This window comes from Python bivittatus, unplaced genomic scaffold, assembly GCF_059951505.1.
Source record: "Python bivittatus isolate LINGU-HERP-01145 unplaced genomic scaffold, Pbiv_v1 ctg000070_np1212, whole genome shotgun sequence".
NCBI classification, from domain to species: Eukaryota; Metazoa; Chordata; class Lepidosauria; order Squamata; family Pythonidae; genus Python; species Python bivittatus.
The window spans coordinates 39,448,584-39,520,672 of record NW_028277034.1 but is presented as its reverse complement, the minus strand read 5'-3'; the positions used below and the strand labels follow the sequence as shown (position 1 = coordinate 39,520,672).

The 72,089-nt window shown below is 39.4% G+C and overlaps 1 protein-coding gene across 1 annotated transcript; it reads right to left on the bottom strand.

The window, feature by feature from the left end:
* Nucleotides 1-12,688: 12,688 nt before the first annotated feature.
* TACR3 (tachykinin receptor 3) lies at nucleotides 12,689-62,315 on the bottom strand. Its single transcript, XM_007428838.1, has 5 exons — nucleotides 61,870-62,315; nucleotides 33,982-34,170; nucleotides 32,971-33,121; nucleotides 17,575-17,771; nucleotides 12,689-12,998 (listed from the first exon to the last, which is right to left on the bottom strand). The coding sequence occupies exons 1-5, from the start codon at nucleotides 62,313-62,315 to the stop codon at nucleotides 12,689-12,691; spliced, it is 1,293 nt and encodes a 430-aa protein (XP_007428900.1).
* Nucleotides 62,316-72,089: the final 9,774 nt, after the last annotated feature.

Below are 72,089 nucleotides of genomic sequence, written 5' to 3'. Positions count from 1 at the left end.
ACTGCAGATCTTTCACAGAGGCATCTGATACAGGATAAATTCCAGAAAATCCCCAATCTACCTTGTTGATAACTTTCTCTTTAGAGGGTGGATGAGGTGTGATGGAATGGAATTATGAAGGCCAGGCTCAGGGAGATAAGTGTTTTCTTAGTTCACCGAAAGAGTGTGGGAACTACAAGAGGATGAGGCTGGCACCTCCCTGAGGAATTCGTGGTGTTGTGGCTGGCTGGTTTGGGAGCTGGGGTTTCAGTCTGGGAAGATTCTTGCTAGAGGTTGTAGCTAATAAACATAGCTGAACTGATTTTGCATTGTCTCTTGGAGTTCCTTGGGCTAAACCTGACACAAGGGGAACAGCTGTCTTTGACTTCATAATAACTAATAATGAAGACTTACCCAAGGAAGTGGAGGCAGCAGGAAGGTTTGGGAAAGTGATCATGTAATGCTGCAGTTGTTTATTTTGAGGGAAAATAAGGCTTAGTGTTAAGCCTTTGAATTGAATGCATATCTTGTATTTTTTATTTTATTTTTTTACAAAAGTGGACTTTAATGAGCTTAGAGCAATGTTAGGTAGAATTCTATAGCAGGAGATAGTAATGGGAAAAGAAGTCAAAAGGAGATACTACAAATAGAAATTTCTAACAATTCCAGTGAGAAAAAAAATGAAGCTGAAGTGGTATATACTATAACTACCCACAAAGCTTATTGAAAACTGAGAAAGGTCTTTTGGCTCCAGGATGCTGTGCCTGTCAATGGCATTTTAAATTTAAATCTGCTCCTGGTCTTTTATGGTAGAATTTTGTTCTTCAACTTCCTCTCAAAATAAAAATTTCCTTGGTTGCAATGCATTTTTCACGTCGGCAGCAGTGGCATCAGTTTAGGATTCAGCGGTTCCTGTGTGATTTTCAGTGAATTATTAGTGTGAAATTAATAAATGCCCTCTCCTCAGCAAAAACACAAAAGACTTAGGAAGTGGTACGTGTCTTCCCACAGTAACATCAGAAATGTGCCTGACTTTTTTTCCTTATGATAGCACATCTGGAGAATTTAAGAAACACAGACTCATTTTGGATCACAAAACACAGTTTAGAATACATAGCAAAGGACAATTTAAAAAAAAAAAAATCACACCTCTTGCAGCTGTGATCCGTCTCAAACATTTACAGAAACAACATTACTTTATTTCAGAGGAAAATGGAGCAATTTTCACTTTGGTGAATGTAGCTATTCTAGGTTAAACGACACAGGTGCTTTTTGGATTGAATATTGATACTAAGTGTTTTGTCAATACTCCTGTGCTTCTGAAGCCTTTGGTTCTATTAATGTGGGGGAGAATAACGTATTTCTTTTCTTCAAACAGCAGTACTAAACCTTCTACTAAGAAGAAGAGTCCTGACTTCTGCCACTGAACACAGTACTTCCTATCAGAGATAACAAAGCATGTACTGTATATGAGTTGAGAACGTTTGCTCAACTCGGTGATATCATAGTAATATCATTCATATTAATTTTATCATTAATTCCTTTTTCTTCAGAAAGTTTATGATAGCAATGGCTTTGCAGCAAGACAGTCCCAGTAGGTGAGCTGGCAATCTGCTCAATCCTTGTAGGCATATAGTTTTACATGGCAGGAACAAAATATTTATCCAGACCAAACAATAGGTTGTGAAATAAATGAAAAATTCTTTTTGAAACAAATGATTTGGGGTGGGGGTGGGGGAAGAATAGAAAAAATTCTGTGGCTGAGCTCACTTACTTACCTTAAGCTATACTGTGGGTTGTTTGGGTTTGGCTTAGAGGAGGAGTCTCAAACTTGTGTCCTGTGGGCTGCATGCAGCTAGCTGAGTGGTTTTCACAATAACTATGAAGTAATAGGAGGAAAGAGACCTGCTGGTTCAGTTTGCTCTGTGCGAACTGGTTGGAAGAGGAGGAAATGGAAGACAGGACTCAAAGATGTCAACAATGGTGGAGTGCCAGACAAAAGAAAAAATGGCAGCTGCAACTGCATAACGTATATAAAAAGGGGTGGGGCCTTATTTGTGCCTTGCAGTCACCCTCTTGACCTCTTCATGGATGACCCTACTAGAACACACACACGCACAACTGTTTTCCCATTGATCAATGATTCCTGGTCTTTTTTTCTTTTTCTTAGTCATCAAAACACAAATACATCTGATTGTCATTTTTTGCTGCTCCTGTTGTGTCAGTGCAGGATAACCATCAGCTCCACAACATTAAGAGGCTCTTGAACAAAGTGAGCTAGGTGTACAGGAGGGAGAGACTCTGGGAAAGTATAGGGCAAGACATCTGGTTTGTCTCAGAAGAGACAACACAGTGCAGATGTGAGAAAAGAAAGCATTTCAAAAAGGCTCCGCCTTAATTAACTCACTCTAATCCTAAAACTCACAGTTTTCAGGATTCTGCTTTTACCCCAGATCAGCATTAAGGAGACCTGAAATCTCTGTTGTTCTTACTTCCTTTGCATGGGGTGTGTGTGTGTGTGTGTGTGTGTGTGAAGTGGGGCTTGACAGCAAGCAAGCTCCTAGCCCTTACATTCACCTAACTACTGAAATCCCACTGAGTCCTGATGCCTCTTCTTCCGATACCAGCACCCTGGGAAATGTAGTAAGAGGTAGCTTGACTTGGAAACGCTTCCAAACAACCTTCCTCAAAACTGATGGCGAAAAATAGACTGAACAAAAATCAAATTGCAAATGCAGAAAGGCATAAAAAATTCATGTTTAGGATAGCTTCCTAATTTCCCTGATCTCATTTTTGCTTGTATATCCAATCAGGAGTGTGCACTGTTTAGGACATTTAAATAGATTGTTTCTGGATCTGAGCATTTATCAAGAGATAAAATTTAAATGAAGTCCCCACCTGCATTTCATGCTCAGGATGTGGGCTTCACTTAGGGCATGGTTAAAGTTTATTATTATTATTAATTTAAAACAATTATTTTTAAAGACATACCATGCAGGGTTTTTTCCCCATTTTTGTCTGTAACTAGAGACTCTTTTATCAATGTATCAAAAGGCTTCAGTGTTGTGGCACTTGGGCTAATGAACGGTTCTCATGCAGCACTTGTGATGAGTTGAGGTTGAGGCTCCTTCCTCTTCTGCAAATCCTGCTAACTGCAGATTGGAGATGTGTCAGCAAATGGATTCAGAAGACATAAATGGATGACACCATGTTTAACTCACCCACCTCTGAGCCACTGAGAAGGCAGTCTGGATCTGCCTTTTTCTGCCACAGTTGCAAAGGGGCATTCTCCAGCTTCTTCCAGCCATGCTGTCTTGTCTCTCTGAGACAACATCATATCAAGGTTAGGGATGGAGACCTGCTCTTTTCTTATTGGCCATCTGAAGCTGCTATGGGGCAGATCTCTCCAGTCTCTGGCCAGGGATTTGCAGGGCCATTTGCCTTTTAGCTTTCCAATCTATCTTGCCAACACATGAGTGGCACTAGGGACAGTCTATACTTCTTTAAGGTGGCATACGTTTCTTTAAGAGAGCCAGTTTGGTGTACTGGTTAAGGCTAGTAACTGGGAGACCATCAGTTATAGTCCCCTTAGGCACGAAGCAGCTGAGTGTCCTTGGGCCAGTCCTCCTCTCTCAGCCCTAGGAAGGAGGCAAAACCCTTTTGAAATCTTGCCAAGAAAACTGCAGGGACTTGTGCAGGCAGGAGTCAACACTGGCTCAAAGGCACACATACACACTTTTCTTTAAGTCAGAAAGCTTTTACAATGTAACTGTATGAAGCAACTATGGTAAATGTCAGGAAATTTTGCTATCTGTTTTACTTCTTTAGTGAGCATATTACTGTATTAGGGAAGTTATTCTATTGTCAAGATTATGTAACGTGATTCAAATGGTTGGGTTCACATATTATACTGCACCATAATTTGTTTAATCATCATTTACTGGATTCATACACATTTTAACCCAAAATTTTGCTTTACAGGCCACAACAGTTATATTCATACAGATTAAATCGAACAAACCACTTTATGGATTAGCACACTGTTTGAACTTGGTCAATATGATAACTGCTCTTTAGAGCTGCTGTACAGGTAGTTCTCTAGACCACAATTGGGCCTGGAACTTCCATTGAGCAGCAGTGCCGTCATTAAGTGAGTCCCGCCCAATTTTATGACCTTAAGTGTCGTTAAAATCCAGCTTCCCCCATTGACTTTGCTTGTCAGAAGCCAGCTGGGAAGGTTGCAAATGGCAGTCATGTGACCCCGGGATGCTGCAACCATCATAAATACATGCTGGTTGCCAGGCACCCGAATTTTGATCACATGACCGCAGAAATGCTGCAATGCTTGTAAATCACTTTTTTCAGTGCTGTCATAACTCCGAACTTATGACTGGTTGTTAAAAAAATAGTCAAAAGTCAAGGACTACCTGTACTGAAGAGCCTTTACTGTATGATATTTAGAACTATCTGATCTGGGCTGTAAAATTCTGAATGATCAACACAGGGTGGTAAAGAGATACAGAAATCTCTTTCCTACCATCTATTGGCTGTCTGGAGTTTTATGACCCAGACATTATGGTTGGCAAACCATGGTTAATTGTTTTGACTATGGTCTACAACCATCCAATTGTAGCTTATATAATATTTTATAGTTAATCATAGCTCAATACAATTTGCAAATTAGGACTACATCTGAGGTACCATGTGGATTACCTCTTTCTCTCTGTGTCTAGGCCACCCAGACTGCCATACTAGGCATACTCATTTGGGAAGAAAGAACCACTGAAAAAGGTGATGCTTACTTTTTATGCAAATATTAATAGGATCAGAAGCAAATCCAGATAATTGCACATTTTCGACCCTACCCCATTGCTAGCATACATCAGCTTGAACACTTAATTGAAATTACCATGAAAGGTGAGTGCAAGTGAATACACACCAAACTGACGCTGGGTTCACATGCTACACTAAGCCCTGGTTGTTAAACAATGGAGTGATGAATGAAGCATAGCTGGCCGAGTTTACATAACACATGAAGACTTCACCCATTGTTTATAAACCACAATAACAGGATTCACACAATATGTTGCATCAAAACAAAACATGAAGGATTAGTGTGTCACATGACTCAGACTGTGATTAAAGGTATCTTGAAACAGGGTATGTTTAAATTGATCTATCCTGAGATAACAAGTTAAGAGATTGCAATAGCAAACACTTCCATTTCCTTTACATCATTTTTCATTTTTACAGAGTTCAGATATTTTTTTTTCTCCCTCATATTTGAGATTCTCTTTGTCCACTTATGTAGCTCAGTGGATATTCTTTGAAGAGATTAAATGCTCTATGCCAACACCTGAGGCTGGTAAGAAGTTTATATTCAGGAATGCTTAATGCTGTCTGATTACAGCTGGCCTTGAGCTCAGTTGTGGCTTCTTTTTCTGAAAAAAGGCAAATCCCAAACATTACCAGAGATTACTGCTGGATGCAAGTCTGAACTGTGGAAGGATGCCATAAAATATGCTGAATTTAAAAGTCTGGAAAAGTGATGTATCTTATCATGGAAGAAAATTTTGTCTGCAGGGGTTTTAAGTTTAGTCAAACAGAAATAATTAAGTTGAATCTTAAATTTATAGTGTGTCTGCACAAAATAACTGTAGGAAGTGACAGGAAAATTCATCAGCTTTCCTTCTTCAGTGAGTAACTTATTATGGAAAATATGGAAATTATATTAATTATATCAAGATGATATAACCTGAGTCAAATGGTTGGTTTCATATACTGTACTAAACCATGAGTTGTTTAATTAAGGTTTGCTCTGTCCATACAACATGCTAAGCCAGAAACTCCATGTTACAAACCACAATAGCTAAGTTCATGTAGTATATTTGGTTAGAATCAACAAACTACATTATAGCTTAGTACAATGTTTGCTATGCCTTTACTAAGAAACTGAACAATAACGAACAGCCACTAACCATTGTTACCTCTTTTTCTAATACACTACTAAGGAACTTGCAGTTGTCACTAAGAAATTACAAGTTTCAAGATTTGAATTCCCTTTGTGGTTGCAGTTTTGTATTCTGTGGAGAAAACACTAAAATCCTTGAAGAAACACCATAACGGCTTGCTTGAACTGATTAGCCCTTGCTATTTTTGTTACATGCTTTCAGTCTAATTCTCCCTCATCTATTTTTGCTTATTCAAAGCACAGCATACAATACAGTAATGTGGATAATTAGGAACTGATTATAATGGATAGAGTATCATTAAACTTTTTACATAGCCCACACATACCTGAAAAGGAGAACTGTTTCCCCAAAGTCAAGGAAGGGACGGAATTACCTATGAGACAATAAAAGGACTAGTATATGACAATAGTCTTGTTTGGTCATTGTGTGTTTCAGGTTAATTGGGATGGATCCCAAACAGTGGCCAAAAGCTGAGGATACTCTGTATCCAGGACTTTGTTATCTTTGGTGCTGGATGGGGTAGCACTGCCCCAGACAGACACAGTGCATAATCTGGGGGTCCTCCTACACTCATGGCTCCTGCTTGAAGAGCAGGTGGCAGCCGTGGCAAGGAGGGCCTTTGCACAACTTTGGGTTGTGCATCAGTTACATCCTTTCCTGGATCAGGATGCCCTTCGAACAGTCACTCGTGCCCTTGTTATCTCCCAGATAGACTACTGCAATGCATTCTACATGGGGCTACCCTTGAAGAGTATCTGGAAGCTACAGCTGGTCCAGAATGCAGCCACGCAGGCTATTTTTGGAGCCCCAAGAAGGGCCCATGTAATGCCGTTGCTCCGTGAGCTGCATTGGGTACCAGTTTGCTTCGGGGTCCAATTCAAGCTGTTGGTTATCACCTTTATAGCCCTACATGGCATGGGACCAGGTTACCTAAGGGACCGCCTCTCCCCCATGACTTCAACCCATCCCACCCAATCACACAGAGAAGGTATGCTTTGGACCCCCTCAGTAAAAGAACTCCGATTAGTGGGGTCCAGAAGGCAGGCCTTTTCTACGGTAGCCTCCGCCCTTTGGAATATCTTGCTCCCAGAGGTGCGATTGGCCCCCTCACTCCTGGCCTTCCAAAGGCCTTTGAAGACCTGGTTCAGTCACTTGGCCTGGGGTGGGGAGGGAAAACTTCAAGCCTGGGGATGGCTAGCCCCATAGAGGCCTGCTGTCTTCAGCCCCAGATTCTTTATCTTCTTGGATTCTCCTTTTCCTTTTTAGTAATGTTTTTTAAATTTTTATGTTTTATGTATTTATATGTATTTATGATTTTAATGTTTTGTGTGAGTCGCCCAGAGTCCCCCATTGGAGGGGATGGGCAGGGGAGAAATTTAATAAATAAATTTTAAAAAAATACTCACAGATCTTCTAAACTTTAATATGATTTGTTAGGTTTTAGCTTAGCACAGGGTCATCAATCTGAGGCTAATGTAGTAAAAAAACCTATCCTAGTTTTAACATAGATTATAAAACAAAGATTTCCTCCCCCTGCCCCCACACACAGAGAAAAACCATCTTGAAAAAGTGAAGGTTTCCATCCGCCTCTAAACATATAATGATAATTATGTTCCATCAAGAAATGGCAAAGTAAAAAGAGTTGTGGTCTTGAGAGCTCTGCTTTTCAGTTGCTTTCACAGTTTGTTGATGCTTAGTTGTTACATTTTCCAGTGGAAAATCTTTCTTCAGATCAGGTTGCATTCACACAGAAGACTTTAGGATTTAGACAGCTGTAATGTGGATGGTTACAGCCATTAAAATGAATGGACAAGTGATGCTCAGCATGGGAGAAAAAATTAAGAATAATACAAGGCACTTGGGGAAGAACAGCTGCAAACCTGGGCTTTTAATAAAAAAATATATAGTTCCATAATACCAAGAGACTTTACTCCTGAGCAAATAGCATAATGATTCTACTATATTTTACTGTGTGATTACAAAAATTACTCCTTATAAAAACATGTACAAGCTGCTGGTTGCCAAAGTCATAGGAGAGAATTACTTTCGAAGAAAGAAGCAGGACAAGTGTTGGTTTTGCTCTCTGATCTTTTCCATCATATCTTTGTTAGAAGTGGGCTAATTCATCTAAAGTAGCCTCACCCAATTCTGTGTGGTCTAGCTCCCATAATCCCAGATCAGCATGACTAAAAGCAGTGTTGATTAGGGATTGTGGAAGTTGATTTCAACCTATTTGTAGGGCAAGGAAAGACGGCTTAGAGATTCCTTGTTCCTCAGGCACAAAGTACTCTATGCTCTACCTACTTACATAAGCCACACATAAACCATGGATAAAAGAAATTATAATGGTGTAAGCCTTCACTCTATAACTTGTTCAACAAATCATGATTTAGCATGACATATGAACCCAGTGCATATTTTCTTCAATTTTAAAGGGAGTTTAAACATTGAGAGGAATAAATGGCTATGAAATTTACATGTAAAACACCCAGGGATGGTATAGCATTATGTTTACCACAGAAAAATAAACACTCCCTTACAAGATAGAAATCATTTTAATAACTTCTCAAATGTATCTTGAAAAAATGATTAGCCATGTGGCACAGATAACATAACAACAACCCATGTAACCTGGTATCTTCCCTTGAAACACAAGTGTGTGTGCATTATGCAGCAATGAGAACAGGTGGTGTTGTTTAGTGTTCTATTATTACCAAAAAAAAAATGCTTTGAATCATTAAAGTTACATTATTGAATGCTGCCCTTTTATCTGTACAAAATAGAGTTGGAAAAATGATCAGTATAAAAGGCTGAGATGAAATGGATTGGCCAGGAAGGGAAAGGAAAAGAAGAAAGGATGCATAATAAGATGATTAGCCATATAATGAGATATTTAAACTGGACAAAATAAACAGAATGTACAAGCTAGCAGAACTAAGCCACAGTAAAGAATTCAGAATGAATTGGGAGACTGGCTGGCTAGTCAGATCCTCTCATTTCTCTTCACACAAATTCTCCCGACAAGATAAAATCCTCTCAAATGAAGCTTGATTCCTGGACACTACTATGTAGCTAACTTGAGCACATGACAGAATCCCCTCCACCCCTGAGGTTTTCCAGTGGCCTCTCACCTACATAATAACCATATCCAACCAGTTAAGCTTTTCAAGATCAGCCGAGGCTGATTAGGTGTTGAGAACAAAATTTATGAAGCTGCTTTATTAAAGAAAGGAATATGGCCTCCTTTTGCACTACTCTGAGGAGTAAAATTGTATGTGAAGCTTTGTGAAGATTCTGGTTCTGACTGGGACTTCACACTGACCCTCCTTTATCCTGAAACAATGAGGGTCACCCAAATTCAGTACATATTCCTGTTATCTAGAGGTAGCATTTCGTCATTTACCAGAGCTTCCAAATCCTTCCCAGAGCCCCTTGATTCTATCACTCATTTTCATTTAAGGCCCTGGTTCTGGGCCAGAGTATTTAAATTCTGCTTCCTCCCATTTAAATTCCTTGCATTAGTCAAAGAGATACATAATATATTATATATATTATACAATATATAATATAATAGTATATTATATATTGTATATTACAATATATAATATACAATATATTATATATTGGCCCCTTACATTATGCAGAACTTTAAATCCAACAATACAATTTGTGAAGAAACAAAACAGGAAATGACTGGAAAGTAAGACTTGGTGGGGATGCTGAAGGAGTTGCAGGATCTTAGGAGACCATCTCAGCTCATTCTTCCAGATTGCAGCACGAAAAAGAAAATGTCACAAGATATCACATACCAATATAACAAATACAAATCTGATAAATTGCTTTTATGGTTACTGCAACATTTGAAACCAAGGGTCTCTCAAGCAAAGTAGCAATGTTCTACTAATAAATGTTAGAGTGCATCTTTTATATACAATAAATATAAAAAACTGATGGCAAGCATATTTTAGAACCCATAAAACTCAGACATAGATTTTTCTCTCTTTTTACATCTGCGTACTTACAAAGATGGATACTTTACAAAATATTAAACCTGCACAAACAATTTGGCTTTAAATTACCTTGTCCCCGCAAAATATGCAATCATACTTATTAATAATCTTCCATTTCATTTCAGGCAGTATTCCTTGGTTACTGAATACGATTGCTGCATTTTACTTATGTTAGCTAGAACTGTCTGGTGCTTTAAAGGCATTGCCTTGCAAAGCCATTTAAGTGAGTAGTTTGGGCCAACGCTTCTCATCATATAAGTACTGAAAGTGGCAGAGATAAATAACATGCTACTGAAGTAGGAAATGGTCCAAATAATGTTGAAGCACACCAAAAGTGGCCAATTATCTTTTGCCTAGATGTCACATTTTGTCACCTTTTTACACTGTTTGGACAGGATATTAGAGAGCTACTGGGATATGGTGGTGATGTATACCATTGTGGGAGGGGTTGAAACTGATTTCTTCTGCTTTGGGGGGTGTCTGGAAGTTTGAAGGGTTTACTTTAATTAAACATGAGTGTGACAGATATGTGTACCGAGCCTTAGAAAAGCCTCCAAAATCTGCAAATGTTTGGAGGGTTTTGAGGGTTACAAAAATGGTTCCTTATAGAACCAAACACTGAATAAAGTCCCTTTTCTCAATAAATTATCTCTGCCACCTAAACCAAACTGAAGGAGAGTAGCCAATTTCTGGCACTCCTTGGGCCAAATAGCAACTGCACCCTAGGACCTGACTTTTCATCATTGTCCTTCATCTCTGAAGTTCTCCCCCTGCAATTCATACTGGTGTTCAAAATAGAATTCTGTCTGCTTTAGGGAGTGGAGTGGGTTGGGTCAACCAAACTGGTATGCAGCATTTATTTTTCCCCAAGATTTGGAAAATAAATGTTTGCAAAGCAGAATGTAAGGTCCTGTTGTAGATTGGGATAGATAAATTATATATGTTTAAAATGTGCTATCAGCTCTGCAAGAGAGCGGCTAATTCATTATTTCACCATCTCTAATATGCATGCATAAAGCATTTAAAAACATTTACAGTAAATGTAAATGCAACTATACATAAGTTAAAAGCCCAAAGGACTAGCAACTGAATATTTAATACTGCAATAAGATAGCATCTTCCACAGCTCATGAAGGCAGCCTCTTGTTATGTTGCACTCACAAACCCATCCATCATCTAAATACCACCCCATAGTAATGAGTGACTTCAATTATCCTTTTGTGGTCTGAGAGGGTGTAAAGAATTGAAACAAGGATTGGATGCTATTGGACAACTGGGGTTGGGGAGGTAATTCTAAATTTCTTGAACTTCTGGGACACACTGGACACAGTGCTATCAAATTTAACATACAGAGAAGAGGGCCATCACCAAGGACCTTTGGCAGACATATTTGACTTGAGGAGAACACTGTTCAAAATATGGAAAGTGATGGAAAGATGAAAAAAATAATGTTAAGAGGATCAGTTATAAAAAATCTTCAGCTGTTATTTTCAAACTGCAGTAAAAACAATTCTGCTTAAAGGTATATTGCAGATAATTAAAAGATACCATCAATTCCAAGAGGATACCACACATGAACATCTGCAGAAGGAAGCTGATGTGTATGCAGATGATGAAATACACATTATAATGCAAACCATATGAATGACATACTTGCATACAACCACAAGATGCAAATAGGAAAGCCTGGGAGTTGCATCATGACATAACAATGTGCATTTTGTTATACCTGTGACATAGCAGGTTGTGTTGGACATCTATGGATACCAATGTGATTGACAGAGTTAAGGAAGCTATTACACAAGGCAACCTGAAGCTCTAATGTGAACAATGAAATGAACTTGATTTTTTTCTTTTTAAATGCAATCCAGACATTTGTATACCCATGAAAATAACAAATGGGAAGACCTGCTCCTTTCTGGTCTTTTGTTCCATCCCTCTTCTATCTTATTTAGTGAACATGTTCCATACCTGCTGTACAGCTGATGGGGCAGGAAATCAGATGCAAAACAAGTTAAAAAAATGGTAACAACTGCTGGGTCCCATGCTTAATTAATAGTCTTAATGTGGTGCAGTGAATTTTAGAGTTGGAACTTAGCAGTTTTATATGGAGCCTTTATACTCAAAGGTTGGCTGTTCCTCACTTAAGACTGCAAACAGTGGAGCTATTCTGTAAGCAACCTCAGGTTTTCAGAGGAATGGTAGCAAATTATCTACCTAAATATTAAATCATTTTATGCTGCTAGAACACTTATGTTATACAAATCAGTAACATTCATCAAACTGGGTAAGAGCCATTGCTTATCTTAATTCCAAAGAACAAGTTCACCACATATAATGTTATTTCATAAGGTGTGGATTTACAGCAAGTTATTTTCATTTAGGTAACATCTAAATCATGAGTAATTTTTGCTGATTTCAGTGGGATATAAATTGTTCTTAATCCCACCTGTTTTCTATAATGTACATGAATGTTCCAGCTTATCCCATGGCACTAGGTCATAATGTTGATGTAAACAAGACTCATTCCTTGTCTTTTCCGAAACACAAAGACAGGTTGGACCAAAGAAGGCTGATGATAACAGGCAGATATATACACATGCAGTCAGTGCTCCATATCTGAAGCATGGGTGCCCTCCAGATGTTTGATCCTAAGGCAGAATAGCATTGTTTTATTTCTTAGCTATATGACTTTGTCTCACATCTAGTATAAGCTCATGAAAGGCTTTAGGGATACTCGTCCACTGATGTATATGGAGAATTGATGTAACCTGACACTGCTGAACTAGCTTTGGAACTCCTGCATGAACACCCATTTGTGTTGGCTTCTTGTGCTCCTTTTTTGCGATTAGACTTGCTGCTTTCTCCATCACCGGGTTCAAACACTACTGACATGCTGGATTCCATTCTGGTAACTGTGTATAAGCTACTTTGCCTGGTCGGATGGAATCTAGTTGTCTTAAGCTCCAGTTCATCATAACTAGATACTTCAATGAAAGGACACCATTGGAAAGCTCTCTTGAAACCGGCTCGGAACCTGGAAAACACACGCACGTACCACAGTGTATGTACTTGATATCTGACCCATCTCATAAGAAACATTTTTTACAGAACAATTAATCAAATATAGCTGTCTAGACATCCAGGTTCTGGACTTCACATTTCCAGAAGAGTGTTTACAAACTAAAATATGTCCAGAAGAAAGAAACCAATATGATAAAGATTCTCAAATCCAGTTCTACGAGGAATAGTGAGAGACTTAGGGGTACTAAGCCTGGAGGAAAGAATATTAAAGAGGAACATAATAGTAACCTTTAAACATCTGAAGAGTTGTCATACAGGAGATGGAAGCAACTTGCTCTTGGTTACTCCAGAGGGTAGAATTAAAGCTAATGGATAAAAATTGTAATGAACTTGGCTTAACAGTAGAAGAAACTTTCTAATTGTAACAGATGTGTTGAGACTTCTTAATGGCAGGATTGGAACAAACTGCTTAAAGGGCTTGTTTCCCATCTGTTGAAAACCCTAGAAACCTAATAAAACAGAATGCAAATCCAGCTGCATCTCTATAGCTGCTTTCAGAGTGTCATACTGTGCTCCCCAGCTATTAGGTATATGGGGCTCATTCACAGTCCTTTAATGCAAACTGTCATAAGAAGGGTGGTAATAATCACCTGAAAAGTTATGGATTAGATGTTTTAACCACCTCCCCCTTTTGCTGCTTAATTTATAGCTGGTTTACATGTATATTACAATATTGTTCTTAGATGGTACTAATATTCTTTACAGGTACTCCTTGTTTAGTGATCACAATTGGGACTGGCAACTCAGTAGGTAAGCAAAATGGTCACTAAGTGAAACAGTGACAGTGATCTTAGTTCAGCTGCCCTTTGGTTTACAAGCCTGCAAAGGCTTTACAAGCCTGCATAAATACAAGGATTAGTCACAAAGTTACTTTTTCATCACCATCGTAACGGCGAACAGTCGCTAAATGAAGCAGTCACTAAACAAGGACTATCTTATTATTTTCTGTGGATTAAACTCCCTGCATATAGAAAAAGAAGGGGCAAGGCTGTTTGGAATAGTTCAGACATGTACTTTTTGTTGGTGTGTGTGGAGCATTCCAAAATGCCTTTGCCTCAAGTAATACAACGGAAGAAAACACTTCGATAGTTCTGCAGAATTGTCATCATTAGAAGACGCATCGCTTGTTTCAAAATGTGATAAACCAACCCAAGCCAACTGGGTCCCTCCTGCCCCTTCTGTTAGCAGGGCCCTTTTATGCCCTAAATATCTGCCTTGACAATACCACTCAAGATGCTAGATAATTCTGACCACTTTTTTTTTTTAAATCATGCTAACACAATTTGCAGTTCCCTGGCTAATATGTAGATGAGAAGGCCGATAATGATAAAAGTGCATATCTTAAAGAGGAATGTGTAAAAAAGGTAATATTTTAGCAGTAATTGTGTAAAAGATGATACTTTTAAAGGGAAGTGTTTACAAATATTCAGACTTAGAGTAGATGGAAATATAACAAGTAGAGTAAATAAAAATAAAACTTCATGTACATAGTTTGAAAGCAGATATTGAGCGGTTAAAGTTTTTTTTTTTAATGAAAATTACAAGAATGGTATAAAATGGACTTAGACCTGCCTGAACATCACAAACACTGACTCATCCATTCCAATTACCACTTCAGTTCAGTTGATTCAACTCATGCCTAATAATAGCTTGAATGCGCATAGCAATATTACAAGTAACACTGCTGAACACAAAAACACAAGGAAATGAAGCTCTCTTTAGATAAATTACTTGCAGTATAAGTTCATCTTGAATTTTTCGCATAAATAACAAATGTTTGAACCCATTTTCTGTTTTGATTGGGAGACAGGGAGAATAAGACAGCAGCATTTCTATGCCAGATGCAAATCCTGGTGGGATTATGTGGGTGTTAAATAAGATTGCGACAGGCAGGTGTTTGAACAAGATGCTGAAAGGTTGTGCTTGCTAGTCTTCTGCTATCATCTAAAAATATTTGCATATATATGGTAGTAATTAATGTCCTCTTTGAAACGTCTCTCAAAATTGAATTAGATGCTGATTTTGTTTGTGTATTAATTTGTTTATATTGGACAGACAAGTAGCCTGTTCCCATCTGTATTTTTGGTTTTTGCTGGCTCTCAGGTAGAGTGCCATGTAATACTAGACAGATTCTCTTGGATAGCCTCTTCTACTTAAAGGCCTGACCAAAAGAACCACAAGAATGGTGAGATGTCTTATGTCCCTTTAATATATATGAGTTGCTTCCCACTTGTATTTTATTTATATCACATATAAATTGAATGCAACTCTTTTTATGTGTGGTAGGCATTTCTTCTTTTTTGGGGAGGTGTAAACTGCCCAGGCTACTCCAGATAAGCACTTAGAGAGTTCCAGGTTCAGGTTAGCAACTTAAAAAACAAAACAAAAAACAGATGACATTCACTTTGTACAAGATGGAGAGAATGCCTTGATATTACCACATTTTTTGGTATTGATTTTGGTATACTCTGCCTGTGCAAGTAAATAAATCTTCTCATATCTAAACAGGCTGGGGTTACACGTTTAAGAGAAGCTGCAAAATATTGATGTACTTCATCGGATGCACAACATTCTTGGTACTCATTAGCACCCAAAAAAAGGGGCTGAACATTTGTGGAAAAAGTATTTTATAGCTTTGAAAAAGAATTGTACCTCTTTATTAAACATTTTATCTAAGATCTCAGTAAATTGTCTGCAAGATTGTGTCAGATCAGGGCATGCCCTCACCTAGGATATTTCATTCTATATCCATCATCTCACACCCTAGTTAAATGTTAGATTGTTCACATCAAACGTTTTATACCAGCACTGGGCAGACTGCATGTTTTCCTATTGCTTAAGGTTCATTCATGAAAGTCAATTTGGTTTAAACATTATTTCAAAGAAGAAGAGAATTTCAGTTAAGTTTTCATAGGTCATGTTATTGCACTTAGCTACAAACAATGAAAAAAGATTAGCTCTGTTCCATGTGATTCTATTGAATATGAAGATGATCTCATTCACACAGAATGAATAGAGTGTGCAACTTCATCCTGCTAGCCCTGCCCTGATATTACTTGCTCCCACCACTCTCGCTGTACCATTGTACATTACAAAGATTGAACGGAGTCCAGCTTAGTGTGTAGACACTGGTGTGGAACACCAAGTCTTTCATGCACACCGAGCTCTGCAGTTCAACAACACATAGTTTATGTAGTTCAGTGGACTGTCTCTTGGGTCATGAGTCCCACTCTAAGCCTAGAGTTGCTTTGGTGATTGAAATGGCTAATCAATATATTACACCAGCAAACAAACACACTTAATGCCCATTAAATCCTGCCCTCTATCACAGTGACATTCTTTGCTTCCTACAAAAAAGAAGAAATGGCTCTTCCTGCCTCTTCTGCAGGGAATAAGAGTATCTGTAAACGGGGGGTGGGGAAACAGGGGAGAACAGCAAATCACCTTTCTTTGAAAGCAGTCCATGGTGGGGTCTGCCTTTTCTTTAACTTTAGAAGATCCTGCCTGCATTCACTTGCTAGCTTTCAGCAGTGCAAGGGCCTTCTCCTTCTGAAGCTTCTGAGAATACTCCGCTAACCATGTAATACTGCATACTGACTTCATCACTGCATGGCTATGTAATCATTTCCAGAGAACTACAAGCATTACTGCTTTTTATTTTTTCAACTTAATCAATTGTTGGAAATAAATGATCTAAAGGGCCTCAAGACTCTGTCCATCAGCAGGATAACTCTCTGAAAACTGAACAGAATGAGGCCCAATTTGGTGCAGAGAGAGAACCCTGTAAAAGAAAGATAGGCCTGAAGACAGACCAGATCAGACAGGTGCAATTTGGTGCAGAGAAAAAACAGTACAGAAACAAAGTTCCCCAATGTATCTTTAGGGGAGAAGCACTCAGAATGTTGCTGACTGTTTCATTCTAAGCCTCTATCCCAACTGGCTAGGGAATTCTGGGAGTTGAAGTCCACACGTCTTAAAGCTGCAGAGGTTGCTCTACCCTCTTTCCTGGTCTTGTGACATAGAGTGGACTGCAGCCCACTCTAAGCTTCTTAGTGCACCCATACATGCAAACAAAGACAGACCCAAAATCAGGGGAGAGCAGAAGCACACAGAAACATATGCGGATGCAGTAAATTATGGTATGCGTAACAAAATACTGATGCCTTCTTTGTCCTGCTGATAAAAGGATTTTCATTTCATTTGAAGGAGTGAAGGGCCAATTAAAGGAGGTAGGTTAACTTTCAAGGGGATCATACAAAATGGGAGAAGCTAGTCCTACAAATGGTAAGAAAAAGGCTACAGAGAGGAAATGAATATAGACTGAGGAATGTCAACAGAGATGTATATTTCTAAAAATTCACCTAAGCATTTGGATAACTAAACTTTTCTATAATGAGGAAGGAGATCTATAGTACCTCTCTTTCCTTTCTCTTGATTTTCCTGTCCTTCATTTAACAATATAGATGAATGAAAAAAACATGCTCAGGATTCTTAGCTCTAGGTAGATTATTCTTAAATTACAATCTTACCTTTTATTGAGACAGCAGTAGATAATTGGATTGTACATAGTAGAGCTCATGGCAAGCCAGAAAGTGGCTAGGTAGATTTGCTGAATGTATTTCCACCGATTCCAATTTTCATAGATTCCAGTAACTATGAAGTAAATGTGATACGGCAACCAGCAGACGGCAAATGTCAATACAACAACAATCATCATTTTTACAACCTGGAAACAAACAAAAAGAATTTTCCCATTTTTTACAACTATGTAGCTTGTAAGTGCCTTTTAATATTTGCCACGCTGAACGTGAGGCTGCTGCAGCTGGAATGCCAGGTACATCTGTCAACACTTTATATAGGCATATAATAATTTGGAAAAACAAAACAAAACAAAATGATAAAAAAAAGGGATTGACTTCTTATTTTGCCATTTCTCCTTTGCTCAGATAACAGACAACATTTTGATATGGAACTGGCCCTTCTGCAATGTACTTTGCTTATGGCCTGAATGATTGACATGTGGGTGTAGGGGTTTACTTTACAGGATAGCTGTACCAAATAACCAATGGTATAAAGTGAATGAATAAATGAAATAGCAGTTTAACATGTGGAGCCACAGATGGCATCCTTTGGGAATATACAGATAGATGAGAAATTCCAATAGGAGAGAATATATGTTGCTCAGGGCTGGACTATGGAGTCTTAGGTGCTCTCTGAGCTTGGTTGTTTGCTTGCAGATGTTTCATTACCCAACTGGGTAACATCAGTGCAGGTGAGTGTGGGGTTTGCTCCCTGTTTACATACAGTAGTTTGCCCTGCCAGTTTTGGTGGGGGTGTTGTTTTCTTCATGGTAGTTCCTTGATTAGGGTATTGTTTTCTGCTTGATTGTTTGTCTGGTGTTAATCCTTGCTCATCTGGGTATTGGCTGCTGGAGAGGATGTGTTCTGGTCTTTCTGTTTCCTTCTTAGCTTTTTATTCCTTCTTAGCTTTTTTAATTAACAGCTTTTATTTAGCTGTTTCCTTCTTAGCTCTTTTGAATGTTGTTTAAATATTTATCTCTATGTGTCTATTGATGTCTGATTTCTCTGAATGCAAAGATTCCAGGAATTCCCTAGCGTTTTGGGATTTGGCTTAGTCTAAGATGCTTGCAGTTTCCCAGTTGAAACTTTGGCCAAGTCTGTTGTGAGATTAAGGAGTTTTTAACGCATCTTCTAACTGCTAGTTAGTGTTCATGGATGTGCTTTGCTAGTTTTCTGCCTGCCTGTCCTACATAGTGATGGTTACAGTCCTTACACTATATGTTGTAGATGATTCCTGTTTTTTTCTTCTTGGGCTACTGGGTCTTTTGGTTTGCTTAAGATGTTTTGGAAGGCTTGAGTTGGTTTGTGTACTACAATGATGTCAGGTGGTTGTAATAGTCTGTTGATTGTTTCTGAGATGTTTTTGATGTATGGTAGTGTTATCCTTTTCATAGCTTGTGCTGATTGTGCTATAAAAGTATAATCCCTAGAATAGATATCTCACAATTAAAAAATAAAGGCAAGGCCTCAACTCCCAACCCCACCGACTTGGCTACTAAGAGATTTCACACTCCTGAAGCAAAGACTTAGCAACCAGTGGGTAATTTTTTTGAAATAAAGCCTTTCTTCTCTCTGGCATCTTTCTTTGGATGATGCCTGATGGGTTTGTGGCTTCTTTACTAGAGTGCTAGAGAGAAAAGGCTAAAATTGGCCTTTTCTCCCATCTAGTTTTTCCATTTGCCTTGTCTGTCAATTCCGTGCAGAAGTGTATGATGTAAGGCTTCCATAATTCTTGTTTTACGTCTGTTAGAAAATCCTTTTTCTCTGATACTTATCTAGACTGTTTGTACCACTGCAAAATCAGCCATTTGCTCTTGTCACACTTGTTCTGTGCATGCACTGACTCCACAAAATGTGTGATCAATATTGTTTCTATATCTGACCTAAAACCCAACTGAAATGTGTCAAAATCATAATATATAATATATATAAATAACATATAATCCATTCTTAAAAGAACCCTTTCAAACTACAATATTTGATTACTACTGTTAAAAATATTAAAAGTTAGAGAAATAATTTCCCAACTAATATCAATATATATAATTTGCCAAATGCCAATGTTATGCAAGGATGAGTCCTCTGTGGTCCTCTTTTTTGAAGACATGGAAATATTCATCTTAGGCCCAATCCTTTTTTGTTGGTGTTCCATTTTTAAACTTCAGTTCATTCATCTTTAAACTTCATGACATTCCAGGACCACTTCTAGACAGCCCTTATAGTACAGTTTTGTTACAAAATCTTTCATCTGTTTTAATTTTCAGAAATATTTACTTTTCTGACTACACTATAGCATCTTTATCAGACTGACAGCAATACTGAATACTGCTGAAAATGATTTTTTTTGTTTATTTGTCAGAAATCATGGCATAATTTTCAAGGTAAATTACATTTCTGCACTCCATTACTCCTTATCCCAGCAAAAAGGATCATTCCTTGCACAGAACTGGCAGAAATACAGCTTCATTCATCAAAATGACAAAGTCTTTGGTGATCAGTCAACTTGATTCAATGACTCTCTAAAACTCTTCCCCAGTTTTGTTTCTTAAGAAATAGGCAATGGTTTTTAATTGAACATTGAGATATTTCAATTTAAAACACAAAGTATGTAAATATATTCATCTATATTTATACATTTATTTTTCTGAGAAGGTTGTTCAAACCACCACTCAGTCTTGGAGCTCACAGAGCAACATTTTGGGCCAATCAGTATGTCATTACCTAATCTGTTTTGTGGAGCTATGGTTATGACAGTTATTGCAAGATTAAATTGGTGAGAGGAAAGAAAGGGAAGTAGGGATGAAAGCTTTGAAAAGATAACATTTCCCCTATGATGGCTTCCTGTGTGCTGCATTAAAAATATGATTTATTCTTTTGTCTAAAGAATAAGCAAAGAATGCTATGGGGCTCACTGAAGAGCTTGATTTTATGTTTTATTTCCCCAGCATAAGGTTTATGGGAATGATTACCATTGAGAATAAAACTCGAGGTGAATTTGGATAATCTTCTTCATCCATTCCAAGCACATGCAAGGGAATTATAAGACTTCACAGGCTGGATTTTCCCCAGCAGGATCAGACTCAAAGCCAGCTGTTGCTGTAGACAACGGTGAAAAGGAGGCCTTGTATGAAAAATTTTTCCATTGGATTTTGGTTGGTTCAGAGTCTCTGTTCATATTTAGGAGCTTAAGCACGTATTTCATTATGCACATAATGCTCCTTTTTCACTGTTGTCTGATGTAGGGCCTGCAGCTCCCTCACATGCTCTGACCTCCACTCCACAGACACATAACTTTTCTTGTGCCAAGGGTCACAGGTTGGGAAAGGCCTATTGCAAAAGGAGTCACGAAAGCAAAAAGATTTAAAATGAGGGTGGACAATAATAATTAAATGTAATTAAATATTATAACTACTTTATTTATGAGGTTTTTTTACTTCCCCCCACAACTTCCAGGACTCATTCTTTTATACATGTACCCTCCCATGGATGTGCAAGTGGGCTTCATGAACAATGAAGAGAAAGAGAAGCATCAACTTGATGGGTTTGCTGCTGTGGGCAAAAATATCTGGGAGAAGGAAGGGCTGAACCTTATGCCTGAACAGGCTGCAAGCTATGCATGTAAGTGTTACCCTGTAGAACTCTTTTTCTCTTCTAAGAAAGAGAAATCAGTAAAAGAGAATTCTCTCTCCTTTAACCCAATCTCTGGCCAAAGTAACAAAACCAGCAAGTGAATGGTGAATGAGTTATTATGGTATTAAAGCAGTTCTGGTCTCAAGAATGTTGTCAAAATAGAGTAATGGTTTCATTCCCCCAGCCCCCTGTCATCTCAGGAAGAAATTATTTCCTTGACCTTTGGACTAGCCACTGACTTTTTATAGCTTCAATAAAATTAGTGCAGAGATCAGAATTGATGAGCTGAATAAACTACAAAAAGTTTGAGGAGACTAAAAACTAAAGCAACAAAACACGTATCTTCTGAGCTGGAAACGATGCAGGAATGCTAGTGAACGGCCTTCCACTTTCACATGTATGTTATACCATCAATCCATTAGTGAAACTGAACCTAAAAATATTTTTTAAAAATGAAAACAAAAAGCCTGCAATGGGAAAAGTGCTAGAGTTCTGATTATCCTGACAAGGAAAGAGGTTCGCCTTTCTCATCCTTTGGCCATCATATGAAAATTGAAATTTGATTTACAAATTCTAAATTGCATGTTGATATAAGCATACAGACGTCTAGGGAAGGATAAGACGAAGAGGCAAAAGTAAAGGTTTTCCAGTGATTCATGGCCAGAAGGAATTTTGGCTCGGTCACAAATACTCTTGTGGTATTCACCTTTGCCACTAATTCCTCAGATCAAAGACTTAGTTTATTTTGTTTCTATGCCACATCTATTAAAAAAAGCCTCAAAGCTATTTAATTAAAGGCAATTAATAAAAGCGAATAGGCTTATTTCTATCCTATGGTCTCTGGGACAGCAAGTCAGCAGGAGCTGCACCAGTTATCAGTAGGTTTCTGAATGCAATTTAATGGGCCAGTTGCTACTTACAGAGCCTGAGACAGTGTGGAGCCCAGCTGTCTTAAACACGGCCCTTTCCTAGTAGTTTCTACATATCTGTCTGAATAACTAGGGAACACTTCCTAAGGTCACTACCTACCTGCCAGGAAGTACAGTTGTGGGTGTTCTTTGTAATAGTTCCCTGCTTTTGGGATAGCTTGCTCTGTGAAGCAAGGATTGCTTCTCAGGAGCAAAGAAAAATCTGGCTCTTCTGGAAACCTTCTGGAATTAATTATAACGTACCAAACAATTTGGACACATTGTGTAAAGACTCTCTGGAGAAGTCTATAATGGTGGGAAAGGTGGAAGGAAAGAGAAGATGAGGATGACCAGCAGCAAGGTGGACAGACTCAGTTTCAGTGGCAATAGATGCACTTTTGGAAGACCTGAAGGACCAGGTTCAGATCATCCTGGAGAAAATCAGTCCATGAGGTTGACACTAACTTGCTGGCACATAATCAATCAATACCAAACAAATATTAGCTCATTAATTTCAATACCTAAACTGGGGAATTACATTTTGGATTCTGCTCTCTCAATTCATTATAAAAATGATTTTGTACTGTGTTTTATTTGTAAGTTCTAAAAGCTGCCTAGAGTCTGTTAGTTTTCTGGTAATGGGCAACTCTCATTAATAAACAAATGCAGAGGATGCAGCACTGGTAATATTTTCAACTCCAAAGTCAAGCAGAGGCTTCCGTGTTTGGAGAGGGAAATCTGATATTAGATTCCCCCTCTCCCCACCAGGGCTGGCATCCAAGGCTGGCTGTTCCTGATAGCTGAAATGCCATCACTGGATTGATACTAAAAAGGCACTGCAGAGTTGGCATAATGGAGTACCAAAAAAATCTTTCAAGCGACCATCATTTTCTCAAGCCAGCGGAATAGTTAAAAAGCCCATGAGAGCTGGGTAATTATTGCCTTGACAAAGAGCTCTGTGTGCCATCATTCAAAACACGAATCTTTCTCTCCAGGGAAAAAAGCAACATGATTGACCTCAAATGAAGACCTCTGTATTACAGCTTCCTCAATGATATTTACTTCCTTGTTGGAAGACTAGAGAGACTTTCAGAAGCCTCTTCTAAGTCTAGAACTATTGGAGAAAGCCATGGAGGAGGGAAATACAATAGAATGAAGCAAACGGTATTTCATTTTACTTCAAGAACAAAGGGATACCATATTTCATGAAGCAGCTTCCAAGTGTACTTTGCTGAAGCCTTTGTCAAAACATCCCCTTGAAGATTTATTCAGCCCTAATAATTAGACCAGTAGTAGAACTAGTCTAACTTTATTTCCTCTAATTGATTGGACTAAAAAAGTGGTTATCCTTCCCAGATTTCTAACCTGCCAAGCTGCAGCTATTAATGGGCATACTTGAGCATGCTGACCAAGGTTTTGGTGAAAGATGTGAGAGTGGATTTGAAATTTTTCAGACAGGGATTCTTGAAAGATGAGAGTTAGAAATTAAGGACAGAATTATGCATTGTATGTGGAACACTCTAGATAAGGGAACATTAGTACGATGTTATCAGTAGCTCTCCTTCCCTGAACGAACTCACCTCCTTATCAACTCTTACTCCTTATCATCCTCTGTTTATGAGAATTATAGTATTGCCTGTAATCAACATTCAGGGCCTCTGATACTGGCTTATCTACCCTATAGCATGTATGGTGGTTAGGAAGTTTTTACAGTATGAGACAACAGATAGGAGAGGATAACGTAGTTTTACTCATCAGCAGTTATCTCTTATAAATGACCCCCTCCTATCTGTCTTAATTTTTCTTTCCTGTCTAAAATCAGACTAGATGCTGGGAAACAGCCAGTGGAAGTATCTGGAGGACAGAAGTGATGATCAGATATTTGGTCTTATTCTTCTGCACCATGATAAAGTACATTTGTACCATCTTTTGTTTTATTTTATGGTGACATTTACTTGGCAATGTGAACACGCCCCTCATGAGACATTTTATCAGTTGCCAAAGATTATTGCAGAAGGCTGCTGCCTATTTGAAACATTGCCAATATGGATCTCACAAGATGTATTCATTTTTTCCGGCAGATGTGATTCATCACTAAAAATTGTGCTGATGTGACAGAAATCCCACATTTATTTGGAATATTAGTAGGAAGGTAAGACTGATTGTTTGGATATAGCATTAGGAAATGTGTGGGAATGTATCTGCATTTTCATCCTTGAAATCCATTCATTACCAAGTTACACATCAATGGCACATTACCTCATTAAGTTTATATATCATAAATTAAATGCTGGAAATTTAATACATTGTTGTTTTGTTCACAGTTACAGATAACAGCATAGTACAAGGAAATGATGTGCAAGTGGTGTGCAAATGCAGAAATGAAGGAATTAACAAACTTAATTTGAATTGGATATGAGGATGAGAATGCAGATGAGATTTCTGGAAGATACTCTTGCCTTTCTGATCCTTGAAATGAGAAATATAGAGAGTGACTAATAAATATAGAGAGCTGAGTCTGATCCAGAAAGAAAGATAGGAGCAAAATCAAGTTCTTCTCAGGGATCTTTCTATCGCCAGCAGAAAAGGCTGTTGGAAATAACAACAGTACAAATAACCAACCACGTTGCATCTGGAAGGCTGAGCTTGCACAATTGGAGGTGAAAAAAACAAAACAAAAACAAACTTCTGACCACAGAATAAATACAGCCAGCATCACTGATGTGAATTACTTATAGATAGAAGTGGAAGTTTCCCTTACCATTCCACAGATAATGAGCATTATTAGAAGACAGTTCCCTGCTCCAATTTTCCCCTTGATTTAATCTTTTGCCTCCCACTGAAACAACTGAAAATTCAATTCACCTCCAGGAATACAATACTTGTCCAGGAACACTATACTCTCCCCTCTTGGGTATCTCTAGGGAAAAGGAGGCCTTGGATACTATAAATCCAAAGCTTCCTCTTATGCATCCGTAGGCTATCTTCTGCCTAATGCTAGAGGTTCTATGTTGTTCTCCTAGCTAATTGTCATTGACAGACCTATCCTCCTCCAATCTATCAAAGCCCCATTTATAACTATCTAGGTTTGCCGTTTCAATATCCATGAAATATCTGCTAGTCAGAAGCCCAGCTTGAGGAATTCATTCATAATTTTGTAAGTATATAACATGGCTGATCCTCTCATGCAACTATTAACTCAGATACTTAAGAAGATGATACAAAGCTTCTTGTGGTTGGTGTCACACACATTGATTAACCTGCTGAGATTCAGCTATCTTATAACTGTTCCTATGCTACTCGTAGAGCTATTCAGTTACTATTATCAGTAGCAGTAGTCAATAACAGGGGAAGGGTTCCAGCAAGAAAACTTGCCCTAAATCTCAAGTATATGATGTTGAAGTTAAATTAAATTATAATTCTATATTAGCACCATGATCTTTTTTTGTGAATTCTACTACAATTAAGAACTGAAGATGGCTTCACAACAACATGCCTTCACAACAATTGCAGCTGCTGTTTCCTTGGTCAACTTCCTCCTGCCTTAAAAAAAAAAAAAAAGATCTCACATGAATTGTTCACAGGCTTCTAGTGATATGAACACAGTCCTAGCATCTTAGTTATAGCCACTGCTTAAATTGCCTTCATAATCAAATGCAGAGTCTCATCATCTCCCTTCTGGGCTTGGCTAACTTTAAGCAAAATAGCATGCAAACAAGCCTGTTAATGATTCAAATAAAGGATTGTAACCAGAAATTATGGGAAGAAGGAACAATATAGATAATTAGAAAAGACAAGTCACAAAAATACCAAGAGAGTCTCCCCTTTGCAGAATGTCCCAGCAAAAAAGGCCTGCTATAATTAATTAGAAGAACAGAAACAGGGCAGCCAACCCTAATCTGGTGGTCTCCAGATGTCTTGGACTTCAATTCCCTTAATCTCCAGCCAGAATGGTAATTAAGAATGCCCATTGTGGGATTATGCCAACTGAAATCTAACAGATTTAGTGAACTCTGGGTTTGGAAGCTGAAATACAAGAGAAGTACAGATGGAACTCATAAATAATGTGGCAAAGGGACATCCTGTGGAAATGTATATATTGGTTCTCCTAATATAATTTAATATCAGGCATCACATCTCTTTAAATTATGGGCATTTCTAGTATACAGTTTAAATTCTTTGACAATCATCACTGTAGTAATTATACAAGTGTTAACTTCTGCTAAATAATTAAACTATGCATGGGAGAGTAAAAAATAGTGCATTAGCTCTGTTTTCTCCAAAGTCGTTCTCATTATCTCCTGAAATTAGACAATAACTATTTAGAGAAAGAAGCTTGTTACACTCAAATAGCCTCCTAGAAAAATCTGTGTCCTAAATTATGCAACAAGATGTTATAACCAGAGTAAAGTTGTTGTTGTATGGTCACCTTTCAATTTATTTTGATGTTCAAGCAACAGTGAGTAAGCAAACTGTAGTGTAAACATGATCCATTTTTGCTAACATATTTTAAGAGTTAAAACCAGCTGACGTTTTAATAATTAAAAAGGATGTACAAATAACAAACCAAGAGAGTGACCTGGATAATTTTCCTATATTGGCTTTACAAAAGAAGCCTGTTAAAGCTTTGAATAATTTTGTGAGAAGTGACAAAGAAAAAAATGAAAAGAAATCAAGTTTTAGGACATTATTTGAAGGGACTAAAGATCAAGTTTGTTAGAAGTAAAAGGAAGGAATATAAAGTTGGTTTATTTGATCAAGGTTAAAACAGAGATGTTGTTATCTCCAGTAACCCTTAATGGACTTTTGCTGAGGTTTTAAGGATTTGTTTATAGATAAGAGATGGGATATGGGAAGAAGAGATAATTTGTTGTTGATAATTTTAAGAGGTTACTAATTACTAAAATTGTTTATACTTGTTGTGATGAAGGGGGAAATCGTGTTATATATTTATTTTCTTTTTCTTTACTATAGTCTTATTTTTTTCTTTTCTGTGCCTTCAATGTTTATTCTTTTTTTCAGTTTGTATTAGCTTTTTATCATTACAACTGTAATTTTTAATAAAATTACTATTAAAAAATGAAATGGCATGTCAGTGCTGTTGGGACTGAAGATCTGCTTCAAATCCTAATGGAAGAACCAACAGTCTCCTCAGCTTGAGGTCCATGCTGACCATCCAAGCTGGGTGCTGGTAGTCACTCTTCCAAAAGTAGGTGAGAAAATGTCAAAAACTTTATTTAACTCCATAACTGGGCATCTACAGAGGTGCAGGGGCGGGTGGGGCAAATGATGACATGTGCAACATGACATCATTGTGCAACCAGCATGATTTATATCATTATGCAAGTTCTTAATAGTGTCACTTGTCTGATGTCTTGATGCATATATTGCCATTTTGATGCTGTGGCTTGCAGTGAATGCCTCTGTATGATAACTATACTGTATTCATGATGTACAATTAACTTCATTACTCCCCATCTATTTACTTAGTAAGTTATCACTTCTCTTATAGTAAAAATTACACTATGCTAGCAAGGTTTGGAAGGGCTTTGGGGGCCACATCCAAGCTCTGAAGCCTTGGATAGCCCTGAGGCCATAGCTGGTGCTCAAATTTAATGTCTCTTAGCTTGATTGGCAAGAATTCTTGATAGTCTCTGAATAAGTCATGTTGGATGATTTGGCATATATTTCTGTCATCCTTGAGTTTATATTTATTGTTTTTGGAATCTGTAAAATATCCCTTTTGCTATCAAATGTGGTTCTAACCTTTTCCTAAAGTGAGAATAAGAGACTTCCTGATTTCAAGGCTTGCATTCAAAAACATTGTTCCTTTGCAAACTGCATCTGTCACAGCAGGTTTTTTTTTTTTTTCATTTTATCTTCATAATCATACCCCTGGCAAATTCCTAGCAGTGGAAGGCCTTTGGTACAAGAAAATAAACTGATGGCAATAATCCAGAAAACTGTCTTAAAAAAAATTGATCGTGATTTTTGTTACATTGTAGGTCATTTGGTAATCTGAAAATAGTGTTCGTAAGCAAAACGATCAGACTTTCAAAAATCATTCTCTCATCAGTAACATATATATATGTGTGGAGTTCTTGGGGTTCTCTGAGCCTGGTTGTTTTCTTGCAAACGTTTTATTACCCGACTAGGTAACATCTTCAGTGCTAGTCTGCACTGAAGATGTTCCCTAGCCAGGTAACGAAACATTTGCAAGAAAACAACCAAGCTCAGAGAACCCCAAGGACTCCACAGTTCAACCCTGAGCTACATATATTCTCTTTTATTGATATATATGTATATAAATTTCATTTGAACAGAAATTTCAGTATAACAACAGAAACTGGATTTTCATTAAAAATGCATTTCAAATGTTTATAATTGAATTGGAACCATGATGAAGTTTTCAGAGATAGCTGTCACTTTTTTTCATCAATATCGTATTGCTATCTTTGTTGATAAGTTATTCAATGACCTGCTCATCTTTTAAACATCAAATTTGTCAGTTAAGCAGCAGAAAGCTAAGATCTTGCCTTAAGTTAAGGTAGTTAAATGTTATTGAAGTCAGTTTTAGCAGCTTATCCATGAAAATTTCAGCCCCAGAATGAAAAAAGAGAGACTTTGCATGAGGTGTCCCATATTTCAATAATCCACTAACATTTATTTTGCAGGGAAAAAAAGTAGTCAACTTGTGTCTGCTTTTCCCCAAGCTGCTGATATGCTACAAGATAAGGAATCCACACAAGAATGCTAGACCATCTTCCACTAACCTGGTCTCTTCCAGATGGGTTGAGTTGATTGAGAATACTGCATGGGGCCAGAGAGATATTTGGAAAGAGAAGAATGTTCTACTTTCACCAGTTCTAACCAGTTGGGTGTCACTCATCTGGTATTTTAAATATAGACTATATGTTTGTTTGGTGTTTTTTTTTTTTTATGGTGCCTTCAAGTCAGTGTTGACTCCTGGCAACTGCCTGGAAAAGTCCTTGCAGATTTCTTGGAAGATTTTGAAAGGGATTCGCCATTGCCTCCCTTCTAGGGCTGAGAGAGAGTGACTGGCTCAAGGCCACCCAGCTGGCTTTGTGCCTAAGGGGGGACTAGAACTCATGGTCTCCTGGTTTCTAGCCTGATGCCTTAATCACTACACCAAATTGGCTCTATATGTTTAACTCTGTTTAATGTTGTTAGTTATTTTGAGTGCTTCCCAAGTAGAAAAGGGGACTAAGAATATATTAGTATGTACATAATAAATAAACTAGTAGCCAAGCCAAAGTTACATGAAAAGTATTAACAAAAATGAGACATGACTCCTTAATTTCCTCCAATTGGACATTCTATTATGCATACTATTCTTGCCGTTTTCCTGGCTCCCCATTAATCTGTGATTTTCCTGGGTCCACTGTCTTCTCAATCCATCTGCATTCACAATTCTCTTACTGTACACTGCTTCACCCACATTGACAAAACAATTAAAGGGAAATAAGATAGCCTTTTCCCACCACAATCCTTGCTGTCATTCACTGGGCTTCAAGAACCTCAGGGGACCACTATTCCTTTCTAAGTACTCAGCAAAGTACCCAGGGAATGAGAAGTTTTCAATTTTGATCTCTGCATCTTTAATATATTTATTTAGGGGAATCTTTTGCCTTTTTTTCAAACGCTCATATCTCGCCAGAGTTTAAATGAGCCAGAGAAAGGGTAGGCATTACACATTTATTGTTCCTTTCCAAAACTGTTGTCCTCCAAACAGCCATCAAATGCATGTTGAGACAAAAAAGTGCTAACAGTTCTTCTGAAATGGACAATGTTTCACTAATGAAAATAGGAGGGAGAGACTTATCACCCAAATGTTTCATCCCACGCATTATATAAAAGGCCATATATATTCAGTCAAGAAGAAACAGGACTCCATTAAAGCCATGGACAAAAGTCAGATTGATAAATGGGGTCTTGGGCAATTGGTTCATCTTGGTTCAGAGCATTTAAAAATCTATAGCAAAGCCAGAGTCAGAACAGTGAAGAAAGCTATGGACCAAGATCCTGCATTATCAAAGTGGAGTTATTACAACTGGATATGAGTTCGTTTTAAGTGTATTTGGGACACAATTTTTTTTAAAAAATATCCCTTCATCAAGGAGGCAAAAAGAAACAAAAGAGAAAAAAAATTAAAAAAAGAAAAAGAAAAAAGGCAAAGTAGTCAATTTTTTTGGTCCTTTGATCCCTGTTCACATGATTATTTGGGATAATCCTGATAATTGCAGCTTTTTTTTTTCACCATGCATATTTTGGAGAATTCATACTTTAAAGCTATTCATTACTGATTCAAATGTTTAACCCATTTCAATAATTGCAGTGTAAGCTATTTAAATAATTGCAAATAATTTGGACTGCCTACAACTGTGTAATGACAGTATATTCAATTAACGTTAGGAGCATCTAAAACTCCTGAACTGCTATCAGTATTGAAATGCATTTTTTAAAAAGATAATTAAAGACCTTTTTTTTAAAGGTTGTTATCAGTTACTTAAAAGGTTTGGAATAACGATTATTCTTTTACAATGAAAGACAGTTTACAATTTTAGACTGACTGAATGTGTTAGCCCTCTCTGTATGAACTTGCTCTTTATTGACAAAATGGAAAGTCTGATCAATATTACTCTCCATGGTCAAGGTTTAATGCTTTCCATACTTGGAAAATAGTGGCTTGGAGTGGAACTAGATGTTTTAGGGGATGATTGAATGTCACTGTGGTCATGCATCTTCCTTTATAAAGGACAGCCTCTATTGGGAGGGTCACTGGAGAACAGTCTTCCATTTGCAGCACCTTATTTTGAAAGGTGGGGAATCTGGGGCCCTCCAGATATTGAACTATGACTGCCATTAACTCCAGCTAGCATGGTCAATGGTGAGACTTTGATAGTTGCAATTCAGCAACACCTGAAAGGTCATAAGCTTCCCCACCCTCCTCCTTTCTAAAGGGCTATCTATTCCAAATCCAATTTAATGACGAAGAGATCCTGAAGTTGTCTGTTAACAGCTAGTATTGATGCTTTTGAACTTTGGTATTGGAGAAGACTCCTGAGAATACCAGGGACAGCCAAGGAAACAAATGAATGGATCATAGAACAAATCAATCCAGAGTTCTCACTCAAAGCACAATGACCAGACTCAAATTATCCTACTTCAGACACATTATGCAAAGACCTAGCTCTCTGGAAAAGGCTCTTATGCTGGGAAAGGTGGAAGGAAAGAGAAGAGGAGGACACCCAGCAGCAAGGTGGATGGACCCAGTTACAGTGGTGATGAGTGAACCATTGGAAGACCTAAAGACCGGGTTAGGGACAGATTGTCAGGGAGAAAATCTATCTATTGGTCACTAGGAGTAGAAAATGTCTCGATGGTACATAATCAATCAATCAATCAATCAATCACTGAGTAGACAAGCAAATCATCTAGCCACAGTCTTCTCCTCTGTAGCAAGACATAATGTATTTTAAATTAATAGTAATTTTTAAATTTTACATGTATCAATGGATACAATCCATACATGTACATTTTAGAGATGCCTAAATGGCTACCTTGTTTGAAAACATAAGGTGTGCTGCTAAATGTTTAAGAACCTGCTCTGCCAGTTCCATTTCCATTACCGATTGGTGTGCTAGGCATCAGGGATCACCTCTGCTGTCAACTGGGTCACATAATTCCAGAATCCAGCATTTAACAATCAATTCTCGCGAGCCAGGGTGAGCCAGCTCCAGCAACCTACTGGTTAAACTTCTACGTCTTCCTTTTTGGGAAAATAAGTATTAATACACAGTGGAAGATATCACAATATCATACTGCATTACCTATCTCTACTAGCAGCAACCACTAAAGGATACCAAGAACACATTTACATTACTACATGTTACAGCAGAGAGGAGGTAGGACAACCCTGTGGCATTCTTAGAACATCAAGCTCTGGACTCAAGCTTATCACCATCAAAATGGAAAGATGTATTTAATGATATGAAACTCAGCAATGTAAAACTTTAATCAGGAAGTCATCACAAGCGGTTGCACTGGAATGCACCCTGAAGTTAGTCAGTTACACTTCATAAAATTTGTAACACCTGGTATTCCCAATTCCAAATGCTTGAGAATACCTTTAACTTCTATATATCAGTGCCTACTGATATAACTAAATCCTGAAAACTTCATTAAAGTTTTGCAAAGTGAAGATGCTACATAACATGATAGCCAGAAAATAAATGAGACAATAAACAAATGAAACATAGGCAATGTCAATACTCCGTCCTTCTTAAATCAAGTTTTATTATCTTATTTGCATGAAAAATGGTGTGGTGAGATGGAGAAAGAAATAGTGGTTTTGAAATGAAAAACTGCTATGAAGATGGAAAAATTACTGTTGCTAATAATCAGAGACTGGTGTAGTACATATGATTCTTCCTGTCCATTCTGATCATTGAGAGTGGGCTTGCTGAATATCCCACCCTTAAGTGAAGTAAGAAATATGTGGACCAGAAGGCATGCCTTTTCCATAGCTGCCCCTACAATATGGAACATTTTCCCCATTGGAGGGCTACCTGGCACCCATCCTTCTGACATTACAGAAGATGCTTTAAGACCATTATTTTTCAGTGGGCTTTTGGCCTGGAATGAAAATCTGAGCATCCACCTGGTTCTCCCTTATCTTCTGCCCTTAATTATTTCTAAATTAAGATTTCTAAAGATTGGGGCGGCTTATAAATATTGTAAAATCCATTCATAATAATTAAGCAAGAAAGCTGGAGTTTTACAGTACCTTCCTCTTAGCTTTCAGCTGCTCATGATATTTGTCAGATGTATCACCTGGGATCTCTCCACCCCAAAGGGTAATTCCAACAATTGTATAAGTGATACCCATGACAAGCAGGGGGAAACAATAGACTAATGTGATCACAATGATGTGGTACCTAGAAGAGAAGAACACAAGACTGACACTGAAAACATTTTTTTAAAATGCTGTTGTTTATACTCTTAAAAGCAACCAGAGTTCCTCATGAATGTAATATCAGAACTTGCAATAGTTCAAAATCAGCAGGGGAACATTTCAACTAATATTGATGTCAACACAGCTGTCCTTAAATAAAAGAATTACAAAGATTCATTTCATCACAAAAGAGTGGAATTAAGAGTTTCAAAGATTTAATATCCTATCTCATGGACTAAACAGAGATCATGATTTGTTATCATATGTAAGCCAGCTCATCAATGCAAATATGTCTGTGTCGTATCTACTGCTTTGGTAATATTTATTATCTATTCTGTCTGTCCCCTGCCCTAACACCATACCCCCTTCCCTCCACATAACCCCATACACATACACACAAATGTGTCTCCTCTGCAGCACAACAATCCATGCATCTGATGAACTGGAATGTGCTCCATTAATGGTTATACAGTAGTAGATTGGCTCATATTTAAAGGGCCATAGGAGTCTATGAGTCTTCAAAGATGGAAAAACAAAGCCATTGACCACCACCCCAAGTCTTCATGGCTTCAGGTTGAGAAAGGCTAATTTAAGAAACTGCCTTATTCTGAAAGGTCCTGTTCCACAACATCTGAGATCTTCTGATGAGGAACTGTTGCAACCTACCTCCACTAGCATCACAATGAAGTAGCAGCTATGGAAATGGTGGATTTGGACGAAACTTTCGGTTCTCTCGAGCTGTCACCTTTCATTTGAACTGTTATGACAGGTATCATATTTCAATGCTTTTGTGGGACAAAAGAAGCATGCAAAAATACATTACTATTTAAAGTGTTGACTTACGTGAAACGTTGTTTCATACCACCTGGCCAGGAAACATAGCACAGAGTTCGTCCTGGCATCACTTTAGTCTTGGAAAAGAGACACTGAGGAAATGCTAGGAGGAATGCTAGAATCCATATACTTGCAATCACTACTTTTGTAGCAGTGGCAGACAGCCTGGGCTTCAGAGGATCAATAATGGCCATGTATCTGTTAAAACAAACAAACAAAGCCAAAAACCATTGAACAGGATAGAAAATGTTACAGAAGTACAAATGGTAGCAAAATGGTAACTCAGGGGCTGCTATCTTCTGTTGTAATACAATAGCCTTCTTCAACCTGGCCCCTCGCAAACTGCCACACTGCAGTCCTCCACACAGCTGGTTCTGTGAGTTCAACCCAACACTTAGATGAATCTCCGATAATGTCTCTGTCATGGCTTGGTTGAGGACTGCCATTCACAAGACAACGGTTACTTTTCTGTATTAAGTAGATGAAAGCCTATGCAACTTCACTAATACTTACACATTTAAAAAATTGTATTTTTTCATATTTTTGTTGATCTGTTTTTTTTATACTTCCAAATTTTATTTATTTATTTGAAATATTTATATGGCTGCCCATCTTGTAAAACACAACTCTGGGTGGCTCACTATAACAAGAAAACCAATACAAGAAAACCAAGAAAACCTGGCACCTGACCCACCATCCCCAAACCATCAATCCATACAATCCTTACTCTATCCCAGGGCCTTGGGGGAAAAGTCAGATCTTTTACAGTTTTCTGGAAGGCTAAAAGGGTGGGGGGCCTGTCGTATCCTAGGGGGAAGGGGGTTCCACAGGACAGAGGCTGCTACAGCAAAGGCGCATTTCCTAGGTCCCCCTTAAGGATGGCAACACTTAAGGGATGGGGTTTGGAGCAGGCCCACCCTTTCTATCTAAATTGCTGTTTTCAACTTGCTGCAATCAGTTATTAACCTAATTCAAGGTACTGGCTTGACCTTTAAAGTACACAAGGGCTATCTGAACATTTACTTTATCCCAGATGTACTTTACAGTCCTCTCTGGCAGTTCTTCTTGAGTAGGTCTGAGAATGGCGCTGCGTATGGCACTTCACTTATGAAAATCATATCCCCAGAAAGGCTCTGTTTTTATACCTTTCATTTCTCTTTTTATTTTCCAAGGCTCGCAAGGATATGTACGTTTTTAACTAACTTAATTTTATAGACGGCAACATTGTACATCTTATTGTACTGTTTTACTTGCTAAATCCAATCTTTTTTTTTTAAATGGAGGCTTGATAGATTTTAATACTGTAAAGAAATGAGAAAAAGAAAAAAAAAACAATATTACAAACTGCCTTCGTTATACCAATATATGTGAAAGGCAGGGAATAAACTGAATGAATACATAAACAAATCTTGGTTCTAAATCTTTCTCCATTCTTTGCTGTATTGGCTTCCTTCACTACCACATAAAAAAAAACCTTGCTGTCCAAGGCTTGTAACATACATCTATAAAAATTAAGGGGAGCTGTATTTTCTCCATGACACAGGAATGTTCATCTTCTCACTCACAATAAAAGCCTATTCAAAGGCTTTGGTTTGCTTGGTTAGACTGGTTCTTGCTCCAACCCTCCCTGTTTGGGAATTTTAAAAGCAGCATGGCTCCTCAGAGCTAGGCACTTGCTGAGGCCCAGGATTCATGTGGGATCTATGCTAGACCATCCCAGCAGCCCCTTTGCCTGTTGCTCCATTTACTAACCAACCTATTCTGTTCTTATGAGCCAATAGCCCCAGCGAACAGTGGCAAGAGTATTCAGCAACACAGAATACTCACTTGTCTGATTTTTCTTTATGAGCATTTGACTCAGATGCAGTGGCAAGGAAGATGAAAGGCCTTAGAAGACATCACATCTGAAATCTCCTCCTTCATTACTCCTTCCAAAACCCTTCCCTAGAGCTATTCCCAATGCCTCATGCAAGCCAGAAATATAGTGCTAATTTTATTAGCCCAGCTCTTCTCCCTGGCGAGAAACTTTTTTCTCAATTTTAAAGCCTCAGCTGTGAATAAATAAACTTTACCAGTAACATTAATATCAATGTCTTTTTAGAGAAAACATACATCTAAACCTTAATCATTTTTCTCTTTGAATTTATATATGAATTTGGTCTATGGCCTCCATAAGGAATGGTTAATGGTCCCATCCTCGGCTCCTCCTCTGTGGGGTGCCGCAGGGTTCGGTTCTCTCTCCACTCCGTTTCAATATCTACATGAAACCGCTGGGTGAGATCATCCGTCATCATGGGACAAGATATCATCAGTATGCTGATGATACTCAGTTATATATCTCCATCCCTGGTGAGGTAAGTGATGCCATGACTGCCCTCTTGCGGTGCCTGGAGGCTGTGAGGGTCTGGATGGGGAACAACAGGCTCCAGCTGAACCCTGGTAAGATGGAGTGGCTGTGGGTTAATGGCTCCTCTGTATCTGGGATGCTGTCATAGTTGGTGCTGGATGGGGTAGCACTGCCCCAGACAGACCCAGTTCATAATTTGGGGGTCCTCCTGGACTCACGGCTCCTGCTCAAAGAGCAGGTGGCAGCTGCGGCCAGAAGGGCTTTTGCACAGCTTCAGGTTGTGCACCAGTTACGCCCTTTCCTGGATTGGGATGCCCTTCGAATGGTCACTCATGCCCTTGTTGTCTCCCAGATAGACTACTGCAATGCGCTCTACATGGGGCTACCCTTGAAGAGTATCTGGAAGCTTCAGCTGGTCCAGAATGCAGCCCCGCAAGCTATTTTTGGGGTCCAAAGAAGGACCCATATAACACCTTTGCTCGGTGAGCTGTATTGGGTACTGGTTTGCTTCCGGGTCCAATTCAAGGTGTTGGTTATCACCTTTAAAGCCCTACATGGCATGGGGCCAGCTTACCTGAGGGACTGCCTTGCCCCCACAATTGCAACCCATCCCACCCAATCTCACAGAGAGGGCATGCTCTGGACCCCCTCGGCAAAAGAACTCTGACTAGCGGGGTCCAGAAGGTGGGCCTTCTCTGCTGTAGCTCCCACCCTTTGGAACATCTTGCCCCCGGAGGTGAGACAGGCCCCCTCACTCCCGGCCTTTCGGAGGGATTTGAAGACCTGGCTCTGCCATCTGGCCTGGGGCGGGGAGGGAGGTTGTCAGAAATGGGGTTAGCTAGCCCCCTAGAGGCCTGATGTGGCTTCCATCAGCCTCTTGGATTTTTTTCTCTTCCTTCTATTTGTGTAAACGTGTTTTTCTTTTTATAAATTTTAATTATGTATTTATTGTTTTAAGTTGATGTAAACTGCCCAGAGTCCCCCATTGCGGGGAGATGGGCGGGGATGAGTCTATTCAATAAATAAATAAAAAATAAAGGATCTGGTATGCTTAGCATATGGAACAGAAAGCAGAGGGGATATGATCTCTGCCTTCAAATATCTGAAGGGGTGTCACTCAGAAGAGGGAGAGTAGACTTATTCTCTATTGCCCCAGAAGGCATGACCAGAACCAGGATTAAAATTACAGGGAAGAAGGTTTAGGCTAGACTTCAGAAAGAATGTTCTGACTATACAAGCTGTCAGCCAAGAGAAGTGATGAGTTCTTCTTTACTAGAGATCTTCAAACAGAGACTGGGTGGTCATAGTGGATCCCACACTGAGCAGGTTCCATTTTGATGACCAGCAACGTCCTTTCCAACTCTTATGTTTTCTATGAATGATAAAATACTTCCAGGGAGTCAAAGTAAATGTATACATCGGGGTTCAGGAAAACAGCACTACGAGTACCAAGGCATCTCTACGTCTCCAAACAGCACCATGGTCTCAAGATTAACATAGATGACAAGGACATTTGAGGTTTTTAAAATGCCCAAATCTCTTTAAAAATGCCGAAATCCCATAAAATTGACCCATCTCATGATTATTGGGTCTAATTTTTGGAATGAATATGTCATGGTCATTTTGTAAAATTTCATGACAGCATTCTGGAGCCCACAAGGTTGTTAACATCTGACCTGGAAAATATATTATTATTTTTAAGGAGCTCCAGGAATGCTGAGAGCATTGTATGTGACTTAAGGAAAGACTTCCTTCTGAATAGAAAAGTAAAAAAAAAAGAAGATAATTTGCCTCAGAAGGGTAATCTTTACAAAAGGGTCCCCCCCGCCAAGATGAGTCTGAGATCGGGTGTGTTTGCGGAGCAGGTGCCAATGATAGTTGGTTTTTAGTATGTTGCACCAGATGGCGGTGTGGAGATTTGGACTGAGAGGAGGTGGTGGAGTTTCTGTGGATTTGGGTTTTTCCTCTACTGGACCTGGTTGATGTTGCTTCTTGCTGAATCCATGCAGTTCATATTTCTTGTTAGGCTACGTAGTGGTTTGGGACAGAACTGCACAGGCTCCCTGGAACTTACCTTCCTGTATGGATTGTTGCTGGCTGGATTGTTGGCAAAACCATTGTCTCCCCAGGACTGGCAGTCAGATGACTGGATTGCTGAGCGTGTAGCACAGCTGCAGCATGCTGATCAGCTGTTGCACATGGAACAACGTTCGGCCGTGTGGCAGTGGAGAGGGGCTCCGTGGCAGGGACAGAGGAGGCCTTTAGCTGGCTGGTGTGGAGGTGGTGAGCTCCAGGGTGGTGGTGATGAAGATGATTTGGGAGCTTACATTGTGGGGCATTTGGGGGGTAGGGAATGGGCAGTGACAAATGTGAGGATAGGACGAGGCATTACTTTCAACTTGGGCCTTGCGGCTATAGCTCCCCTCCCCACATTTCCCTGGATAGCCATTTTGCCTCCTTCCTGGGCTGGAGAACAGAGGACTCTCCATTGATGGATGGACTGGGGTTTGGGGTGGGAGAGGGGGTTTGTTTTCCTTTCTAAGGGTGAGAGCCCTGGAGAGGGGATTGATTCACTCTCAGAATTGCCTGGTTGCTGGATGTGTGGGTGACCTCCCAGTCTAGTGAGAGAGTACTGGTGGGGGGGAGGATGATTGAAAGTATAGGCTTGGGTAGGGCTGTTTATCTAGAGTTGCTGAGTGCTATGCAGAAGCACCCTGGGTTTGATGGACCTGAAGGAGGTTGTGGCTGGGTGGACCTGGAGGATGTGTATGTATATATGGTGGTGGTGAGGGCTATAGGCCTTTATGGACAGGGGAAGGGGGAAGGCTCTGAAGGGATGGGGGCAGGCTATAACATCCCAGTAGTGATGGATACGGGGAGATTTGACAGGAGACGGGGGGGGGCAGGTTGCTGTCAGGGACCATGCCACAGGTATATTGTTCCTGTGCATGTTCCAGCCCCTTGAGCTCATTCCTGGGCTCCAGATGGCAGACCTTCAAGGCCCTGGGTTGTCAGCTGCTGCTGCTGAATGCCAGGTCAGTTTGGAATAAAGCCACCCTCATGCATGACTTGATGAGAAAACCCTGTTGGCCTTTTGTAAGGCCTTGAAGACCTGGTTATGTGGATGGGCCTGGGGTCCTGAGTGTGTTAAGGGCCTCTTTTCTTGGTTATGTTAACATTTATGGATTATACTTTTCTTGGCTGCTATATATATATTTTAATTTTTTTTGTATTGTATTGTGTTTGTAATTTGGTTTTAATTGATTTTATCAATTTAAGTTTTTTTTTCAGAATTTTATTTATTTTATTTATTTATCCAATTTATACGGCTGCCCACAGTCACTTGTTTGAGATGGGCAGCCATATAAATTGAATAAATAAATAAAATAAATAAAATTCTGAAAAAAACTTAAATTGCATGGATCGCTTTTCAAAAGCAATATTTGCTATGTCAATAATCCCCCAGATTATCTAAGGAAAAAGTATGGGATGTATTTAGCCATTTTTGAAGGGTAGAATTCCTCAGTATGAATTCTGGATATTCAATATTTCCCTGATCTAATTTGTAATGTCTGTTTTAAAAATATGACATGAGTTGATCCCTGAACAGATTGACAAGACAAACAATGTTTCAGAATGATCTTGAGAAGATGTGACCATTTTTGGTGCTATTATTTGAGTAACTTTCACAACTTTTTTCCTTCTCTGGTCTAAGATAGAAATGGCAATCTTATCACTCACTATTACAATTATTCTAAAATGTCCAGCATTTTCCCAGTCCTTTTTGTTCTATGAAACATCTTTATTATGTTCATAAAAGCTTTAATTTTTTTTTCTGCTTTAGCTTCTGCCTGCATTTCTGTGGGCAATAAAATTTGGGAGACACTGAATCTACACTTTGATATTGTATTATTTCATTAGTGACTGCTTGATACAGATAAACTAAAGCATAAATATATATATGGGGTGGGGGATAATGAGAGTTCTAAAATGGCAATCAGTTATGTATTTGAATCACAAGCACCTCTTTGTGATGATAGCATCTGCTTGAGCATACAATATTACAAACTTTGCACAAGGTGCTATTGTCAGGAACAAAGCAGGTGAGGCAGGAACCAGTGGTCCCAGGCGTGAGAAAACTATTAGGTCAGCATAACCTAACTGTCTCCCATGGCTGTGAAGAGAGCTGCTAAATACCCAATGACTTGGAAAGATGTGAGGAAAGGACCTTAGAATCAGAAACCCTTGCACACTGTCCTATACATGGGCTTCTGTGCGTGTACTGACATAAGGAAATCTTCTTTGTGCATATGCCTTCAGCTTAGCCTGCAATAAAGAAATAAGCGTGTTGTATCTATAACTCTTTTCTTGAGAAGCAAGTTCCTGAATATGGGGTTAAGTGTCTGGAGTGTGGAGATGAACTGCATGAAGCCTAAGAGTTATGAGCTCCAAAGTGCTGTGGAACTGAATACCACCTCCAAATCCATTCTGGAATCCAATGGGACATAAAAGAATTCAGATACCAAATGTAAGCTTTTCTTCACGGTGAAATCTGAGAAACTGTATCACAAGCTATAATCTATTTAAAATTATTATATGTTGTAATTTCAATTGATTGTAACCATTCTGTAAACTGCCCAGAGTTGTTTCAATGAGAAGGGCGGTGACAAATTAGATATAGAAATATAAATAAATAAATAATCGGTATTGATAAGAATCACACTTTGACCGTTCATGGGAACTGTATACAGTCAAAGTATCAGAATCAGACAAAATCTTGAGTGGCCATCTGTTGGGTCACTGTGCTCTAAGCATGAGACTATGAGTAAAGGCATATCTTGATTCAATCTCTGATGCCTGCAGATAAGTAAAGTTTAAAGTCTAAAGTGTCTAAAATTTCTGAGAGCTCGTAGCATTCCCATGCATCACCCCCCCTTGGCTATGGTATCTGTGGAAGCTGGAAGTTTAGTTCAGCAACATTCACAAATACTTATCTCTTATCACCTCTGGAGGGGCACAGGTTCCTTAACACTGGGATGGATGGAACAAATGGCTCATCTGTTCAGTTTGTTGTCAAAGTTCTAAACCCCCAGATAAATTTTAAAGGTCCTCAATTCCCTTTCTACAGTTGTCCTAAACAGACAGATCCATTTGCTCAATCCTGCCAATGTTTTAAAAAAAAGACCTGAAAATTCTGGCCCCATCCCCTCTCACAATATTACCATGTCACTGCCATACCTTTGGCATTCACAAATTGTTTTTTTTTTAAGTGTGATTCCCTAACTTAGTATTGTCAATAACTCCTTTATTGACAAAGGAGTTGGAACTATTCTTGGCCAGGGTCAGTTCCATGAGAAAACGTTTATTGTTGATAGTTAAAGGTTTAGCCAACTCAGAACAAAATACCTCTTAGGCATATTTTGTGTCCCAAAAGCTTGCTTCAGAAATTACAATATAGGGTTTGGGGGGGAGGCTGGGATAAACTTCCTCCCCCAAATCATGCCCCTGTCCATTTTCTAGTCAAAATTCTTATCTCCTCGACAATCTAGAGTTTCAACCCCATTCTGTTCATTTTCCTCCTGACTGTTGTTATACTGGATAGCTCTTATGATGCTCCATGGTTATAAGCACAGTACACCCTATTGGATGCTGAAAAGGCCATACATTCTACAGACTGTTGCCCCCAGGCCAACAGGTTGCAATTATCAATGCGAAATTTGTTTCTACCAGTGATGGTTTAAAAAATTAAGAATCCTGATGTTTTTCTCAGTTATCAGTCTACTTCCATCAGATGTATGGAGGGAAAGGGATGTTAAATCATGAATAACAAAGAATCTCATTTCCAGAGTGGTCATATCTTTGCAGCAAAATTGAGAAACTCTGGTACTATTTAAAAAGTCAGTAAATCCACTATTGTGCTTACTGTCTGAGAACAGAGTTTAAACAGACAATCAGTTTTAAGGGGGGACTAGAAAGGAAAGGTAAAATAGATTGTAGCTTTAGAAGTTATAAATCTAGGAAAAGCTGTACATGCAACACAGGAATTGTTGCACTGAAGGATTAATTAACTACGTTAATGTGATTAACTGGTCTGTATTTAATGTATGAGAAATTAGGTGCATTTGTTAGTACAAGAAAGGGCTATTCGATCTGGATTGCAAAAGTCTGACTAATCTTAGATGGTAACAAAGAGATGAAGAAAACACAAATTCTTTGTCCCCTGTATTAGTTGTCTACATTTTTGCAGCCCAGAATGGTAGACTTAGTTTAAGGTGTGCAAGGTTTTTTTTCTGCAAAAGAATGCATCTGTCAAAATATGTTCTATACCATATTCCAGTGTTTGAAGTTTCTACATTTCTTAGAAGAGCCTCATGACATCCAAGTTGCCTAAGAGGGTATTGCTGCTGCCCCCACTGACCTGCTGAGCTGCATCTCCAGTTAGATGAAGAATGACTTGTGCAATCAAAGTTTGGTCAGGTTTACTAATGAATTGTGTGTTTTCACATAAAGCACTACCTTTCAAACTGCTATCTCCAATACATAAAGGACAACAGCCAACGATGTAAGATGAGGAAATGCAACCAAATGTTGCTACAGCAAGAAAATGAAATATATTCTTTTAAGTTTAATCAACTTAGTGGGAGCTCTTTGAAATCTCTCTCCTATTGTCCAGCCATAGCTCTGGGTATCCTGCCTGAAGTATGACAGTATTACCTAATGCTGTATTCTTCAACGGTGCCATTATCCCTCACAGACATTATCACTGACTCCACTATACCACTTCCTCCCTGTTGCTGTAGTGCCTGCTGAAGTCCTAGAATCTGCAGAAGCTCCTCCTGCAATCTCCATTACCTTCCTGAGTCTGGCATGGCCTCACAAGCCCAAACAGGTTGGACTTACCTACTGATACCTGCCTTCTTTTCTGTGCTAGCACTGCTACCTATATTCTGCTCAGAAGAAATCACCAAATCTCATAGTCTGGAGTTATCTCCTATAGATGCCTGGTCCTGGAAGACTTGGAATATTGTGATTGGATCTGGTGACTCTGCCAATGGCTATGTAAAATTGCACCTGATTTTGCTTTCTGTTCTTCGCTATTGTTTTATATGAGTTTACATGCACAATCCACTTTTGGACAGATGGGTTCCCTTACGGGAATATTTCTAGGATTTTACTTTAATTGCATTCTTCTAAGTATGTACTGTCCATCATAAAGGCTGGGGCAAGCCACAAGTTCAGAATTACAGTGATATTCTGCTTCTTGGCAGAGTTCTTACAGTATCATAAAAATAGTAAACTCTGAGCCATTAAGAAAAAGTGCTGGGATCAGTGCTAAACACTACTACATTAAAAGCTCCATTCATTCCAGTACAAGTAGAAATGTGCTTGGATCACATATTTTAAGACAATACAATAGTATCAGATCCATCTAAACATGTCTGAGAGCCATATGGAGCCTGTGCTTATGTCACATATCATTTATACTTTCTGAGATCCTCTCTATTTTTTCTTGTTGAGTGCTGGACAGACAGCAAATAAGAACAGGGATATTTTCCCCCAGTACACCAGAAATTACAAGGCTGCAATTGCCAAGGGCATCAATAACTCAACGTATTTCCTATTTCTCTATGAAAAGGAGAGAAATTCCAAGCAGTGAAGGGAGAGAAAGGAGGGAAGACGTACATGACCACGTTCAAAAGATTCAGAGACCCATAACAAATACCATGAGTATTGGGTGGGGGGGGGGGGTGGAGGGAAGGAGAGATTATCTTTATGCAAGCTTACTTTGCTGTACCTGAGATCTTATGAGACTGATCAGTTCCAGTTAGAAAAAGCACTGGGGCAGGACAAACTACATTCTGAAGAGTGAGGGAGATAGCACTAGACATCTAGAACAAATCACAATGATGCAAATATGATGAAACATATGTCATTATATGACAGTGTAAACTCCAGCCTTTCATGCTTGCACTGTAATTTATACAAGTACTTAAGTCACATGGCTTTCATCATAACATTACGACACACATTTTGTCAGTTGCCAAGGGTGGCTGGCTTTCTACAACAAAGAATGGCTGAATTTGTCTACTGCATGAAGACATGGCTACTTCATGAAGGTATGGCTTCCCTTACTACAGTTTACTGAATAAGCCCCATTTGGCCAGGTACATGCAACTGCTAAGCCATAGCTGTGATTTAGAAGTTGGATAAAGCAAACCAAAATAAACCATATTATGGCTTAGTGCAATGTATGAATCATATCAGTGTGAGCTCTCTCAGTTAAACTAGAACTTGTAGCCAAAGTTAATAGAAACCATGGCTTAGGATTACATGTGAACATGGTCAATGCCTTGTTCACGCTCAAACTGTTACCCTGGTTATAAACCCAACTTTCTACTGATGTGAAAGAATAGTATGTTACAGTGAAAAAGGCCATAAAAGTAAACCTTTCAAATGCATGTGGTCTTTTTATGAAATGTTTGAAAAGGACATGCTGGCTGGGAATTTTGGGAATTGTAGTCTCAACATGTCTGCATGGAATCAGATAGGAAAAGTCTGTGAATAAAACATCTGTACAAAGCTTAAGCCAAGGGCTACTCACTCGAAAGCAATGTTTTGCTTGTACCAGGCAACTTAGCCAGTAACTATGCATCAACAAGGCAATAAACCTCAATTTTCTTCCCCAGAGGAACTTTAATATGTATCAAAATGATAATGCGTGAAGCCATGTAGAACAACAAAGTGGGCTGCAGATTTCTGCCCTGGTTAATTGTATTTGAAGAGCATTTGAGATAAATTGTTGAATAAGCATCCCCTTTGATTAGACAACCCACATTTGGGACATGTTTTAATTGAAGAGATTCTTATTCCAATATTCTGTGCATGAAGCATCAAATATATTTTGCTTTATCTTTTAGACTCCGTCATGCACATGCACTATATCTGTTTGCCTCCAGCAATCAGTGCCCCATTCAGATTTACTATTTCCAAAAAGCAAATGTTACTCAGACACATTACTGTAAAGATCAGCAAAGGAGATGCTGGTGATATGCATTGTGTACACTGGAGGCATATAAAACTAATTATCCATAAAATGATTTCTTATGAATGAAAAAAACTGAAAGGATCTCAAGAAGGCATATTTAAAAGATAAAGAACCAATCTTTTTTAGCACCCCTATCTTTGAACGTTTCACTTAAGAAATTATGAATGTTCTTCTATCAAAATCCAGGAGAAATCATCAACTCAGACTTCCCACAGCTATAGTAATGTAAAAATCAGGGACTTCTGCAAATTATATTGCTTCAAAGTCTGAGCATAACCATCCATATACAACCTGCAAGGAATGGAGAACTGCAGGGAAAGGAGGGAGATATATCATAATCGGTAGGCTTGAACGTCATTTTAGAAATAATAAATACAAACCAGATGTAGGAAAAAAAAAAAAAAACTCAGTTCAGAACAGCTCCTCTACCCATCCAAACAGCATCTCGTTTTTCTGATATACAGTTTGTATTCTAGTGAGATTTATACTCCATGACAGCCAAAGCAGAAGAGTTCCATCCTCCTGATCTTTACTGAAGATGTATCAAAAATGGACTCTACCAGCACCTTATATGTTAGTCAAGAATCTGTGACTTGGATCACAGCCAGCGAAGTTTCTTGTAATTGGCCACCTGATGATTTAGTGAAGGCAAGCAAGACAGAAGGACTGCAATCTCGTTCTACAATAGCTGCCAGCTATGGTGATTCAGAGCCATGTTGCCTCTAAACATGAAGACCACAGAACTATCACAACTAATAATCATCAATGGACTTACTTTCCATCCCTTCTCTTTAAAGGCATGTTATCTTTGGGCATCACCACGTCTTGTTGCAGGGAAATATATCAATTATAACTATACCAATCATTGACACAAGATGGTGACAACTCCATGTTTTGATGGTTTATTACTGATGGCATACTAAATCTGAAATCTGATTGTAATACTATCTCATATCTACTTGTTACTTGCTACAAAAAAAGAAAGATAGGACAGATTTCTTTCTCCACTCTTGTCACAAGCTGAGCAATGTCACAAGGTTGACACCCAAGGCTTTTTCTTAGGAAACCAGGAGTGATGGCAGCTTGTCACATCCTCACAGAGCTTCAGTGACGCAGAAAGTCTAATGAAACGAAGAGGAACTAATGAGATGATTCCCAAACCAGCTTTCATCCATGTGTTTGAATCCTTCCTAAAGTGTGCTACTCAGATATGGATGCAGTACTTCAGATGGAGCCTAGACAACCTAGAATTTTCCCAAGTAAAAATTGGGAGATTGGGCAGCAGCTGTACTGTATTTTCAGCAGTTGTCTCCTGACCTTGCATTGATCTTACATTTGAAATGAATGCAGAAAGGGAAACATCTGATAGACAATGCCAAAAGTCAAAAGACTTCTGATGACATTAGCAAAATATCATAGTGAACGTGGTATACCACACTGAGGATTTGAAGACAGAAATGGGGCATGGAGCACCATAAGAATGCATGTAGCACATATTTTAAGTCCTTCAACTCAACACATCTATTCCCGGAACTGTGCTGCAGACAGTCACACAGCTGTGAGTAAAAGATGCAGCTGCTTTAAAGAGTTGCGTACAGGTGCTATGTGAACATCACTGCACACTCTGACCCTTCTTTTCACCTCTGAATCCTAAGTCTTAATGCTATAATGGCAAAACTTGAGGATGATATTCATATAGTCATCAGGGGATGAACCTCTGACTCAGTTGTCTTTATGCTTACATGAAAAATGACCCTCTTACAATAACCTTGAGGAACAGGAGGAAGAGCTGCAACCAAGACACCGATCAGACAAAAGAAATTTGAATCCGAGGCAGAAATGTAATTTGAGAAAATATCTCAGCCTTGACCCTCCCTAGTTCCCTTGAAGATGAAGGGAGGGAGAGGGAAAGCTTATTCAGACTTGCAAGATTCCGTTACTGTAACCTTATAATAAAATTAGTATTGGCATTCATATGTTTGGTTTCGTGGTCTGCTCTACCTTTAAGGGCTGACAACAATCTTAACCAAAATGCAAAGATAGCCACAGGTCTCTTGAATATTTATTTCAATAATCATACTCTATCATTTATTATATTAATGGAGGGGGGGTGTTGATGTCACTAACCCAGGCCCATAATCTTTCAAATGCCATTCTGCACTTTGCTAACCATAATGGTAATAACTATTTCCAAGCTACTACCAAACTTTTCAGAGCCAAGATCATCAGTCACTTGCTATATGGCACAAAGATTTGTCACTCTCATGACCTAAGCTCTAATGAGGCAGTCCAGTCAAAATTTCAGGGTTTGCTCTGAATGACCTGCTGAGATTGGAATCCAGCCGTATCTCTTGCATACCCACATGCTGCTTTGCTGGGTTGATGCATTGGTTTAGATTATACTTTTTTGGATGGCACCTTCATGCATTTGATTTTGTAGCATGCTTTCACATCCTCGTAGAAGACGGATTGCTGCAGACTTAAAATATTAAAGACTTTCAATTCATTATTTGTACCACTTGGTTCCAGGAGAGGCTGGTCTGAACTGAAACTGGGTTCTTTACACAGACATTCAACATGGTTTCACTACAGCTCTCTCCCACTTTGCGTGTACAGCAGGCTTGTAGTGGAGATACTGTCTTATGCTAACTATTTAGCAAATATCCTTTGACCACAGGAGAGCTTTTCCCCTTGCCTGTTACAATGTCCTGCCATCCTCCCTGGTGGAAGGAAAATGTCATAAAGTTCCTGTGCAAGACTGACTTTGTCCTTGTCTGCTGGAGGAAAGAGAAAGAGTTTCTGATGTGCTCTTGCAATGCCCCTGCTGCACAGTGTAGCAAACTGAATTAATAATGCCTCTCAACCCATAGCCATGCTAGCTCGGGGGAGGAGATTATTAGCTTCTTCTTCGCTGACAGATCACCGGATATTTCCAGAAGGATCACAAAATGTGTTGTAATTGCTGCAGCTGTTAGACATTTATCTGTCCAGCGATTTTGATAATTTGCATCTTCTTTAAAGTTGATTTGCTCTTCTATGTACATTTTTATTTATTATTCTTTGGCTATGTTAATATGAGCATCTCTCTCTCTCTCTCTCATTCATATTCTTTGCTTAGTGTCCTTGTTGACCCCTGCAGCACTGGTGTTTCCCTTTCCCTTTTCATGCACTGAAACTCAAGCAAGCCAATAATTTGGAAGAACTGCTGTATTTTACATTGACCATTGATTGTGGGACTAGCAATATTTATTCTCTTTATTCTCTTGAAATGGACTCTTTAATTCTCTGCCCCCTTACTAGCTGAAACAAAATACTGCTCTTCAGACTTTTATCTCCCTTCTCTGTGAAATACACAATTATTATAGAAATATTTTATCCTGCCCTGTCACATGAAAAATAAAAAGAGCATTTGAGATGGTGAACATGATTGAAAAAATCCCATTATTTTTAAAACAAGCAATAAAAGAGGCCAACTAAGAAAGCCAACTACAGTATCAAAGCTTGGGTTTAAAAACTGATCTGAATTGGAAAAAATATCTTAGCTAGGCAGCTGAAATAATTTGAAGGACAAAGAAGAAAGAGTTCCATAATTTGGAGACTGAAAGTGTTCTCAGATGTTCTGCTGAAACTAGCCTTGGAGGTTTTACCAGCAATCACCAGCACCAAGAACTACATCCCAAAAGAAACTGGGGACCAGTACAGCTGTTTTAGTGGGATGCCATATCCTCCCATATGGGAGCATCAGCTAACTTTCTATGCAGCCTGGACCAACTGAATGCAGCCTGTTAGGGAACGCATAACAATAACTCAGCGTACAAAAAATATGCCACCAAGGCTAAGTGGAAGCAGATGACATTGTTAGTTGGCACATTGGCCAAAGCTGGGCAAAACCTACTTGGCCAGTTGCAAACTGTATGATAAAGAAACAATGATTAAGGATTGACAAGCTACAATGTTGATTCTAAAGGGGAATGCTATTGTATCCAAAATCTTCCTATTGTGGAAAACTTGTCTTGCCTAGATTAAGCTACAATTTGTTGTCTGAATTAAGCTTCAATCTGTTTGCCCTCATTAAGCTGTAATTACAACCAGGTAGTAATTCAGAACAGAAACAGACACTTTAGAATGTGATGGAAAGAGGAGAGTGTGGTGTGGCTTGAATGCCAATTACAGCACAATCCAGATCTCCAACTGATGTCTCCAAGTGGTTTTGTGTAGATTTAAGAACTGCTGTGAATGGAGTTCCCTTGCCAGTCTGTGTGGTTTGTGTGGTGTGACAGAATGAACTTTATAGTTTTGGTGCTGAAGGGAACAATAACATTTTTAATGGTCTTGCAAAACAAAGCAGAACACCAAAACTCCTTGAAGATTTTCACGTCAGTAGAAAACAAGAACAGCAAGGTTAAGCTTAAGCTTGCTTTCTCCTCACATAATGCTTGGCTTCATTCTGAAAGAGGGATAGGTTTTAGAGTGGTAGACCTTGGTTCAAAGGGTCATTCAGCAGGAACTCAATGGATGGACTTGGGTGATCATTTTATTTTGATCTAACTCACCCACAAACACTTAGCAAAATAAAATGGGGAGGGGAACAAAGTATCTTGTCTTGAGCTTATTGGAAGAATGTTGGTTTGCTAACATAATAAATGAAAGTAAGTATTCAGAAATGCTCCACTGAAGACTTGATTCTCTCAGGACTTAACTATCTTGATTATAGCTGAAATGCACAAAACATCTATGGCCAATCTGGTAGCCTCTACATCAGGAGTCCCCAAACTCTTCAGCTCATTGATCCTTTCATGAAGTTTCAGAATGTTCATTAACCCCCCAAAATTTATTATATGAAAACAATTTAATAAATACTACTTTAACTATAGTACTATGAATAACAACAACTACAACAAAAACAACATCAACTGCTTGTACTGTATAGTTGATGGCCTGCACTGTGGAATTTTCTCCCCCTTGAGGTGAGGTTGGCCTCGTCATTGTTGAGCTTCCAGAGGTTAAGACTTGGTTATGCCAGCAGGCCTGGGGACCCCAGGGGACGGGGGAATTAGTGAGGTGGCTCCCTTATTTTTAACATCCTTTTATTCTCTGTTTTATTTTGCTTTTTATATTTTTTATGTATTTATTGACTGTTTTTAGCTTTGTTGCATGCTGCCCAGAGTCGCCTGTGGTGAGATGGGTGGCTATATAAATTGGTTTAATAAATCAAATCAATAAATAATAGTCCCATTGATCCTTGGGGATCAATATTGACCACTTTGCAGAACTGCTCTACATGTATTCACCTACAATTTTCATTACCCTCAGCCACTATGCTCAATAGTCACGTTGGTTAGGATTGATGAGGATCATATAGGTCTATCAGATGTGGGGAAAACTTCACTCTCATGACTTCATCTACAATCTGGCCATGACATTTACAAAGTGGGCACATAATCTGGCTATTCAGCAAACACACACACAAAATACAGTGGTACCTCGGTTCACGAACTTAATTCGTTCCGCGACTCTGGTCGCGACCCAAATTGGTCACAACCCGAATCAAATTTTCCCATAAGGTTCAATGTAAATACGGTTAATCCGTTTTGACCCCTACGAATTTGGTCGCCAACCGATTTTGGTTGCGGCCTGAATCAAATTTTCCCATAAGGTTCAATGTAAATACGGTTAATCCGTTCTGAACCATATGTATTTATTTTTTTTAAACCACAAAAATATGACACAAAGTACAGTACAGTACACTATGAAGAGAGAGAACACTAACCTTGCTTGAGGCGTGGAGGACAGGAAGGCGGGTGGGGAGGTGGTTATTGTTTGGAGGGAGAGTCCACCTCCCTACAGGAAGCCACGACCATGTGTGTCAGCAGGGAAAATGGCCGCAGATCCTGTTCGTCACCTGATGCGGAGTTCGCGAACGGAAGCAAAATTTTGCGAACGGTGCTTCTTCGTGACCCGAATTGGTCGTGAACAGAAGCGTTCGTGACCCGAGGTACCACTGTATATCTTTACCCTCTTTTCTGTTTCACCACTGCTCCATGCCCCCTACCTTTATTTCTTGTTATAGATGATGTCTCCCCATCTCACTTCCTGACTCCCAACCCAGGGAAGGTAAACTGAATGCAATACGAAGAACAAGGGGGTCGGGTTTACACTCTGTTGGGGATGGCTTGCAAACCTAATGGGTTGTGATGTTGCAGGGACACACATCTGGAGAGCAACAGGCTGCTGTAAGAGAAGAACTCAAGCTGATGTGCTATCCAAATTAAACTAAAGTTGGTCTGAACTGAACTGAAACCTTGGTCACATTCAGCAAGAACATGTATTGGCAAGTACTAAGGTGGTACGAACTGGCCATTAAGGATTTCTGTAAAATGCAGACAATCCAAAGATGGCGCTGTCAAAGGTCCTTCATTTAAAGAGAGGAATTATTTTACTCCATTCCAGGTGAAAGCCTTTACTATCTCCAGTTCCAAAGTGAACATTTTTTCACGCATAATGTATAACCCTAAGGCCATGCCAAAAACACCTCTTTAACAAAAGGGAGTGAGTATATGTTAGAACAGTGTTGTCCAAACTTGGCCACTTTAAGATGAGTGGACTTCAACCATGCTGGCTGGGGAATTCTGGGAGTTGAAGTCCACTCATCTTAAAGTGGCTAAGTTTGGACAACACTGTGTTAGAAAGAAGAACACTAGGAGGGAAATACATTACCAAATGGCAACATGCATACTGGAAATTACACTACTGTTACTTAAATGCCTTTAAGAGTTGCTCCTGGAGGCTGGGGACAGTCTTCTGTCACTTCTGATTTTCTGCCATGGGCCTGGAAATTATTCTCACTATTTTGGTTTGCAGAAGATGGTTAAAAGTTAAACTGCAGTCCTGTGTTTGCTGAACAGTGCTGAGGATATTTGCCTTGCACTAATAGTAATGCATTTCTCTCATTATTCGGCAGTAGCATGAATCCAAAGAGCCCCAAACTTTCTGGAATATGGTCATGCAAAACCTGTTCAGACAGTAACAAGTCTCACTGAAATCACACACTGAAAAACCTTCTCATACCTACCCCATGGTATCTACAATCATTACTATTTGGAAAAATATAATGAAATGGCTACTATACATGTATGAAAAAATGGCTGTTTCATAAATTAGCTGCTGTGCTGGGACATCCAGGTACAAAATACCCATTTCACATAAAGGGGGGTATACCCATATTAAAAATAACTCACTTAGGAACCTGAATCCAAAGCAAAGGTGGGATCTGAACGGCCAATCACAAAACTGCCCCTTTGAATACATCTTACTCACTGAAGACCACCCTAAAAATTTCTCACCTACTACGAACACACATTTTATATACTCCCAGTGATTCATTTCTCCCTCCCTTCTACATCTCCAGCTATCCCTGTTCCTCCATTTTCTTCTATATTATCTTCCCAAGCTACAGAAATCTACCTAGGTCACTCTTCTGAAGAGCCATACACAAATGTCGATGGATATTTTGCCATTTCCATCTCCTTGTCTGATCAGCTGCATGTCATTTTGTCCTGATGGTATCCTTTTTTAACATTTTTACTTGTGAGCCACCCAGAGTTGGGTAGCATGCAAATTTAATAATAACTAAAATAAAATCCCCAGGTCAAACAGCTTTCCATTCTTCTCCCAGCCTTTCATCAAAACCTGCTACCCATTTAGATAGCAGTGGGTTCTTTTTCTCTTCCCTTGTCCAACCTGATTTTGTGGCTTCCAACTGACCCTCCATTTCTTCTTTCTCTGACTGTATCTGGCAGCCAGAAGGAGTCAGGAGAGAAGGAGGAGGGAGGAAGGGTTGGCTGGGGACTGTTACTGCTTTTTAGTCAGGGTTTGTCAGCAGCTGATGAGAGAAATAACTAAAGAAGCCGTGGCTCCCACTGCATGCCAAACTGCTTGTTCCAGTCTTATACCATATAAGAGGGCAAGGAACAAGCTCAGCAGAACCACTGTTTTCCATCCAGAAAGCCTCTGATGATTTGTTTCTCTGGAATCACCCGATACAGACGGAAAAACTATGCCAAGCGGAATAGATTGGTGCTATAACTTGTAACATGCTGCTTTCTTCCTTTCATTTGGTTTTAAAAAATAAAGTGGCAATTATTCCTGATGAATTTTAACACTGCAGTTATACCGGGCTTTTTGGGGTAGAGTCTGAGGAAATCTGCTTGCAAAATTATCAGTGATAATTAAAAGGATTTGCTTAGTTTTCTTTTTTTTTAAGATATTAAAGCATGCTAATAACTTTCATTCATTCCACTTTCTCTGGATTTCATCAGTGCAGAGTATGGAAAGATGGCTTTGTTTGGTGTTGTAATGAAGGACTTCTCCATTTAACAATTCAGGTATTTAAAAATACATAATTCCATATAGCCAAACATAGAGTTGGGACCAGTCTCATCTCCAAGTCTGGATAAAGTAGTTTGCCTCAGAGAAAGGTTTTTAAAATACCATTAAATGGTAGCACACTGTCTTATTTTTCAATATCGTTTTTTTTTAAAAAAAAACAATCATTAGAAAATTTATTTGGATTTGTGCTTCAGGTGTCCAAGTATCTTAAGCCTTCTCTGTAAAGAATGATATATTATAGAAAAGGATGTGAGAGAAAGAAAGAAGGCATGACAATGGAGAAATATATACAATTAGTCTAGAGCACCAAAATCTTGCCTCAAGCAAAGTCAAAGCAAACGTAAAGAAGATTCACTCCTTCATCGAAGAATCCAAGGAGTTTCATGGGAAATGAAATGCATTTCAAAAACGTTTAGCAAGGTTGCTTTGTATATTATCCAGCTTTCCTACAAAATGTTTTGAAAGCCCTAATCACCAAAGGGGTGATCAGCCTTTGGGCACATCAATATTTTGAAGTGAATGTTGGGGTCCAGCAACCAGAGCTTGGTTCAAAAGATGCATACCGAGACAATGGAAAATTTAGAGTCCAGGAATTTAATCAGGACACTGAATGAATTTCACTGTCGTATCACTAGCCCAACTTTATGATTATCTGAAGTATAATTTGAGAGGTGGAGAACAATGTCGTTGTTGCATATGCTAAACAACTGTGCGGAGGAGAGGAATTCTGGCTGATCTACTGCGTGCCATTTAGATGAATGGCTGTTAATAAGATGGGCACATATTCTACCTTATCAAGGATAGCTTGGAGTATCTCAGTTTGGTTATCTTAGTTTGGAGATAATTGCTGCTTGAAGGATTGTCTAATTAAGGTTTAGGGAAAGGCAGTCTTAAGAAGAGAGACCAGTAGCTTTGAGCAGTTATGGTGATATGCACTGAATCTATTTCTAATGAAATTGAAGCCATTTTTCCCAATGTGCATGTGTTTATACAAACAGATGTTAAAAAAAAAAGTTCCTGTTTTGTTCTGATTTTTATAATGAATTTCTTCTATTTGGTGGCGTGTAAGTAGCCAAGCTCTCGATAAGAGAAGAGAGATCTTTGAGAGGAATCAAGTAGCAACTGGTCTCAGCTATGCTGAGTGAACAGGGCCTATGTTATCACTGGGTATGGGGTGAAGTTTTATTTGAAATTAAAGCAAGGATTCCTTTTCAGGAAAAATCTCTAAGGCAGCCTCTCCTAATCTGGGTGCCTTCCAGACAGTTTTTTAATTCCAGAATTTCCCAGCTAACATGGCCAGTGTTGAAAATTATAGAAGTTGAAATCCATATCTTAGGATGACACCCGAATTGGGGAAAATTTTCAGTACAACTGTGAATATTTCCTTGGGTGGTATAACCAACTTTACTATTTATTTATATTGTATAGAATTTACCCTTGGTTTAAAGAGGTTTATAGCCAAAGGGGAATTTCAACCCAGGACTTCCCCACCATATTGATGGGGGTAACATTAAGAAAAAAAGAGACAGCCAATCAACAAAAATGTATTGTTGGAGACAACAATCAATATTAACTCTCAAGATGAGTGCTGAAGAATTTTGGAGAATTTTTCTTCCTCCTTCCTTACTCTGCACACAAATAGGGTAAAGAATTTCAAGAGGCTATTGGTACACATTTCTACATGCATCACAGAAATGTATAAACTTTAACATTGACAAAATGAGAGGAGGATGATCAAACACTACTACTATTTATCAATATTTTAAGCCAATTTAATGTAGATTAATTGGATATTTTCCTTTATGTTTTAAGATATTTTATTTTTATGAGCTTCTATGTGCTTGGAGAAAATTAAGGCCTCTTTGGCATAGGTAAATCAAGCAACCAATGAATGAATGAATACAAATATATGAAGATCTAGTGTTGACTACTAGATGTGCAGATCATAAGCACCATCTATCATTAACAATAGCTCATTCTCTGGCTACCAAAATAAGAGATAAAAAGAGAGAGAGAGAGAGAATGACTAATAAAGTCATTGGCTGGGCTTTATCAGCAAACAAAATGCTTAGTTAGAATATTGTTCTGATCCATTAAAAGCACTCCCTATTTTAACACCAATGATTGGCAACGTAGCAGAACAAACTGGTCTGTTTGTAGGCTTAACGGACCATATGACATTGCATCTTTATAGAAAAGAAAATTAGTTCTGGATGCACACCGTATCTTTCAGCATGATTGCAGAATAGTTAACTTGATGAAGTAAGCTACATAATCCTTTCTCTTACTGATTTAGTAAGCTGCTCATGAAGGTAGCAGAATTAGCTAAGTGTTTGAAAGACACAACACTCATCTTAGTGCCAAGCAAGGATTTACACTCTTGCTTGTTCATCTAATGCCAATAAGGTGGCTGAAGGAAACGCACTGCTGAATTGACTTGCAGGTGGTCCTCTTTCAGTGACCACAGTTGAGACCCGCAACTTGGTCATTAAGCAAAGTGGTCGCTAAGTGAAACCATGTCTATGCTTATGATTTTACTTCAGCTTTCTTTTGCTTTACAGACCTGCAAAAGTCGTAAGTGCGAGAATTGGTTGCAAAGTTACTTTTTCATCAGACCATAACTGTGAATGGTCACTAAATGAGGCAGCCGCTAAACAAGGACTATCGGTATTTGTTCATTGGCTTAGTTACTTATGGTATAGGCCAAAGTGATGCAATTAATATCTTTCCTTCAGGAAGAAGCTATCGTGATGATGCAGAGCATATGTTTTGCATGAAGAAGGTTCCTAGTTCAATTTCTGCCATCACCAACATAGTGTGGCTTAGGGGACAGGGAATGGAAAGACCATTCCATGAAAACATGAACAATTGCTGCCACAAGTATACTGTATTGCTCACACACTTAAATCTATGATTACTTTAGCTAAAGCATTAATTATATTACCAAACAAACAAAAATTGTATTTATAACCTGCCCCCACCAAGGCATGGTCCAATCACAATCAAAATTAACAGATAAACATGAACGTTAAAATGGCCCAAGAGCAATAAAATCAATACATACCATGATATATTTACAATAACAGTAAAAATAACATGGATACAGCGATGGAATCATAAATCTATACACCTGACCCCCTGCCATCTAACTTTGCTAGAAATATTTAAAGCAAAACAGCCCCATCACCTTACTTTACTAAGGAGTTTCAATCCTACTCAAATAAGTACATAACAATATGCTGAGCAAATGAAGAGCCTGCTTTGACAAAAAGTAGCTTCCTATATTCTAAGTTAGCCTCCCTCCACTTGGATGTCCTCCGAATGTATTAATTTCAGTTCTTACAATTCCTAGACACCCTGATGCTTGGAGAAGGCTTTTCTAAGTAGGAATCCTCAAAATATTTGATCAGGTGTCTAGTGATTTGAAGACATCGGGAAAGGAGGATAAAACCCCCTGGATAAATTTTAGCTTTTCTAAAGTTGGAAATGGGTTATCCTTTGTAGATCCTATCATCTTTTGGTGTAGTGAAGAATCTCTTCCAAGACATACATAAAATATCTGCAAACAAACCCTTCTAAGAGTTGCACTGTTGCAATAAAATCCATCCAGGGATATTCACACTACTTGTTGCAATCAAATCAGCAGAGGGTCCTGTTGCTTTTTATGAGAGCTTTCACAGAGGAGAGCTCAGTGTTAGCTAACAAAACATACAAGTATTTTGCACATAGGCAGATAAGAAAAATAAAATGTATATAGCAGGACTCAAAGGCCATCAGTTAAAGAAATGTCATTTGTGACATGCTATCTATAAGGTCTGTATATACATTTTGTTTAGTCATCTTAATTAGTGGACCCTGACAATAAAACAGTGTACTATAGCAGGGTTCCTCAACCTTGGCAACTTTAAGACAGGTGGACTTCAACTCCCAGAATTCCCCAGGAGAGTTGCCAAGGTTGAGGAATCCTGTACTATAGAATAGCCCAAGAGCTGCAACCTTCCAACCTTGATCTTTTCCAGGAGGTTGCTTTCCACCCCTCAATATGCTGTAATTACTGAATATACTCCAAATGCATGGATAATCTTTAGCTACTCTGTGGGTTTTAATATTTTTTAAAGTTTGCAAGTTCTGGGATTTGCCCACTTCTGTTGATACGTATCTCTGTCCCCTGCATGAAGCTCTTGGGAATAGACAGCCTTGTTATTGGTATCCCCAACTGGTTCTCCCCTTTAATGTTCACTTAGTTGAGGAAACAGCTGCACAGAGCTACGCAATTATCTAAAGAGCTGTTACTATACAGCATTCAAGAGTGGACATTACTCAGTGCTTATCCCATACAGAGGAGGATTTCTTTTGTTAATGGCTCCTTGGAAAGAGAAAGTATTATTACAGCAAGTCTTAGGCTGATCCCAAGCTTCCTGAGTAATGACAAGGAAGGAAGGAAGGAAGGGAGGGAGGGAGGGAGGGAGAGAGGGAGGGAGGAAAGGAGGAAAGGGAGGAAGGAAAGGTCCCAGGTGGATTAGTAAATTAGCAGCATTAGTGTTAGTAGCATTAGTAGTAAATTAGTAACATTAGTGAAAGTAAAAAAAACATATGGCAAAGTTCACCAAAATAAAACGTGTGCAGATTCTGGAAAAACAAGACATGCACAATCCTTTTTAAAAGCTACTGTATATATCCCAGCTCATGCTTCAGACTGTTCCCCTTAGCCTTTTCCTTGTTAATGTGGGATAGAACTCTCAAAGCTCCCGGGACATAAGAGTATACAAAATCTGTACAGTCCCTATGAAGGGGGCTCCTGCACATTCGGAACGGGAATACCATTTCCAGAAGATGGAAGCAACGTCAGGCAATTATTCCTTAGAAACATTTCTGCCTCTGACCATTCTACAAATTGAACTAAAGCTGGCCCTGCCATTAGGCAAACTGTGCCCCCTGCCTTAGGCAGCAAATGCTGTTAAGAAGAGTGTGGCAACAATGTGTTAGAGGACAAGAGCACATGCAACAGACAAGCTGCTCTGCACCCTCCTGAACTTGCCTGCTGCCCACCAGAACAGTGGAAGCAGCCAGCCATTCCAGCCAGTTTCTGGATGTGGAATGGGGCTGGGCATCATTTTCTTTGTGCCTGCTGCAAAATCTCTTGGGCTAGTCCTGATTGAGTTAATGACTATTACAAATTATTTATTATATTTGCTTTCAACCTTTCTTCAAGCAGAGAACAAGGCAGTGGGCATGAGGTTTGCAAGTTGTTTATCAACCCAGCATTGACTACACCTATTTTTGCTGGGCTTCAGCAAGGGAGCCATATCTTGTACTTTTAATCTAGAATCCTAAAATACACTCCTATTGTTATTAGGTAAATATTAAAAAGTGAGCAACTGATTAAGACAGTTATCTCACAGCCTTCCTTCATCCTGGAACTCAAGGTGGCATACAAGGGACACCAATATCTCTTGGGACAAAAATCTGGGACAGCTCATAAATAACCTTCGTTTGGTATATTACATTCATAGTGTGTCTTTGTTCCATCACACAACTCAAGGAAACCTTCATGTTTTGAGCGCGAGCATTAGCCAGACTTAGCCCACTACTTTTTAAAACTGAATAACTGAATATGCCTAGTACAGGATCTTCTAACCATTTCTCACTTCCTGAGATTTTGTAGCCAGAATTGTTTCTCTTGGCCGTGTCATGTCATCTGCAACGTTCTTGAAATCTCCAACATTCAGCTCCAGCTATACTTTATTAAAAGGCAGAAGAAGAAACCCTCCACAATATGAAAGGAGTCTGTGTACACGTATATTTAAATGGATGCTTACTTGCAAGGAAGTGTTAATTTGGGGCTAATTTTGAAGGGAAATAGCAGTAAGCTCTAGGTTATTTCTTCCTCTTCCTAGCCACCAAACTAATACAAATGATTAATACAGAACAATATCAGCATGCAGTCAGGCTAGCAATCACAGTGACTTTATTTACAAAGAAAATATATGCACATTTAAAAGAAGTCCATTATTTCCATCGATCCATTAGTTAGAAATAAGGCTGAGTAAGAAATGCAGATGCCCTTGAATGTCCTCCATTTCCACCTACAAGACTGATTTACAGTAGTTGGCTGCTGATCCAGTAAAACATCACACCATAAACCACTTTTAGAAAATCTATCCTTGGGAATGTGGAACAAGGTGGATTTTTGTCTGATCTAACAGTGCCATTCTCAATTTCAGCACTGTGCCTTTTTTTTTTTTTGGCAAGATGGGGCGGGGGGAGAGGAAGAGCCCGAGATCCAGCAACACACACACTGCTGTGCATTACTGTACTTCAGATTCAGTTCCCCAAAAGGGGCTTCGGAAGATGCAGGTATGCAATTATGTGTTTGCATCTCCTTAAAGGAGGTGAATCGTTCATGGGATATCTTCTAGACCAGGGTTCCTCAACCTTGGCAACTGGCTGGCTGGGGAATTCTGGGAGTTGAGGTCCACCTGTCTTAAAGTTGCCAAGGTTGAGGAACCCTGTTCTAGACTGCTTTATGGCGTTTCAAAGCGGGGTGAATTTGCACCCCCAGCATTTCAAAGCACCTTTTCAGAATCAATTCCAAAGCACTGCATAGTCCTAATCATTATTTCCAAATAAAGAAAAAGGAAACTAAGATAGTTTTGAGATCTTGAAAGCACTGGAGTGGAAAACCTACTCATAAACGTCTTAGTTTGTTTAGCCTCTCCAGAAATAGACATGCACAAACAGGATTGTTTATCAGTTAGCAGTACATTTTAGAAATAGAAATATTTCTTCATATCATAGATAACAGAACTTCCTGACTCATGTTTTGTTGCCCTTTTGATTTAAATTATTTTGAAAGGAGATAATAGATACAAATGCAAAAGATATAATATATGAGTAGCTACCAAGAAAAAACATGCTAATGTCACTTTTTCCTCAAGTCTCCTTCAGTCCTTCCTTGACTCCTCAAACCAGGATCCATGTTTTACTCCCTTTTACCATTACAACAGTCCTGAGAGGTAGGTTAGGGTGTGAGATAATGGCTTGCTTAACATTTCCAAGAAAAATCCATAGGCACTGTCATAGTTCTAGCCTGATTCACTATCTGCAATGCTGATTTATGCATTTACAAAATAACAATTAATGTCTAGCACTGGGGATGTAAAGAATGCATCCCCCTTATTACTTATATATAATTACAGTATGTCTCACTACAATTAAAACGGGAAGATATGATTCTGTTTGCAACTTTGTACAAATGCCAGAATGGTATTACAATCAAGATAACTGCAAGCAGCTATGGAAGGGGAGCAGGAGAAGAACCAGTAAATTCAGCAGACCTCCAAGTGGGGTAGATGGGAAGAAGGCAGAAAGCACAGAAATTAGGATAATTGCAGTAGAAAAACATACATAGAAAACAAAGTTGACAAAGCTTTTTAAACTGCAGTTGAGAGGGCAACACCTCCCCGCCATCAACAATGCCCTCTTACAGTTTCAAGGGGGTGGATTTTAGCTCTGCTAAAAATATGTCATTGAAAAGAGGGAAATTTGAATCGCTTGATTTTCTAAAACGGATCAACTGCTCGGTGCTATGGATGATTCAATAGCGAGAGTGGGCAGTCTAATGAGTCTGGAGAGAGGGTGCTGAAAAGCTGGGGGGGGGGGGAAGAGGCTGAAAATACTGCAGGAGTATAGTCCCGCTGACCAACTGGACAGCTTTTGAAGAGGAGCTGGAAAGGAAGATGGACCAACTGTCCGGGTGGTTATACAGAGCCTCCTTAGATCGGGGCAGTGTACCTCTGTAGAGGCACTAGGGAAACGTTGGGGAGGAGCGGGGGGAGGTTCGCCTCTTCGCACTTCGTCCAGGGGCCCCAAGAACACGTGCTCAGCCGCAGAAACACTGGGCAAAAAGAGCTGCCGTTCCGACGAATGCGTTCAGATCTTTCTAAGCGTTGGGACGCTAAGGGTGACGCCAAACTCAGGGCAAGCGGTCTGCCGTACAAAAGAAAGGGGGAGCGGGCGGCGTGATGCCCGGGAACAAGCGAAGGCGCCGGCGGAGCGGGGCCGAGCAGTGCCCAAGCGCGCGGACCATGGGTCATCCCGCCCGCACCGCCCTCACCTGTCCACCGCGATGACCGTCATGGAGTAGATGCTGGCGAAGACGGCGGTGATGGGGAAGAAGTTCTGGAAGCGGCAGTACGCCTCGCCGAAGTACCACTCGCCGTGCAGCGCGTAGATGAAGTTGACCAGGGTGTTGAAGGCGGCCACCGAGGCGTCGGAGAAGGCCAGGTTGACCAGAAAGGAGTTGGTCACTGTCCGCATGCGCTTGTGGGCCAGGATGATCCAGATCACCACCAGGTTGCCGAAGACGGCCACGGCCACCACCACGCCGTAAGCCAAGGACCAGAGCGCGAGGCACCACGCCGGCTGCACGAACTGGTTGGAAAAGTTGGCGGCCGGCGCCAGCGGAGACGACGACCAGTTACTCCCCGCTGGCGCGGGCAGGCTCTCGTTCCAGCCGCCCAGCTCGGCGCCGCTCCAGTTGAGCGCGGGGATCGAAGTCATTCTGGCTCAGAGGAACGGCCGCTTCCCCCCCTCCCGTCCCTGGAGCCTGGGAAAGAGCCTGCTTGGGAAGTCAGAGGGTCCCCCAGTTGGGCGCCGCCGCGGTGCTCCTCCCTGGAATGCCGGTCGCCGAAAGGGACGAGTGGCCGTCGAAGCCCCTTATATAGCCTTCGCGGAATCCGGCGTCGAGGCTGTTCGACTCCATAGGCTGCTGGGGCGGCTTCTCCCCTCCCCTCCTGTGTTCGGTCCCTCCCCTTGGCTGGCTTTCGCAGGCGGCGGGCGCTTTGAGCTCGGACGTCTCCTCGATGAAACCCGGGCGAAGGCAATCCGCCAAGACACCTTAACGGACGCCTCAGATGCCAACCCCGCTGTCCTGCAGAAAGCCCCGTCCGCGCCCCTCTTTCCCATCGCCGGCGCAACCGAGTTCCTCGCCTTCTCTCGCTCATCCGAAAACGCGTGCGGCTCTGAAGTGACCCGCTCGGACTCCCGGGCCCAGGATCCACAGAAGGAGTGCTGCGGTGTTCCTGAGTTCCGCCCAGAGATGCTCCAACTTCACAGAGTAGAACGTGGATTCTGGTCAAATACACTGTCCTGATAGAATAGTAAAGACCTCTGGGATGGGAGCCCACCTGGGCTAGAGAATTACCAAAAAAAAAAAGTCCTTCCCTCAAGAAGGCAATCCATGAAGTGTCCGGAATCAAATGTGACTTGAAGGAGATTTTATTTTATAGAAATGTGGTCATTCCAAGACAGACATTATTCAGACGTTCTGTCTTGGTCTGTTCAATGGAATTCATGCTCAAGTAAGTTTTCCATGTTCAGCTCCTCCACTCTTCTCAAGCATATCGTTTGGTGAGCCTGAATAAGAGCTGCTTCTCTTTTTTCATTCCTCGTGATCCTACTGAAATGTGTCCCACAAAAACCCAGGGGGGGACCTCCTCCTGCCCTCTGCTAGGACGCCCTTACAGTCGTGGTAGAAGTGATAGCCGTGATAGGGATAAAAGAGCAGCGGTGATGTTCCGCTGGGATAGGCAGCAGCCGAGTTAGGAAAGCAAGCAGAATTTCTTGAGGAGGAGTAAGGAAAGCTCCAAGCCTTTGCCACCTGAGCGCTGGCTTATTAGGTGTTTACTGGATGGTGCGTGTCACACTTGTCATCCTCGGTGCCTCAGCTAATCATCATGAAATCAAATGCCGGTGAATATTTGCTTCAATGTCTAAGGGTGGCTCGTATTTTCCATGAAAGTATCACCAAGAGGGGCAGAGGCAGATTTGTATCTCACCCACTCTCGTACTTTTAATCTGTATGCCAGTATCAACAAGTGAAGCTTTTCAGTGAAAAAAAGACAATGTGGTCATTAACAGAACTGATTCTCTATAGCCGTTTGGCATTTATGCAATTCTAGAATCCCTCCAAAATGCAAAACCTGGTCTGCATTGTCTCTGGGAAAAACAGGATTGTCCAGCTGCCCAGGAAATTTTGTTCTCTAAAGCTGAAGCATGAATCGATTGCTCTCCAGATGTTGCTAAACTACAACTCCAGGATCCCTTAACAATGGTCATCCTGGCTAGGGCTACTTGGAGATGTAGTTCAGCAATATCTGGAGGGCCATAGATTTTCACCCTGCTCTAAAGCAGAATAAGTCTATATCATCCTCTGCATGACAATGTTTAAAGACACTTGGAGATAGTCATGCCTCACCTTAATCTTCTCTATGCTAAATGTATCCTGTTCTTTTACATGTTCCTTTAGGGCAGGGGAGCAAACTTCAGCAGTTGGGCCATATGTTTTCCCACCACCTTCACAAATTTTGTATTCACATAACATACAAATCTGTGATTAACTTATCCACATTTGCTGAATTAAATCAATGATCTGCGTTCACAGAACCCAGTGAGCTATACAAATTACATTTACTGGGTCTGCATAGCACACTGAGATACAAACTAGCCCACTGTAGGTGAGCTTAGCACATTGTGGAAATCTAGTCAGAGAAATAGCACCAGTTGGGCTTCTTACCTTCTACTATCGTGCCTTTCAATCACCTCTGCCTTTTTTTCTGAAACAAAAACAAAAAACTTGTTATATATTAATTGTGTTTTGATTTTTCCCATATTGTCACAAGCTGCTTTTGAGACCTCTCAACGAGCAGAAAGGCATTATATAAATATTTAAATAATTGGCAATTGGCTGTACAACAGCACATTGCAGCTGAAGACATAGCATTTGTTCAAAAAGTTGGCTGCCTCAGTTGGCATCCGAGACATTTCAAGTAATAAGGGAAACAGCACTTTTCGATCTGCAGCTTTGATTTGAGCAGTACTGTAATGAGAGAAGGGTAGTTACCAATTAGAAGACAAATAGTAATTAGAAGGTATTTCAAACTAATCAGTAATTAATTGCAGCCATCAGGATGAACAAAATGCTTGGCACTGGGCATTGTGTGATTAGGCTGGCTGTATGTACTTCACAATCATATTACTCAAGTAATTTATATAATGCATTGGGCCCCCATATGGAATCGTACTACTATTCAGTTAAAGCAAATTATAATAATTCATAATAATTATAAATATTATATAGCAATATGGTAAATAGGTATGCAATAATGGTATCCATAAATATCAATAAAACCCAAGCAGCTATTTAGATAATAGTACAGATGTTCAATAATCTAATGCAGCCATTTCAGAACAGTAAGGAAAGAGAACACAACACCAATCACAGCAGCACAAAAACTTTTTTCCTCTTTAAAATATTGTCGCTTGTCTGTGTCTGTGCATGCATGTGCGAGGGATGTCTACAATTAACCTCCAAATATTGGCTGACTGCCACATGTTCCACCGTTCTTGGCAAACGTTCATCCCAGCTCTCATCAAGCTCTCTGCACTCCATCCATTCTAGAAGAAGGCATCAGTTTGGGGCAAATCCAGAGGAGATGCAAAGTAATTCAGACAGCTCTTTTGGTGTGCCAGGGCAACATAAGGCCAAACCAATTTGGTTTTGGCAGGTAACTGGACTGTCAGAGACCTCTGGTCTTGATTTAGATCTCTGAAGCTTAGGAAAACTCCTGTCTTGAACCAGTGAGATGAACTGAAGCCATGGGGAAATATTGGATTTCAGTAAATGGCAAATGCCTTTTCAAGCTATGGTGTACTTGGCAATCAGGGAAATAGGGCTAAATCAAGGCCAGCACTGTAGGGTGAACTGTGACAATTTTTATTATAATTTGCTGTACAGGCTCTGTTCATTTTGACTTAGTAAAATCTCGCAAATGATTCTTCTGGAAGTTAGCTTTTTTTAGTTTGCTGCGCTAGTCCTTTTTCTTTCTCCTTCCTTTTCCCCGCTTTCTGTACCTGACCTAGTATCCTTAGAACTCTTTTGCTGGCTATGAATTGTGCTCTTTTCTTTTATATAATTCTACCCTACTTTTTTGTGTTTTATATTTCACGTAGTAAAATTTGTTTGCTGATTGTCCCAGATAAAGTACTCATTTTTTCATTCTTATATGATGGATATTCATACATTCAACCCCCGACAATCAAGTGGACAGTTTTTCCTTCTAGAATAATCTTCCCTTTGCTTCACAGACTCCTTTCAGCTTGAAAGCTGGCACAATTGTTCCCCAAAGGCAATTCTGAAAATGAATCAAAACAACCAAGTTACAGGCAGTTAGAGGGAGGGGGAAAAAATCATATATCTCAAAAACCTCTTCACTGATTTTGATTTATACTGAGCACCAGGAGGCAATGCATGACCGGATTTATCCTGTTTGGGAGTCATCAGATGCACGTAGCCATAGATCTTTCTGTGGGATTCAAACCTCTACCAGAAAGTGAACTCATGGGTCATTTTGAAATTTATGAGATTTGATCTCATCATTAAAATTTGCCAGCAAGTTTCATCCCATGGATGAACTTGGATGACTTGGATCACTTCTTAAACTCTAGGTCAGGCTCCAGAGTGAATCTTGTGGTCGGTGCAATACTTTTTGTCTAAATCCTAGGCCTTATTTCTAGAGCTACAAACTTCTAGTTCCCCTTGAGATGGTGTCTGCTCATTTACCAATTACTCCATTTCACACTTTCAAATTCCAAGGCAGAGGCAAAGGAGAGCCAAAGGCTGGGCAAAAGAAAGTTCTCTGCCCCTTAATTTTGCTACACAATTTCCATGGTTCAGAAGTAGGGGTGGTTTAATGAACTGGGACTGGTTTGAGTTCCAACTTGATCCCGGAGTTTATTGAGTGATTTTGGGCCATTATCTTCAGCTAAACCAAATTTATAGGATTGTTGCTGAGTGTCTAAAAAAGGGGATGTTGTACACGATGCCTTGAGTTCTAGAAGGAAAAGCAGAATATAAATGTAGCACAGTAGCAATTAGAGCAAAATGATTTATAATTAAGAACTACCTATTCCCAGGAAATGGCTAAATCCTTGCAAGTGGAGTGTGATTCCTTTTGGGTGCATGATTCAAATGGGTATGTTGTACTGAAGAGGGAAGTGCCGTTTTCCCATTCTCTTCATAGCAAAGGACAAGGGCAAAGCATTAAATGAATGAATGGTAAGTTGAAACAGAAAAATAAGAAGATTTGAAGGATCTATTCATAATTTCAACTATCCCCCATCTGACTTGTCCATTCGGATTGGTTTGCCTTTGATCATATTCCAAGCTGTTGTCCTGCTAAATTATCTCTTTATGGTTCAGTTTTTCTTATATAAGCTGCTTTAAACCCCTTGTCTTCTATCCTTCAGCCAAATGGCAGGTTAGGGAGCTTGAAATACTGTCTCTCTCTTGGCAGGAGAATTGATAGATGAAAAAAATTCCTACACATTTGGGGATGCTTTCACCCTGCTTCAGTTTCAGAGTTGGCTTATCTATTTTGTTCACAAATGTTCCCATGAGACCTTGTTTGTTATGGCACCTTATTTGTGTGAAATTATTCTCCTGAGCTTGTTAGCTCTACCTGCTTCTCACTGTGGAACTGGTCTCCTAAAACAGCAAAATATCATGGTGTGGATGCTATTTTTCCTGTTTCTTTCTTGGGTATGTATTTTTAAAGTCCTTATCATAATGCCTAGACAACTGTGATGCATGTAAAACAACCTGGTGAAAAGGAAGAGACCATACCATGGCACTCATTATAATTACAGCAACCTGCACAGTTAACCTGAGAAATATATTAGTCGTCTCCATTTTAGCTTGCTTTCCTTTGCTCTTGCCCTGGAGTAGGGGTAAACAGCCTAGGCTGAAGGTAGCCCAGCATAAATTCTGAAAACTGATGGCACAGGTTCTTATCATTCTGTGTTGGGAAATGTGTGAAAACTGTACTAAGCTGTTAAACAGGCATATCCCATTTAATCAGCAAAGAAAAAAAACATAACCCCACCCAGAACACTCCTTCAAAAAGCCCATCCTGCCATTTGTGTACTGCAGCCCCCAAGGGTATCCACGAAGGCAGTGAACATTTCTGTAGAATAATCTGTCAAGAACTGCTTTTCAGCAATAAGTTAGCCAAACCCAGCACCTCTGGAGTCAAAGATAAAAGTGTTCTGTTTCTTCCTCTTTGCCACTCCTTTCTTTCTGTGTTATTCCTTTCTCTCTCTTATTCTGACATTGTTCTGCTTCCCTTCCCCTTTCTCCCTTTTCCCCCTGCCCAGTGAGAAAATTGCTTGTGCCAGGAAACTGCAAGGAGCATCTGTAGTGGGTTTGAGAAGTTAGACAGGCACTCCCAAAATTGGACCTCCTCTGGTCAGAAGTATGGGGCTGTAGGTCAAGAGGGTCCTAAAAATCAACATTTGTGTTGAGAGAGAAAAAAAGAAGAATCCTTAGAGTAGAAAACTTTATTAGAATACAATTTTTAGGTGAGGGGTCAGAAGAAAATGTTTTTAATAGACCCTTAAGGAACTGTCATGAAATCTGCTTGCAAATTATAGCACTTTGCTTCCTCTTGGATAGTCCTTAATAAGAGATTATTGCTACAGTAGTAAGTGGGCAATATTTGGTAATTTTTATGTGTTACTTACAATCTTAATATGAAATATAGTCAAAGATGCATGGAGAGCCCTTTGTTCTAGGATGGGAAATTTTATGCACCTGGAAATTCTTTTCACTCAATCTACTCATCAGGATTAGCATTCCCTACTTAATTTCTCCTTGTTAAACCTTCCCTTAAACCTTGCCACAGTTTAAGGGAAAGGTGTCCTGCCAACCTTAGCCTTAAGTATTGTCTCCCCAGAATTCTCTTGTATTCCACAGCTGCCATTTTTGTCCTTAATGTTTACTGAGCTGGAGAAAAGAATCTCAGTTTCAATTTATTACAATTGTAGACCAGTACAAGAGAAAAGAATCAGTCTCTGCTAGATCATTAATAGGGTTACAAATTGTGCATATTTATTTTATGACTCTTTCATCATAACATAAAAATCTGTTAATAACTGTTTTAAAAACATTTTTGATTAGAATTGAAGCTGTGAAATTTATTATAGGAAATGGAGGAGATCGGAGGGTTTTGAAATAAAACTGGATTGGATCTATATTCTAGGCTATATTAGGAGAAACTTTGCATTTCATACAAAAAAAGACATGTAGGAGATCAGACAAGTCATCCTACTGCAATACTCTATGTTACCAGGCTGTTATATTTGGGAAACATTTAGTACTGTTCAAGCCATCTGTTTTATTCCCACCATAAGCCATTCTTCATTTACTGACTGTAACAGAAGAGTACTCAACAACGCCATTAAAAATGGCTTAGCATTCTACACCTTCCAGACTCACTGAACCCATGTGTTACTGGATCTGTCTTCCCCAGTCCAGTGCCCTTAAGATGTGTTGAATAACAATTCCCATCAACCTGATCTATCACATTGATGCTGTCTGGAGGATAATGGGGAATTATCATTAATCATCAGATTGAGGAAGACAGCAATGAATTGTTGCTTTGACTATTACATGCCAAAAATATTGATTGGCTTACACAAAGAAGTTAAATCTTTATATAAAATCTGTATATTACTTTATACTTTGTTAGAGCTGTGTACTGTTTTTAATTTTTTTCATGAATTGTAATAATCTCGTCATCTGATTATGTTTCTTAATGGTTTTAGTAACTTTTATTGTTTTAATGGTATTTTATTGTTATGATTTTGGTTATTTTTGTATTTTTTTTAAACTCCGTAAACTGCCCAGAGTCAGGTAGGTGTGAAGGGTGGCTATATAAATCTAATAAATAAGTAAGTAAGTAAGTAAAATTATATGACATCTTCTGGAGGCAAAATATATTCTTTCTGATTGCTGAATAAAACAAATGCCCTGACTGCCAGATATCACTAATACTTGGTGGATGGTTTTGAAATACAGTACTTTTTCTGCCAATTGTAGAGAACACTAAAGATAATTACATTAGCATAGAAATTAGGATCTCTAGAAATTATTCTTTACAATATTCATGGAATGTTGATAAAATCATTATGAAATAGATAAAGGGGTTTAGTTGTGTAGGTTTAGCTCTTGGAAACTTGTGCATTTTTAACATCATCCTTCCCAAATTTGGTGTCTTCCAGATGTGTTGAGACTACAGTTCTTAGAATTTTCAGCTGCTGATAGTTTCTAAATACATGAAGATAGGAGAACAATTCACTCAGTTTTCACATTTAGCACAAATTCAGTTATGAAATAGTTTTACTGAACTGAATTAAAGTATTTGTTTGTAGACCAGAAATGGATATAAAAAGTATGAATTATTGAGGAGATATTATCATTATTATTATCATCATTATTTATGTTAACCCTATGAGTCTGCATGGCACATTACAAAATAAAAGGAATCAGAGCCTTTCCCCAAATAAGCTTATACTCTAAAACTTGATTTGACTGAACAACAAAGGAAAATAAGGCAGGAGAGGAATGTGTGATTATTATTCATATTTTTAGGTTAATTTGAAAAGAGGCATTTTGACATTATTTCTAAAATCAAGGGATCCAATCATAATTCTAAAGGGAAAAAATTCATAGTTAGGAATAGGGAGCTATCTTGCACTGAAGGCACTTCCATGCAAAGATTCTGTGACAGATCTCTATCTATTGTCTTCAAGAACTGAGCCAATTCATTTCAGGCCTAGCTGTAGTATATCTGAAACTGCAGTTAAGTTAAGGCTGTTTTGTTTCGTTTGTTTTTTGAAAGCTTGCAAATCTTGTGGGTAGTTCATTTACACACTGAAAAGAACTCATGCCTTATCTCATGTTCTGGGACAAGGTCTTTTAAGAAGAATAGTGGCTTGATGGCTTTCAAGTCCTGCTCATAGGAACCACAGAGATTTTACTGCTGTGGGTAGATAAATGCAACATGAAATAAGGTTATGAATGTGGAGAATGTGTGTACATGTGTATACCCATGTGTGTAAACTATTTAATCATTTCCCTTTAGTGTTACTGAATGGTTTGCAGGAGTTAGGGGCAGTGATATTTGCTCCTTGTTCTCAGCATTTTGAAGTCAGTGGCTGTAGAACATCATGGAGAAACCATCCAGAAGCCTTTAAGACAACAATAGGTATAGACCTATGAGTCAAGCCCAGGGCCATGGGGAAGTATTAGAAAGAGGCTCAGACTGGCTTCCCCTGACTCTGTGGGGTATAAGAGGGAGGGAAGGAAAAACACAGGCAGACTTGTAAGATTCTATTACTGTAGCTTATCTCAATAAGGTATAATTCTAGTCTTCTGGTAGAGTTAGTTTCTTGATCTGGTCTACCTTGTCTTACCTCAATCTTGCAAGTCTGCCTATGCTTTCCTTCCTTCCCTCTTATTCCTCCTTGGTTCAACACATGCATCTGCATCTGAGGTTATCTTAATGTCTTCTGGATGGTGTTCCAAGGTCATCTCCGTGGCTCCCTACAATAGCAGAGAAAATGACTATTTATTTTAATTCAAATTTAAGGTAAGCTGGTATGTTACAAATAAAAACACCAGCCTTTAATGTCATCTTTATTGACAAGAATAACCCTGGCTTCATAGGGGCCAAAGGAAAACTCAAGAATGGGCAGCTGCAGCCTAGTAGTTTGCCTTCTTTGCCCAGAAAAAAAGATAAAAGCAAAAGCTGGAGTCTGATGGCAGCAACTCAAATGGCTTAGCTTATCTTGACTCAGAAATTGAATGGGGTTGGATCTGTTTAGAACTTGAATGGGAGATCTTGAGGGTATCTCAGGGATGTAGCTAGAATGAAGTAAAAAAGTATTCTGGAAGACATCAGTGGTAAACTACAAAGGTATAGCTCCTAAAAACCTATGTGGATGTGTCCATGAAGTCACCAGGAGCTGAGCTCAACTTTTAGGAGAATTTGGCTTTTTAAGCATAGGGCAGAAGGGCCACCTTTCAGTGTTGTAGAATAGGGAATTGTCCAGAAGATATCATGAAAAACTGGCTAGCGATCATGAATGTGTGAGTTAGGATTAAAAGTTCACCAGGAAGTCATCCTAAATCCCATCATTGGGAGGAGGAAATGGTTGATACTGGGATGATTAGAAACAAATGAGTAACTTCTCTAGCACAAAAGGTGAATGGCCATCACAGAATCTGCATGCATTAAATAGGTAATTATGTCTTGTAAATAATGGTTGTGCACAAGAAGTATGATTTGGAATCATATATTGTAGAGGAAAGAGGACAGGAGGAAGAGCAGCTACCAAGGCAAGGGTCAGATAAGAGGGGGCTGAGCCTGGGCCAAGAAAGTAACTTGAGAAAATGTCTCAGACAAGCCCCTACCTAATTCATATGAAGATAAAGGG

What these genes read in the sequence shown, in the direction of transcription:
- TACR3 (XM_007428838.1), bottom strand. Translation starts at nt 62,315, where the DNA reads ATGACTTCGATCCCCGCGCTCAACTGGAGCGGCGCCGAGCTGGGCGGC. An exon ending in ACGGTCATCGCGGTGGACAG is followed by an intron (nt 34,171 to 61,869) that starts GTGAGGGCGGTG and finishes TTGTTTTAACAG; the next exon opens with ATACATGGCCATTATTGATC. An exon ending in AGCTGAAAGCTAAGAGGAAG is followed by an intron (nt 17,772 to 32,970) that starts GTACTGTAAAAC and finishes GTTTGTTTCCAG; the next exon opens with GTTGTAAAAATGATGATTGT.